This window comes from Cebus imitator, unplaced genomic scaffold, assembly GCF_001604975.1.
Source record: "Cebus imitator isolate Cc_AM_T3 unplaced genomic scaffold, Cebus_imitator-1.0 Scaffold185, whole genome shotgun sequence".
Lineage (NCBI taxonomy): Eukaryota > Metazoa > Chordata > Mammalia > Primates > Cebidae > Cebus > Cebus imitator.
In genome coordinates, this window is record NW_016107500.1 from 869655 (window position 1) to 941497 (window position 71843).

Genomic DNA, 71843 nt, shown 5'->3' on the forward strand with positions numbered 1-71843 from the left:
TAACTAGGCATGGTTGCAAATGCCAGTAGTCCCACCTACTCTGGAGGCTGAGGTGGGAAGGTTGCTTGAGCCTGGGAGTATGAGGCTGCTATGAACTGTGATCACACCACTGCACCCCAGACAGAGCAATAAGACCCTTGTCTTTAAAAAAAAAAAAATCAAAAATCAAAAATCAAAAAATTATCCAGGATGGCAACACTTGAGTAATTCAATGTTACTTGAGTATTGTTACAACTAAATGAAGGACCTTAGCATTGTATTAAAGTCTATTACAGGCAGAATGATTGACTTAATGACTTTTTAACTTTATGGTGGTGTGGAAGCCATGCATGTTTAGCGGAAACCATACTTGGAGAACTTTGAGTACCCATACAACCATTCTGTTTTCATTTCAGTAAAGCATACAATAAATTCTGTGAGACTGCGCATCCACTAATCAACCTTTCTTCATCTCCCCGTCCTTCCCAGCCCCTCGTAACCACCGGTCTACTCTATCTTCAGAAGATCCACTTTAGCTCTCACATATGAGAACATGCAGTAGTTACCTTTCTGTGCTTGGCTGGTTTAGCTTAACATAACGGCCTCCAGTTCCGTCTATGCTGTAAAAGGCTGAATAGTGTCACGCCACGTTTTCCTCACCCATTCATCATTGATGGGCACTTAGGTTGACTCCACATCTTGGCTGTCATCAACAGTGCTGAATAAACATGCTGTGCACATGTCTCTTCAATAGTTTTTCTTTTGGATATATGCCCAGGAGTGAGATATCTGGATGACATGGTAGTTCTTGATCAGTAGGGAGACTAAAGTTTACAACAATCTATTGAATATTTCAAAATACCCAGAAGAGAATAATTCCAATGTTTTTAGCATAAAGAAAATAAATATTTAAGGTGATGGATCTCCCAATTACTCTTAATTTGATCTGTACAAATTATATGAACATATTGAACTGTCGCATGTACTAAAATATGTACATATATTACAAATTACTCTAATTTGATCTGTACAAATTATATGAACATATTGAACTATCGCATGTACTAAAATATGTACATATATTACATACCAATTTTAATAATAAAATAGGCTTGTGTTAGATGATTTTGCCCAACTGTATGCTAATGTAAGTGCTCTGGGCACACATAAGGTAGACATTTGTTAGGTTAGGTGTATTAAAGGTACTTTCGGCTAACGTGGGGTTATTGAGACCTAACCATATCATTTAAGTCAAGGAGCAGCTGCAGGTCCCTAGATTTCAATTTTCCTTAGTAAAAGAATCTTGAGTCTGAACCCTTTTTCTTGCTGCTTTTTTCAAGGTAAAATGTTGTCTTACTCACTAAAGCCCTGCTATTTGCTTGCTACTGGCTTTCTTTGGCCTGGCATCAACAGAAGCACAGAGAAACATGGCCACCTGTCCATAAGCCAGTGAAATGGCATCAAGCAATTTCTATGTGCCTGGCAGTGTTGAGCCCATGAGGAACCAACACCCATGCTCACAATTTATTGAGTAAAGAAGACACGTTTGAAAAGTTAAATAACGACACAAGAGAAATACGTTCTTATAATGAATAGGTAATTAACTGACAAATAGGGGACCCAACACTAGAGAAAGGGGAGTCATCGGGCCTGTTGGGGATGCGGAGCTGCACTGCATGTGGAAGGGGTGGCTACCAGAGCAGGGGGACAGAGGTGGAGGCGGAGGGAGTTCCCCAAAGGACAGCCGGTCCCCATTCACATGACACTGTGAAGGGGAGACAACAGGCAGGGGCTGCCCTGTCCCTGGGGACATACAAGGGGACACAGAAGTGCCAGCACCTCCCTACACATAGGCACAACCCCTTCTGTGCCAGACCAGCCTTGGGTCTTTGGCCACTTTGAAACAAGCTAGAAATTCAGGACACGTAGAGAGGGGCAGACCAGATGAGAAAAGTTCCAACCGCCCTTTGTTCTGCACCCAAAACAGTGTTAAGCAGCATCGAGACCCTGCCCATGTCGTGTCACCTCTGGCCAGAGGGATGCCTTCTTACCAAAGGGTCAAGCACTGTGGATCCCGTCCTGCCATCACCTTTGAAAAGGAGCTCCGAGCCCCCAGCAGAAGGAGCCATGCTCTGCCCAGTTCTTAAGTCCTGTTCAGCGCAGCTTCAGGGCTGGTCCTCTCCATGCTTTGGTGCATGTCTCACATGACAGGTCTTGCTCATGAGCAGTTGTTAAAAAATTTAGTGACTGAGGCCACCAGCATTTAAAAAAATTAAATAGAACAGGAAAAAGAAGAGAAGAGCAACTATAGCAAGGGAGGTCACGACTTGATAAACACAGACAGTTACATTCACGTGGTGGCAACGTTAAGCTCCTCTGGCCGGGCAGCCCTGGCCACGTGAACAGTGAAGACCCCCATCCTGCCACCCGGGAGGCGTGCCTGGTGCTCAGAGCTCTCGGTGTGCAGGTTCCCTCCTGACCGTTTAACTCGGCGTCTCTGGAGGTGAGCTCCGCCACATCCATGGCTCCTGGAAGAGGCGGCACCCAGGTCTCAGCGCTTCCTTCTGAAAAGCAGGGCTCTGATGGGTGCCTCCGAGCATTGCCCACAAGAAAGAGCCATTGTGTACTAGGGGCTGTCCCGGGCCATGGGGCCGGCCGGCTGAAGAAGACTAAAGGGTCGATGGTCCCCTGGGTGGCCATGGAAGAAACGGTGTGGCTGGTGAGGAGAGTGGGGAGCAGGCCTGGGTGCAGCTCAGGGAGGGAGGCTTTGGGCGCCGGAAGCACAGCCCCGGGTGTAGTTGGCGAGCATGGCCTTCGGGTGGGCACCGAGGGGCTCCTGCAAGATAGTTTCAGTTCTGTTGAATCCAATAACAAAACAATGTGGGCTTCTACTTTGTATATTTTCAGATTTTTTCTTTTTCCATTTCATTTTTCTTCATTCATTTTTTCCACAGTTTACATAACTACTGATATCTGACTGATTGAATGTTAAAAAATAACAAGACACTCAGGACAGATCAGTGGCAAGGCAAGCATTCAGAGGGCACAATGTCTCAGAAAGCCTCGAATGCTGGGTCCAGGGGCAGGGGAGCCACAGCACGCAGCAGGCATCTGTGCACAGAGCAGTGCAGCCATGCTCTCCCAGGGCTATGTCCTCAGGCTGAGCTGTAAACTCACCCGATGCCTGTCTGTGACAAAGAGTTTGGTATCGAAGTGGTGAAACCAGCACCCAGGTGGGGCCAGTGTTCCCAAGGGGCCAGGGAAGAGATTCCCCTGAGGTCACCAGCCTGTGCCTTATCTGGATTGGGAGGCAGACAAATGACCGGAGCGGAGCGGGCGCCCTTGCTGTTTCCTGATGGGCAGGTTCCGCAGTGCGCAGCACCCAGGGCCGGAGTTGCAAGGCCCGGGGAAGCTCCCGACTCCAGATGTGGCATCCAGGGCTCCGATCAGTCCAGCGGTCATTTGTGCAACCCACAGGGTGCCTTCCTCAACCCATGTCCAAAAGGGTCGAGAAAATGAGAATGAAGGTAAGAGTGGGAAAGAGTTGGTGGTTTGCTGGCCTGAAGCTGTGTTCCATGGGAAGTAAGGGGTTCCACAGGGCGTCCCCCAAAACCCGGGAGAAGGGTGAGGGAGTGGAGCAGAAATTCAAGCAATGAAGCTATGTCCCCTTTTTCCTCCCTACCAGATTGCTTTAACCAGAGCAACCCATATGGAGTTTCACATGAGATTTTGTTTAATATATGTGTTTCCTGAATGTATCAGTTAAAATTGTATTCAGCTGAGAGCCCTGAATATCAGTGGCATAAACAGATATGGGTGTCTCCGTCATGTAAATGTTATATATGAACATATAAAGAAGGACCAAAGCCTCAGGACTCCGGGACCTTTCCAGCTTCCTGCTCTGTCAGCCTTACTACACAGCTAGCCACCTCATGGTTACAACATAGCTGCTGTCTCCAAGCATTGCATTTGAATTCCACCCAGGATCCAAGGAGGGAAGCAAAGTACTTTCTCCTAGAAAAGTTTCATTCCAAAGGAAAGCACTCTGTTGTGACCACCCCTAGCTGCAAGGATTTTATTAAAGTTATCTTTTCAGCTGTGCACCCTGCCATCTAAACAAAATTGAGCCAGATAAAATACAGGACACCCAGTTAAATTGCCAATGCAATATTTGGAACATATACCAAAAAAGTATTGTCTACTTAAATTCAAATGTAATGTGGAGTCTTGCGTTTTTGTTTTCTAAATCTGGCAATCCTGGAAGTAATCAAGGAAAATAGATATTGGGTCAGTAACTAGCAATATCTACCTACCGTGCTGCCCTAAAATAGTATGGAAACCACTGTAGCCAGAACGTCAAATGACAGCATTTATTAGACACTAAAGATTTACTTCAAAATGGTCAAATCTCCAGAGCAAGAACCTTAAATACCAAAAAAGCAACATTATAAATTCAAAGGCAAGAAAAAGGGGAAAGGAAAATAGGAAGCCATGTATTAACAATATTTTCCCGCTTGCTTGTCATTGAAACGAGTTCCTCCCACCACTCCCCTTTAAACTGGCAGGCTTGGTTCCCTGCCTGGGGCCTACCAGGAGGTCTAAGAACATGAGTCAGAGCTGCCCAGGTACTCACACAGGGCCCACTGTGGGGATGAGGAAACTGGGGCACGGGAGTCGCGTGATGTGCCCAAGGACACAGGTAGGAAGCAGCACGATGGAGACTAGAAGCGGGTGTGATCAGCATACTCACTGGTTCCCTTCCGGCGAAGGCTCCCTCTCTTAGACCCAAGACTATCGATTATGATGACTTTTCTTTCACATCTGCGGACACAAAGAGGAAAATAGCTATTTCCTAACAGAAATAACTGCCAAGCAGCAAGGTTAGAAAGGGAGGCAAAGGTGAGATCCTGGAAAGCTTTTTAAATCAAATTAAAGATTTGGGGTTGACTTTCCCAAAACAGAGGCGCTATGCTGATTATGTTAGCTGATTTTAGTGGACACTCGACCCAGCAAGCAGCAGCCTGAAGCGCAGTGAGACTGACTCCCTTCCCCCCTGCCTTGCCAACCCCTTGCAGGGCGCTGTGCACCCCAGCTCCTAACTCCAGCCTTTGGGCCCGAGGCCCCAGCTCTCTGCTGACAGCATCCTATACACACTGGCCACAAAAAGTCCACCAGGCAGCCTCCCACGTTTCGTAAGCCCATGTCGTTCTACCATCACCATTTCCACACACAGACCCAGCTGGTGATGCCATCATGTCCCTGAAAGTCTCCCCCTGCCGTGAGCCACGGGCACAAGCCTCATCTTCAGAACCTGGAGGGGCTCAACCATAATGTAAGCACCAGTTTTCCACCTAAAGGCACAGAAATTTCTCTAGATGTTGTCAGAGAACAAAAAGGGACTGCAAGCCTTTGCAAAGAGCAGCGGTGTGGGAGCCAGGCCCAGCGCTCTCAGGGACCCCGCGGACATGCCACATGAGCTTGAGAAGCCCTTCACGTCCCCGGACTCGTTTCTCATTTTCGGGGCTCAGTCGCTCTCACTGGTCTTTGAGATTCCTCCCAACTTGGAAATTCCAGCAGTGCATGGCAGGATGTATGGGGGTTTCCCGTCTCTTGAGACCTGGATTCGCCACAGCCGCCTGCATCCATGACCACAAACCTCACTCAGGACTTGATGAAATGTGAGCAGGAGTGACAGGAATCTGCTTCGAGTCACACCCAAGTGTGAGTGACCCCACAGGCCATCTGAGGACCATGAGCATTGCCCGAGCTCCAAGCATTCCGTCTCACAGGCCTAGGTAGAGGGCGCCACATCCACACTGGTGAGAAAAGAGCCCGGGGCAAGCTCACCCCACAGCTACGTGGCTTCCCAGGGGACAGGACCTGACCTCCCAGCACACCTGGTCCACACCACCCTCCTTTACCTAAGAACCCCATGAAAAGTCTTGGTTTCTTGCCCTTGCCTGGAACTCACTTCAAGACCTCTGAAGTCCTTAGCTGGCCCTTCTCTAGGACCAAGTCATGGGGTAAGACTCACCATGAATGACACCAGGCGGTTTACCCTTGTGATCCAGGGCTAGCAGGACCCCTCCCCAACAGGCCATGGAGACACAATGCAGGCAATGTATTTTTGGGCCATTCTTAAACCACAGGCTTAGCCCCCAGGGTGGGGTGTCTGGGATGTGTGTCTGTGTCTAACAGGAGGCACTGTCCATTCTAAGCAGCTAACTTTGACCTAAGGTAGTCAAACTCACCTAAGGACTGCTAAGAACTTCACAAGTTAGCAGGAGGATGGCACACACCTGACAAGCTCTCAGGGCTTAGGGCATCACAGGTGACCCAGTCACAACGAAACCACGTCTGGATTACAAACGTCACCACCTCCCCTGCGTACAGCTCGTACTCATGCTGAGGCATGCTGAGCACAGCATTTACAGGGCCCTCTGGGTGTCTCACAGAGAGGTGGCACTCAAGACCCTGGGCAAATCAAAAGGAATGTACAGAAGCTGGTCACGAGGGGGTTACCTGTTAACATGAGATCCAGCGCGTGGGGTAGCAACACAATGTGGTGGTCTTGCTGATGGCCACACAGTGGCCTGGACAGGTCCACTCTGCTGTCAGAAGTTACTTACCTTCCAGTACTCCCAGCTTCCAAGAAGAGTGGGACCCATTTGACACCTCAGGTGCCTCTGGCTCCCTGGCAACGTAGCTGCTCCAGTGACTGTTCCTGGAAGCCTCCTCCAGGCAGCCCTCCTGCAGGTGCCAGTGGCTCACAGGCAGCATCACCACTCACGGGGAAACCCAGGGCAGGCTGAGAGCACCTCCCCTCACCAACAGTCCCGCCTCCAACATAAAGGCTAACTTAGCCATTCCTGCCCCTCCAGTGCCCCACACCTCAGCACTGTCCTGGGCTCCTCCTCTAAACACACCCTGGCTATAAGCCCTCCGGTTCCCTCAGCTCCTGCCTGCCCCACTTCTTCGCCCCACCCTGGCCACCGCAGCTCCCACAGGAGCTGCACAGGGCCCTGCCCCCTGGAAAGGCCTTTTGAGTCCCACCCCACTTCCTGCTATCTTCCCCGCAGCACCGCCATGCGGTGCTGTCAGCGGCTTCTGCACGCTCTTAGGAACCAGATGCCATGAGGACAGGACTGCTCTTCTCCAGGTGGGAGGAATGCGTGTTTTACCCACAAAGCCCACCTTGACAACTGGCAGGACTCCAGAGCTGCTGATGGCTCTAGAACCTGCACTCAAGTGGCTGCACATCCTGGGACATGCAGTTCTGTTGCTTACTGGCCTAGAATTCTTGTACATTTCCTTATAAAACCCAAACGCCAGCTGGGCACGGTAGCACACGGTAGCTCACGCCTGTAATCCCAGCACTTTGGGAGGCCAAGGTGGGCGGATTACCTGAGATCAGGAATTTGAGACCAGCCTGGCCGACATAGTGAAACCCAGTCTCTACTAAAAATACAATAATCAGCCTGGTGTGGTAGTAGGTGCCTCTAATCCCAGCTACTCGGGAGGCTGAGGCAGGAGAATCGCTTGAACCTGGGAGGCGGGGTCTGCAGTGAGCCAAGATCACGCCACTGCACTCCAGCCTGGGCAACAGAGACTGTCTCAAAATAAATTCCAAGTCAGTCACATTTTAACCTACCTTATGATTGCTTGGTGGTTTGTAATGTCTTGTTTACAAGTGATACAATGTTGACCTAAAAGAAACTAAAACTTACCCCCCCACCCCGTCCCCCCGCCCCCGCGTATGTGATACTATGTCCAAAAACCGCATATAAGAATCATTTAAACGGTTTTACTGAATTCCTGTTAGCATCAGAATGTGAAGACAGAGACAGCAAGTTTCTGTTACTGTTATATAGGTCTTATGCAAAGCCTAGAACCTTCACCCACTTTTTTTGAGAAAGGGTCTCACTCTGTTGCCCAGGCTGGAGTGCAGTGGTGTGGTCTCAGTTCACTGCAACCTCCACCCCCCCCAGATTCAAGCAAATTCTCATGCTTCAGCCTCCCGGGTAGCTAGGATTACAGGTGTCAGCCACCACGCCTGGCTAATTTCTGTATTTTTACCTCCTCCTACTTTATCAGTGATAACACAATCTCGCTGCCACAACTTGCTTTATAGGACTGGGATCATCTGCCTTCTTCTGAATCTTAAAATGGCTAAAGCATTGCCCTCATTTAGAAATTGAAACCTGAAAATGTAGAAGCCACTCTTACCCTTGAAAGCATATACTTGAACACAAACACAAAATTGGTTTCCAAAGTTTATTAAAAATCAAAGAATAGAAAAACTTTACATAAAAATATGTCAATTTTAGCTTCCATATTGTTGTCCACACACAAAAAAATCGAAACATGATATCTTTTTGTCAAACCTGTAGCACGCGACCACAGTGGTAGCCAGGCCAATTCATCTGCTTCACCATGACGGAAATGGAACGTGGTACCTGGGTCTATGAATCGAGCTTTAAAATGCACACCCCACGGGACACTCCCCGCCGGCCCCGTAGTGGTTTCCGTAATGTGGGTTTACAGTCAATATTGCTAATGTGTAGAGATTAGTACAGGCCTACAGATCAGTTTTATAAATATTCTTTATCAATAGGTTCACAATTTAAATATTTTAAATATTTTTGATAACTTTCGGTCATTGAGAACTGCAGATGCAGTGTGCTACTCTATTCTGGAATGCCGCCTAGCGAACCTGCAGTCGCAGCTGACAGCTCCAATGACAGAGTGAGCCAGTCCTGCTTCAAAAGGGCAGACCGCAGACATCTGAAAGCTTGTCCTTGCTGGGCGTCCATCACATTCAGAGATCAATCTATAACTCCCACTGCTGCACATCCATCAGGTGTCATGGTAAGAAGTATCTTGTCTCGACATTCTCCACTAGTGGACTTCAAAGACCAACCTACCTGTAGTGTTTAGCAAGACCAGACCCCCGTTTTACAAACAGGAAGTTAGATGGCCTACAAGACGCAACCAACTCCCAGGACAACTGTGGTACTCCACAAACTCAGGGTTAGGCAGGATGGATATATTCTTGTTCAAAAAAAGGTAACAAAGACAGTGGTTGTTGTGGCAGAATACACTTGCATAGTATACCTGTATGCTTCCGACGTCGGGCGCCAGCAGTCCGGCCCCAACCCTGGGCTGTGCTCTCCTGCGACACGATCCATGAAAACACTCCCCACGGCGCACTGGGCAGCTGAAGCACTTCTCCTAGATTTGCTCTTAACAGAACGAATGCATACGCTACAGATTCCTCAACGGAATCAACAGAATTCCTTTCTCCACATTCCTAAAACTGGGTACCATGGTCCGCAATAATAGTCACCAGACCCATCATCACAGGCTACGTCACTAAAACTGACCGAAGCATTTTCCAGTTCACGTTTTCCTAAAGATTTTATATTGTGACAACCCTTCACTCCTTAGAAAGTTATAATTCTGGCACTTGAAATGCTGGATTTGTTGTCCAGTTTAAAAGAACTGAAAACCAAAACATTAAAACTCTGTGGTCAGAGCAAGACAGCGGCCTGAGGCCCAACAGCAGGGCCACGGACAGTCATCAGGTGGCTGCGGAGCGAGTCCTCCGGAAAACCATCCGGGCGCCCCGGCTCCTTCACTCACTTCCGACCAAAAGAAAAGACATCAAAATAAAACCCCAAACTCCTCATCAAGGTGTTTGTAACGATGCTCGTCAGACAACCAGCCGACACGATGACCCAACTTAGAAAATGCAGCTCGGGAAAGGACCTAAGCTTGTTTAAAAAAAATTCCCTCCTCCCTTAAATATAACTTATGTGAAAATATGAAATTAAATAAAAAATATCTGAGTTATTGCACAAATCATAAGTTTTCAATATTTACATAGAAAAACAGTTCTGAAATTTCAAACAAAATGTGAGGGCAGTAAAACAATGACCTCCCAAGCCTCTCCATGGAGGGAAGACACACGAACGGGGTTTGATCTCCTCTGCTGCTTTGACAAACAGGAAATGAAAATACCAAACTGTGAAGGAACAGACACGGCTACTGCAAAACCGCAAGTGCATGTTCACGTCCCTGCAGTTCCTGAGCCCGACCTGCCTCGGCACTGAATGAAGAATCCTGGGAAGGCAGAAAACAACGTCCACGTTTAATAAGGCTTCACAGATGAGCACAACGAGCTGTTCTTGAAGATGGACGCGACCACCACACAAAGAAACATGCAGAGTGATCAGCGGCGGGCGTGCCGCAAGCCCGGCTGACGTGCGGGGTGCTGGTCTCGGTTCCCCTGCTGGTGGCCGAGGCCGTGGGGCAGTCTGCGGAGGGGTGGGGGAGGCTGACATAGCCAGGAGCCATTATCTGCTGAGGCTCACGGGCAGACTGTCCCGCGTGTGTGTGTGTTTTTTCCTCCTCCAGCCAGTGCGGTTATACTGGTGGTGTCCCCTGTTGCCCACAGGGGGCCGCACACCTCCACTACCCACAGAGCTGTAGCCGCCGCCTTGGGTGTGGCCGTGAGAGCCCTTCATGGACAGTTTCATGCCGTTGTGCTGCTGGAGAAAGAGAGAGACAGCGGTGTTGGAGCCAGACACAGACACCAGGCACAATGGCCATGTCCTCGGGCAGTGAGCACATTAGGCACCGAGATGATGTTACGCAGGGAGGAGGGAGGGACGCCTGCCTCTGGGACTTCCCACCTCTTCCATCAGAGAAAAGCATTCTTCCCATTCTGCGACTGACTGAAGGCAAGAACGATGTGCCAGGATCGAACCACCCAAATTCAGTAGAACCTCACTTCTAACTTGTTCTACTTATCCACAGAAGAAAGAAGGTCCCTGGTTGGGTGCCGGTGGCTCACACCTGTAATTCCAGCACTTTGGGAGGCCGAGGCAAGCAGATCACTTGAGGTCAGGAGCACGAGACCAGCCTGGCCAACATGGCGAAACCCAGTCTCTACTAAAAATACAAAATTAGCTGAGTGTGAAGGCAGGTACCTGTAATTCCAGCTACTTGGGAGGCCAAGGCATAAGAATTGCTTGAACCCGGGAGGCAGAGGTTGCAGTGAGCCGAGAGCACACCACTGCACTCCAGCCGGGGGGATAGAGTGAGATTCTGTCTCCAAAAAAAAAGAAAGAAGGTCCCTGTCATGTTCTTCCCCCAACTGTGACCTTCTAGAAAAAACAGAGCAAGTCGCACGTGCCAGGGCCTGGTGCGCTCACTCTCAGCAGCCTGTGCTTCGGCTGCACCCAAAGTACATCCCCTGCACTGCAAAGTCCCCGGCCAAGCAGACTGAAGCTTCACGGAAGCCTCAGTGCACGACAAACAGCAGGAAGAGGTAAGGAAAGGAGAGCCAAAATGCCATGGCGGGCCCTTGTGCTCAGTTGTTCTTTCACCCTGAATGTGTCTATCAAGGATGGATAAATCCAAGAAATGTTCTATTACTTAACTCCTAAAAACAATCATCATATGATACAGAGCCAAGGCGGCAAGCCTCAAAAATAGAAAACTTACTGGTAAAATAGAAGTAACAAGCAAAGGAGGAGCTGAGCAGAGTAAGAAGTGTGGACATCGATGAAAACACCAAGCACCCACAGAGTCCGAGGGAATATGAGGCACGATGGGGGCCGACCTGGAAGACCCTCATCATGGCTCTCCCAGTCGTTCAGGTACTTCAGGACTACAGGGACTTAATACGACCTGTTTTCTCCATGCACACAGCTGGACTTGAGAAGAGCCACAGGGCAGGCATGCCAGGGCACCACTGAGGCTCAGCACACAGCTTTGCCCACCCTGACACTTGCTCCCACCCCGGGTGAGGATCAGGCAATGTGGGAATGACAGCAGCATACATGGGACATCATGGCAAGATCTGCTCTTGGTTTTATCATTTGTTTCTTGAAAACCAAGGTATTTAGCATATAAATGAAGTATATAAATGGGAAAAGAAACATCTTCGTTTTGAACCTTAAAGTTCAGTTTTATGCTAATCAGTTCAACAGAGGAATTAAGAGATGTTTGTGGCAACCAACTATACATTACATCTTAAAATAATTTAACTTTTTAAAGTTCTGTTTGGAAAGGAAAGCAAACATGAGGCTGAATGACAAGAAAGCCAATTCCATTTTCAAATCATCTCTCTGGAATTCTCTTTGGAGGAGAAAACATTCCGCGCTCCCTCTCACGTGGTAGCTTGGGCAGGTGACCGCGCTGGGATAGGGCTGTACCTTATGATACAGATGAGGGCTGGAAAGCGGGTTGGGGGATGCCGAGGGAAGGGCCGGGGAAGACATGTGGTGGACGGCTTTCAGAGACGCAGTTCCTTCGACACCAGCTTGTCTGCAGGGAGCAGGAGCAACCCCTAGGGTCGGTGGAGGTATAGTAAACCTGGTCTAGGAACAAAACGACAGAGACAGCCATGGGTACCAAACCAATCAGAAGAAAACCGTCCATGTTCTAAAAGCTCAGCACCACCAAGGGCAGCTCGTAAATACCACAGCTGTATGTGGGCTCCATAAAGCAGGCTGTTTGACTATAACTTAACAATATTGTGCTTTGAATTGGAAATATCTTATGTTCTGAAACAGCAATTGCAATATAAAGTATGGCCAGTAATCCAAGTCATAAAGTTTAAAACTCACTGAAGATCAAACGATTCAAAACATTAGAGTCACCAGAATAACAACTGTCACTCAGATCTCTGGAAAGAGCCCCGTGGTGAATCTCCTACTCACAGGCTGAACCCAGGGATGAGAGCCTGATGGGCCATGGGGCGGTCGGCAATTCCTTCCCTGTCTGCTGTCTAGGTCCTGGGGGACTTCTGTGTCTGCATCCCCTGTTACTGTCAGCAGCAGACACGCTAAGGAGAATCCCTTTTTCTCAGACTTGCAGCACTGACCTGGCTGCATCTTGGCATCCTATGCATTTACTCCAGCAACGTCTGGAGAGCAACTATGGCCAAGTGTCTTCTGAAATACCTATAAACCCTCAGCGTCCCTAGACTCCACACTTGAACCACCCACGCAGCAGCGGAGTGTGGTTCTGTAGCTCAGCTGCCACGCTGGGCTCTCGAGGCCCCACGGCTTGTGGGTGGTTAAAACAAACACCTTTGTGACATTCAGCCGAGGACGTCAGAGCCAACATGGTGACCATAAAAAGGCAAGCAAGTTTATCTGTGGTAGAATTCATTTTCAGATTGTAAATAATTGCCTCATAATTGTACACTTATGCAGCAATGAGAGGCTTGCAGGACACATTACGGTGTCTGGCTGGGCCGTGGCTGGTTCTGTTCATCAACTCTGTGGGCCATTACAGAGCCAGCATTCCAGAAGCTCCGCTAGTCTCAGGGTGGATCCTGAGAATGTCTTCAGAGCAAGTGCAAAGCTCCAAGAAATGAGTCAAAATACTTTCGTGTGTACCTACATTGTTTTATGCTCAGATTATACCCCACATTTCAGAAAATGGTTTTACTCTGTCAATTAACATGTTAGGTTTTATACCCACACATGTTCAACTGATACATAAGTTGAAGTAGAGACAAAATTTAGTATTTGCGAAATTCTCCTTTAGATTTCTAACTTTATCTAAATTTTAAAAACAGACAACATATTCTAACAGAAAAAGCCTTAGAAATTTTGCCTAATTAAAAACATTTAAAAAGTCTAATAATTTTACATTAAAACTTTTAAAAAGTCTCAACATTGAGATTCTAAGAGGGGAGCAGAACAAGTGTGTGGTGCTGCCTGGCACCCGGCTAAGTGGGCCACAGCTGAGTCGCTCTCTCAAGATGACCCAAGACAGTGGTCTCATGCTGGGCAGTGAGGAAACGCGCAGGAAGGCAGCTGACCTGGCCCCTGTGAAAAGCCACGGCAGCACTCAAGAACCAAAGTCTCGCTGCTGAAACTGTACATGGCGGATCTCAATACCACAAAAAAGAGAGGATTTCCGAGAGCAAGATAGCAATGGCCAACCTACAGAAGACTCAAAAAGTTATTCTTCTAAGTCAAAGTCCACCAATCTCCTCTAGTGCATATCACAGCTCAGTTGCTGTTCCCAGAGGCTGCACCAGGGAGGCACTAAAAGGGCCACGTACCTGATTGTTGGTTGTCATGATCAATGTTCTGGAAGTGGTGGGCTGAGGTTTGCCACTGGGCATTGGCAAGGCGGTGGGTAAGCCGGCCATGAGAGGAGCTGGCGCTTGCAGACTGAACTGGTAAACACTGGGCGTTGTGCAGGGCGGTGTGTCTGAATCCTTGAACCCAGTACAAAAAACAGTAAGAGCTGTCCCACAAAGGTACACTACTACTTCCTTAAAGCTATGAAAAGAAATGCCTGCTCCAGGCTGGTTATGAAAGGTTATTCAAGTAAGTCTAGATTCTGAACAGGCAGTCCAAATCTAACCAGACTTCCTTCAAGTAATTTCAAAACTGAAAAAGAATGTTAAAGGAAATACAGAAGAGATACTTGGATTTAGATTAAAAAAAAAAATCTCCAAATAAATTTTTTAAAACTATTCGAGAGAGCCCACTGTAGTTCAACTGTGAAAAGGATGGCTGCCCTTGACAGCCACATGAGCCACAAAGACAGGTTCTCAAGGTTCGTGGTGGGGGAAAGGAAGCCTGGTGCAGACATCACAGGGTGCCCCCCGACACACACATACACAGAAACAAAACCTGAGCAAAACTATGGGGGAAATTTCAAGCTTGCTGCTATGGACATTTACCAGAGACACAAACTGTCCAACAGACACACGGAGGAGGGGAGGGCACTCACAACATCACTCCCAGAAAGTGAAGACACAGAGGAGGCCGAGGAGCCCGAAGACAGGAGCTGGGGGCTGGAGAGCGACAAAGTCAAGCGCTGGCCATAGGGGGACTCGGGCTCCCGGCTCTGCGTCTGCTCCCCATTGCAAGTGGCTATTCGCTCTTTGATCTTGATCCTGTTGTCTGTGAGGGAAAACAAAGCCTTGGTTAGTAACTCCTGAGAACTGTGGTGTGGCACCACCTGGGCAGCATCAGTCATGGGGACTGCTGAGCCGGGAAGGCTGCTAACGTGACCGACAAACCCAGCATCAGGTTTTGCTTAATTTTAAAAATTACATTCAATTAGTTACTGGAAAACATTAAACATCTTTGTAACAACTTGAGAATATATAAATCATCTTCAATTATGAACTTTCTAAAATCTAAATCTAGACCAAGTATTTTTAATGAAAATTTAGCAACCTAATTAGGATGTACTCTAAGTACAAATAAATACACACTGGATTTCAAAGACTTAGTACAAAAAACAGCTATAAAATATCTCAATAATTTTTATGCTGATTACATGTTGAAATGTAGTATTTTTAATTTAGTTGAATAAAATACATTAAAATTATTTCACCTGTTTCTTTCTCATTTTTGACACAGCCTTAGAAGCTTTGAAATTCTATGTGTGGCATGCATTACACCGTTTCTACTGGACAGTGCTGCTCTAGATCTTATAATGTTTTTAATTAATGCTCATCAGAAAAACTAGCTATTTTCTTAATTTGACCAATTTACCACAAAGGAATAAAGAGACACTTCTGCATGAACATGCCAGTGAGTGGTTAGGAAGAATACAAATGAATTAATCTCTCACCCAGCCCTGGCGATGGGTGGGCTTTGCTGCCCCACTTCTCTTTGATCCACCTCCGGTAGTCAATCACCTCCTGAGTTACTTTGATGATTCTTCCTAAAGTACTGCAAAGGGACATTGTTGGAGATCAACAGAGTATAACAGGTGTCAGGGAGCTGAGGGCCGCTCCTGAGCACTACCTTACACCCCTAAAAGATCACCTCGCTAGGTGAAGGACAGTAGGAAAGCAGTTAAAATACGTTTACAAATACATATGACTTCTAATGATTCAACTCAAGCATACCCTGGGATCGCACTACATCTACCTAAGAAGACCACTGTGAAATGCAGCTCTAAGCAGGGGAGCGTGGCCCTCCCGCCCACGATGATCACACTGTGCTGACATTTCACTTCCCACTTCCCACTGCACAGGCGAGAATGGAGACACGGTACCGAGACAAGCGCCGTACATGAGGCCCAGAGCTCCGCCTGAAAACAGCGAACAGACAGCGGCTCAGGAACACACAGAGCTCCAGCACCACCAGCGCCTGCAGCAGCTGCTGAGCCAAGCCTCAAAATCTGTTTATTCCATCATCCACCATGGAACAACTATCAAACCGTTTCCACTTCCACTGTCGACATTGTTACTCTTCCTTCCCATTCCTACCTCATCACCTACCCGCTGCAATCCCACCACCTCCACCACCACAGCATGATCTAGGTCAGAAGTAAATACTTCTGGCTACATTTTGGGACTTTAAAAATGCCCCAAAATGTGGAACAAGGGATGAGTGTACATAAGAGAAGATGGCAGGGACTGGGTGCTCAGATACATTCATGTTTATGATTTGAAGGCTCCCTAGAGAAAAAGCATCATATTCCAAAGTTTTAAAAGCCAGAAATCACCTCCTCAAAACAAAAGACCCTGAAGAAAATGTCAAATCTCCAAAAAACAAATTTTCAGCTGGGCACAATGGCTCACGCCTGTAATCCCAACAGGGAGGTGGAGGTGGGCAGATCACCTGAGGTTGCAAGTTCAAGACCTGCCTTGCCAACATGGTGAAACCCTGTTTCTACTACAAATTCAAAAACAATAGCCAGGCGTAGTGGTGGCGCCTGTAATTCCAGCTATTCAGGAGACTGAGGCATGAGAATCGCCTGAACCAGGGAGGCGGAGGTTATAGTTAGCCAAGATGGCACTACTACACTCCAACTCCAGCCTGGGCAACAGAGCAAGACTCTGTCTTAAAGAAAAAGGAACTTTCAACTCTCAACCATGGATGAATCCCACACACCATCCCACATTCCTAGAAGGCCTCCCTTCACCAACATTTCCAAATTTTACTGAAATATGACAGAACATCCCTTCATAAATTTCATGGAGGTAAATGACAAGAAAATGGGTAACTACCGGCCCACAGGTGCACTGAGCCGACAGACAGGCAACCCATTACCTTTCAGCGTCTCTGTTTGGATAGGACCTGGCCAGCGGCGACACGGCGTGGCTGAGCACTATGTAGGCGTAGTCGAAGACCTGCTTCACCTGCATGGCGCCATAGGAGCTCCGGCCAACGTCATTCCCTGCAGCGGAAAGGATGTGTCAGACTCTCCCCACGTGCACACCATCATCCACACGTTTTGGATCTTCTCATACAAGTTACTCTAAAGCAGGTCCTCATAACTGAAACTCTTCCAGATCCTACCAGCAAAGCCCAGATAAGCAAATACCATGGGCACACATGGCAATCGGCACTGGCCAAGTGCCCGGTTAATCACCATGGCACAGGGCAGTCTGTGAGTGCCAAGGGATCTGGTCTGCATCACCATCGCCTATGTGGTCATGGTCCACCCCAAGGAGGCAGCTACCATTCACAGGTGGAGCAAGCTCACAAAAAGCCAACTCTCCAGGTGGCAGAAACACAAGGAAGCCAAAGGCTACCACTGTGCAGATTAGCAGCACCGACCCAATGTGATCGTGAATCTGAGAATCAGGGGGCCTCACAGTGCCCCAACAGGACAGGGAGAAAGGTCAGCTCACACTTGAGTTGAGGGCATCACAACTCAATCAACACTACTGGAACCTGCAGGAAGGAAATCCTTTAGAATGGAACGTGAATGCTCATGTGTGGAAAACTGGGACAGCACATCAAAGGAAGCTGTCACAGAAGTCATCAAGGAAGCCACTCAAGAGCTTAATTTTCATAAGAAAAGCACTGTTTGGAATTTTAATTTACATAGAACTCATTCTTCACAATCAGGTTAAGTATGAACTTTTTTAAAGGACATATATTCTAAGTACTGGAATTTTATCTTTTCTAGATTTATCATATCTCACTGATTATGTGGGTCTGTTTTTTGAGTACTTTTCAGCAGACACTTGAAAACAATGGAAATGTCTCCAACAAAAAGATGGACAAGACACTGCCATACTGTGCTACCAAGAAAACCACTCGCGAGCCTGCATAAATCACACCACCTACAAACACAAAACACAACAGTTTTCTTGAGATGAGTTTTAGGAAATAAATAAATCTCACATCCCAGAAGCCATAAAACAAAAGTAACCATTAAATCTGAGGGTTTTTAAAAATATGTACAGGAGCTGAATAAAAAAAATTCAAATGCAAACAACAAACTGGAAAAAATACGGCATGTAAGACAAGAAAGGCTTCCCTGACACACACACAGGTCTTGCACACAGCAGGAGAGGGCAGCCAGCAACCGGGCGGACAGCACACGGAGCCACACGGAGGAGAAGGCCCAGGGCCATGCACTTGCAGCTGGGCTCTCCACCACCTATTCTGTCACCTGTCACTGATTTTATCACCAACATAAGAATGGTATCTCACCTAACAGACGCTCAATCAACATTCATGGAATTCATAAATAACAATATGTTTAACCCACTAACCATTAAAGAAATGTGTATGAAAAAGCATAACACATGGTTTTATCAGATAGGCCAAGATTTTAAAAGCCTGTCAACAAAGCAATGGGAACATACACATTCTTAAATACACCAATGGGAATAAAACCAGGAAGTCTGGCGCCCAGCCTCAGACTCTTCCATGTGGCAATCCTCACAACAAAATGCAACCTACACACACAGGAAAGGGTCGAGGGTAAGCATTAAGTCAAAAGCCAAGTGACAAACGTGTCTATGTTGTGGGATACATTCAACAAGATGGCAATAATACAAATGAATATCCATCTAGGGAAAAAGTGGAGAAATACATGTCCAAATGAGAGGAGACGGTGGCATCCAACGTTTTTCCGTATTACATATTTCTGTGAAACAAATGGTTGAGGTGAATATGTAATACTTCTATAACCAGAATGAAAAAGTTTCCTTAATTCTGCTTAAATATAGACTGTAAACAGTGGAAAAGACAAAAGTTAATTAGAAGCATTAAATAAGGATTTCTGAAAGTATCATTACTAATTTTTTAGTATAAGCGAAACCTGCATCAACAGCAAATGAACTGCCCGGGGCTCTTAGGGCCCCAACACCGCCCCCTGTCACCAGCACACCCCCAAGGCTGGCCTGGCTCCCAGCAGTGCAGATGGAGGTGCCCTTACCCGGCAGCAGGGGGTCCTCAATGCACAGCATCGACGGTCTGTACCCACTGGTCATGGCTTTCATGATCTCTTCTTTGGCAATATAGGCACCTCCTTCTTTGATTCTAATACCGGTTTTCAAGTAATTAAAATTTCTTCCATAGAGTTCAAAAAATTCTACAAGAAGCATTCCAAGGTTTTCATCAGCTCTCCGGGCATCAATTCTTGGATGCAACTGTAAAAGCAATGCACCCACAAGTTGTACGGATTCATGGCATGTTCTAAAGAAAATAGCATGCAACAAAGTCCTTTGTCTAGCAGCCTCTTCCAGGAAACACCAGTGAGTGGCACCCACTCATTCACCAGCACCACGAGGAAGCCTGAACAGCAGCCTCTTCAATGAGGAGTGTTCAAAAGGAATACAACAGCCTAATCTGAATTTTACTGTAGTTTAATTTTTGAAATTGGTAATCCATACAGCAAACTTCCTGCAAACACAGATAACTGATTAACCACAGTTGCCAAATCATGGCAAATAAGTTGATCACATTCTGCAAATCCTAGTCACCCGGATGGCAGATGTAATTTCAGATTCTCATCATCCTAATTTTGTTATGCTGAAGTACAACCAACAGGGGTCAGTGTTAGACCAAACAGTATTGCAGTATCACATAAAACCGGAAAGTGAAAGGACTGATTTCAGCCGTGTACAGGTAATTAGTATTGTGTCATAATATTCAGAACAAGCTTCCATCCTGCTTGTCACACACATCAGCACCACTCTCAGTTCAGTGCCACACCATCTTCAAAAGCAGGCACTGGGCTTGTTCCCAGCTAAACCACTGTCCACCACACCTCTCAGCTGTCCAGACCTGCATGGCCCACACATCTATTTAAATGAATTTAAACAAATTATTTAAAAATCCAGCCTGTTGCTCTCACTGGCCACACTGCAATACTCAGTAGCCATGTGTGGTGCCTGGCCCCTTGCTGGATCATGCAGAGATGGCCATCACCATCACAGAGAATTGTTATCGTACAGTGCCAACTAGAAAGGGATGGTCAAGGCCACATGAGAGAAAGCCCTCAGAGAAGCACAGTGCTCGAAAATATTTGTAACACAGAGTGCCAGGAGAAGCTACAGCTCAAAAGCCTACAAATGTTTTTAGGGTTCAGAAGAATCCTGGAGTTATCTGCATGCTTCCACCACACAAGAGGATTCCGATTCTGGCCTCACCTTTATTCCCTTCCTTATTCCTTGTCTTTTAGCCATAATCACATATCCAAAAGCCTGTCTGGTGCCAGGATGGGCCTCTTCCCCTCACTTAGTCAAGAAGCTCAGATGTTGCCACAGTCGCAGTGCTGAGGCAAGATGGGCTTTGGACACTGGACAAGGCACAGGGATGTGGCAGTGAACACAACAATCCCACCCATGCTATGGTGGCCTCCTGTGGGGTCACAGATCACTGAAAGGACCCCCTGAGCGGGTGGCAGAAGGTCCTGGGCCCAGGCCTGGCACACGGCACATGCATGATCAAAGTATTAAGTGGCAGCCGTTACTACAAGGCCACAGAAATAGTTCATGTCAGTAGTGTATCAGTAAAGAACAGAGCCGTGTTTAGCTCAAAATCATGTCCAAAAACTATGGAATAAAGGGCCACATGCCAGAGAGGAGAGTGAAGACAGGACAGTGTGACTACAACTATAAAAAAAACAGACAGAATTCTGTTTTCACTACTCTTAAAGCATCTCTGCAAAGACTGACCAAGGAAGCTGCAATCATCACAGGCGGTTACCCAGTGGTTCTACTATTACAGCATTCATAACAATGAGAACATTACCAAATCATGGACATAAACAGCTCACTAAGTGCAATCACAAATGTGATATTAATGGTAAACATGGAGAAATACAGTTATGTAGCTAAATGATATGGGAAAGATTTTGCAAAGAACAGAATTCTTCACTCAAGAAAATGTAAATGGAATAATTACTGTTTCAATTGGAGACAATTTTATGTGTTTAAAAAGTTAAGTACAGTCTATCAATACAACACAGCATTCAATAATACTTTTAAACACTTACCGTGGGTTTTCAATTGATAGATTTTCCATGTAACTCAACAAAACAAGGACCATATATAATTTAAGACACAACAATGATGTTTCATCAGTCTGAAAAGGCTCTCTTGTAAATCCTTTTCTCATATGTGGTACTCAACTGTATTCTGAGACAAATTTTTCTCTACATAAATCACAAACAAGCACCAAGAAATGTTCATTGTTTACCATGAAATAGGCATTTCTAAATATAGAGGATTCCTTGGGCTTGGACTGACGTGCACTCTGGACTCAGGGCCAGATGGGCACCCCTGCCCTAACAGTCACACCCAGTACAAAGTGAGCTACAAAGGGGCATCCAGAAAGATGCACTGATCAAGAAGGTTTTAGTACAAGAACCAAAAAATCAACCTCTACCAAATTAAAACACAATAGTGCAAGGAGAGCAAAGGTTGCTAGAACCCACGAGGTAACTGGTTGGAAGAGTCTATTCTTACACATCTCAACAGAAACAGTCTCAAGAAAGCATACGTACCTGTAGAAAGCTAATGGCCATTAAAATTAGGCTGTATGAGCTAATTCCACCTGTAAAAACTTCATTCAGGTCCCTCTGCAGAAGGAACTGTTTCAATACTAAAATCAAGTAAGGCAGCAATGAATATTTCTGCAAATTTCAAAAGAAAAAGATTTACTGAGTAATTAGCGTACTTTCAAAGAAATTTCACATAGCAAATTACACATGATAGAAAGGAACGTTTCATCAATCCTCTTGCCCATCTGAAGGCTTTCAGCCACTCAGTCTCAAACTTTGGTTGGGGGATGCTGAGAATTAATTTCCTGAAGGATTTATGAAAATCGAGACTGTGGCACACTCCCCAGGATACCACTCAACAGGGTGCAGCGCCGCCATGAAGAAAGGAGCACAGGCACAAAGGAGCTCAGGGAGTGACCTGTGTGTTCACTCAAGTATTTATATGCTTGCTACGCAAGCTGTGAGGACAGTGGGGGCCCTCCCGAGCAGGCGAGTGGAGTGAGGGTGCCAATCAGAGTGGCAGGAGATGGCGGGAGGGAGGGAAAGCCTGGCTACTGCTGTTCATGTTGTGCTGGGGGCAGACATCCTCCCTCAGCCCAGGTCACAAGAGGGAAAGAGGAAACCTGTAGGGCAAGGCCCTTGAAAATGGAACAAGACAGGACCAGATTGCGGGGGGTGTGGGTCTACCCTGCTAAGGACTGTGCGGCCTTTACTGTAACAGGTTTGCCCTGCCGAGGGCTGCACAGTCTCTACAGTAACAGAGGTCACGACCACCCAGGTGTACGTCTGCCCGTGCTAAGGACTGCACAGCTTCTACTGTAACAGGAGTCACAACCACCGTTTAAAACCATGCACCTGGTCACAGTCCCAAATATATCAGTTCAACCAAGTCTCTCTGCCCATCTTCAGACACTGAGACCACCCAAAGTGAGTGTACCTAAGCCACATCATAATTTATCAACTTCCAATGGACCTCTGGGCAAAACCTGCAAATGAAGCACACTGAGCTAGAAGCAAAGTGTCTTTGTAATAACTGGAAAGAACATTTTAACAAAGCTGTCTAAAATAATTGTCAACTTTATAAAATGGTTACTCAAAACAAGCAAATTTTAAAAACAGCTATTTCAACATATCTCTAGAAACAATATTGTAGGAGAAATAATTTCAGTGGCAGCTGTATTATGAAAGACTCCTTTGTGCGGCTGAAAGCTGTAAGCATCTGTAGGAGCAAGGCCGCCGCAGGTAAGCACTCCAGTCCTGCACTCTCGCCACGCTGGGCCACCAATCACAGTACCTTCATGTAATTCTTGATGAACTCCGCTGCCCGGACGCCCGTCTCCATGTTAAAGCTGATGTCAACTTTCACTTCAGTCTCCTGATCTGTGAGCTTTATTATTGGTACCTGTAAAGATTTCATTTTAAAACATGCTTTAAAATGCAGGACTCTCCACAGTCGGGCATGAAAATAATGCCAAAGCTGTACAGAGATGTGGGGCTTTTTCTTAGTAATGAAAGGGGGTCACAGAACACGTGTCAGTATCAGCTGTCCCTGAACCCAGGACAACCCCCAGGCCCCAGCCCCTCACAGCCAGGGCCCACGTTCTGCCCAACCCCTGCATCCCTGGATCGGCACCAGAGATGACCAAGCATCAGAGAGCTCTGGGAGGGGAGGGGGCCAACAGGGAACAGGAGTCTGAGTCCCTGCCACACGCACCCTGTGTGCTACGGTGGGGAGAGGTGCTTGGCCCCCCACTTCTATTTGGTAGAAATTTTGAAATCATTCCATATAACTTCAAAGCCATTTTTTAAATTGTGTGTTATACTGTTATTGTTTCTCCAAACAGTTCTACTTTGGGTTTTCACTCTTTAAGACAATTTTACTGAAAAAATTTTTCCCCTAAAAAATTCAGCAAATAAAACGCTATTTTTTCTAAATACTCTCTCTCACCAACAAGCTATGACCAAAAGGTGCTCAAAAGCTGCTCCAGCAACTGTCCAAACACACTCACGCCCCGCCCTCCACCCCCCAGTAAACTGTGTTCTTCCAGAAGATAAAGGCAATGTTTCCTTCAGCCTTAAAAAATTAAAAAAGGAGTTCCTTTAACCAAAACAATCAGGGTCTAATGAAAGGTTTAAATGCTAGTGAAAGGCAACGCAGGGACAGTGCATTCAGTACACACCTATTTTGGGCTTTAAAGTCTACACTTGAGGGCAAACAAGGACTCAGCGTGTGAGGGCAGGCCAGTGGGGCCAGAGTCACCTGGACACCACCGAGACCACCAGGCAGAGTAAGCCCTGAGGCCAGTATGTTCTAAAAAGGCAGAGAAACAAAATACATTCTCAAAGGACTCATCAGAAACTGCTTCGGAAAAAGCCAACACTCCATGACTATGCCTTCCCCGACACCCAGAGTTCGAGCAGCAGCTTCCTTTCCGTCTCATGGACTCCTCCCCACAATGGCTCCTGGCACTCTCCCACCCTACACTTGCACACACTCACTGATAGGAACCCCAAATCCTGGAGATGGGAGTACTCTGTAACATTCAGTTTGGGGTTATTGTGCCAAACAGACAAGCCTTCTCCTTAAACACAGCCCTGCCCCCCGGGCTCTCGTGCCCACCACAGGCCTGGGAAAGGAGCAGTGGCAGGCTCCAGGCTCCCCAACAGTCTACACTGGACCTCACGCAATGGAGGAAAAGGTACTTAGTAGCCAACACACCACAGTAATGAGGTCACTGGGACTCAATCTACTGTGTCAGGACAGCCAGACCTTAGCTCCCCTACTCCAAAGGAGGTCGCCTGTTAGTATTCCCACCCACTTCCCAGCTGCCCCCTGGCACACACAGAGGAGCAGCAAACAGCAGTGGCCTGGGCTAAACACAGGTGCTGCCTCACACTGCCGCCGACCCACCTTGGGCTACCTCACCTCTTTGCACCTCAGTTTCCTCACCTGTAAAATGTGAACAGCATCAGTGTCTGCTGATGGGAGTGGCTGGGAGAGCTAAGTGCAATATGGCCTGTAAGTATTTGAGAAAGTGGCCAGCCAGAGCTTGTCTCGGGCTAATGAGAAGAGCCAACAGCCTCCTCTGGAACCTGGGCCTGGAGGGGGCCTCTGGTGTTGCCCGCTCACTCCGGCCCACATGACAGTGACGTGGGCACATGTACTTCGTTAACTTTCACCAAAAGGTGCACCTGGTATGTGTGCACTTTTCAGTGTATATATCACGTTTTAAAATTCTCCCCCAGCCCCAATCAAAAGCACCTGACAATGTGAAAACCTGAATGTCCCCTCCCCTAACACCACACAGGCAGGAAGCTCCTGCCTTAACACTCTGCTAAACACTATGAGGATGTAAATCATGCACCACTTAAGCTGAAACACAAATTTTAAAATGAAATGCTAGCCGGTAGCACAGGTGAGCCAAGAACTGTCATACAACAGGCAAGCACCTCACAGTCCCTGAGGAGCTTACCATCTTGGACTGACATAAACCCTAACAAGTACACACCAGAAACAGTCTCATCTTCAAACTTCCCCCAAAGATAAGAGGCTTATCACAAATGTACATTTCTTGGAACAACAAAAGGAACCGCTAAGTTGTTCCTCTTGAATATAATTTAGCAAATGGGAATCATAAAAACTATGGTTTAGTCATTGAGCCACACGCTCCGAACTGGGCAGCACCTGAATGTCAGTGTCCCGTTTCAGATATGAACCTCCTTTCCTATTCACCCTAACACAAGTAGACACAATCATATATTCTCATTCCAAGCACAGTTGGGCTCACAATCTTAAAGTTCAGACTGTCACTAAACAAGTTATCAGCTGGTGATCACGACTATAAAACAAAAACATGATACACCTGTCTATGCCAGAAGTAGATTAATCTTCAAAACTGCAGCACGTGACACAGGCAAATCCTGCAGTCACCTGGGCTGTGACAAGGCTCCTGCCAGGTGGAGGGGCTGAAGCCAGGTACTCACCGTAGCCTTGTCAAGGACTTTGATGGAACACGGCTCAGCCACGTTGTGCTTCCGCAGGGCTTGCTCCAGCAGCTGTAAAGGAGGACGCTCCCATTTCCCGAAGACCACCAGGTCTATGTCACTGACAGAAGAAAATGCACGTCAGCCACTGCTCCCCTCGAAACAGACTACACTCTCATGTGGGGCGGATAAGCACCAAGGCACGTCTGCCTGCATCTCCTCCAAATGCCAAGACACAATTTCACTAGGCTACGGCCCTAAGGAGGTGAAATGCAGTTCATGACCTACAGGAGGACTTCCATATGTATAGAATAAGAAGCAACGCAAGAAGATTAAATTATTCGACCAACGGCGCTAGGTGGGTGAGGGAATTCAGAGGAAATGCCTGTGCCCACACCAGGCTGAAGCCCCGCTCTCCCGGTACCTACGCTGGCACTACCTACACTGGGTCATTCCTGTGGACCCTGAACCTGTTCAATCACCCACCGTCCTGCCAACGTCAACCCCCAAATCCTGAGATTATAGCCTCTTTGCCTCCAAATGCTAACTAGCAGTGGGTTAACAGAAGTTAAACTTTTAATGAGATAGTGCACAGGAAATGTATTTGGATACCAAGAATCCTTAATGAGAAAATACTATCATTTTCCTATCAGGTAAAAATCCTTAGAAAATACTATTTAAACATAATTTTGCTTGAATCTTCATTAAAACATAACATCAATTATTCAAACACATGTCCTAAAATATCAGCAGAATGTTTTCTATTGCGTTGGCTTCCCACAGTCCTCCCACTTGTCTTCTTCACGTTTCCAGCATCCAGCATTTTTGCACCCCAACAAATTGTGAGAGAAAAAATGCAAGGCAATGAATTCATCATAACACTAAATTAAATCTTACTTTCTGCCAATTTTCCCTCTGTAACCACAGTCTTTTCTTTTAGCTGGCATTTCTAACCTTAGACTCAATCACAAAGAATCTATTTGTAGCCCTTAATATTGCACAGACACATCCCAGCCCCCAAATAAGCACGGACACTAGCCCATCCCCTGCAGTTGGGTACTCACCTAGTTGGAAGATAGAGACCTGTACTAAAGCTGCCAAATATCTGTACCTGAAAGAAAGAGTGACTGCCTTAAAACGTATACCACAATCCAAGCAGTCACACTACCATTATTTCTTATGAAAAGAAAGCTCTCACTATACCCTTGGGTAAAAAACAAAACCACCTTGCAAACTGATAGAGGGGACCGCGTAACAATCAATCAGAAAATTCAGTTCTTAAAGTTAAAGACATGTCCCAAAATGGAATGTTTTAAAACTCAAAATTAAATTAAGAGGTGAAACAAGTTTTGTCCTCAGTCTATAACCCCCTAAAGCTGAGGACTTTGCAGAGCTAGCTTCAAACCCTGCAACCTCTTCTTAAACCCACAGCTAAGGGGCAGAGCAGGGCTTTCTCCTAGGGCTCTGAAGTTTAAAGCCAAAAATATGTATCATTTTTAAAAAAGAGAAGAAACTGGGTTGTCCTTGCCCACTACCCACCAAGAGCACACATGCCCCTCACAGCTGGGGCAGAGCCAGCCCTGCTGGCCCACTGAGCCCAGCCCCGGGGGCAAGCTTCACGCCACCTGCACCAAGCATTCCAGAAGGTCCCACTCCACATGTCAAAAAGCACTTGTTCCTGCACTGCAAGAGTGGCGTGTGACAGTTTTACAAAAATGAACACATTATATGCTACCATGTGTGGTGGAAGGGGGGAAGAAGGAGTAGGGGACAGGGTGAAATTTCTAAATTTAAGGTGAATTTAAGAGAAACAATCACATTATCCCGCCCACCCCACCCCCAAAACAAATCCCTTAGCCGATGGTCCTCGCACTTGAGTATACACCAGTGCATCACACAGACGGCCGGGCCACCTGAGGTGTCTGAGGCAGCAGGTGCAGGTGGCCCGGGAGCCATGCATTCCTAGCATTCCAGGCCACGCTGGCCTTCTCAAACCACACCTGAGGAACTGCTGCGTTGGGCTAACGAGAAACAGGTCTGTGTGGACCCAGCCTACACATCGTAACCACAAGGCATTTACATTTACTTGCAGGTGATACGCAGCTTAGAACCCCAAAAAACATACTCACATCAGCCGTCGGCCAAAGGTCTTTAACCACTGTTTCAATCCGTTTCACCACCTCTCTTCTCATAGCTGCTTCTTCAGGACAAGGGGACATGAAGTTATAAAAGTCAATTATTTCCTCATGTAGTCTAATGGATAAAAGAGAAAACATACTAGAGTTACAATGAAACTTCACCATGTTTCCTGTTTTTACATCAGGATAACACTCAAACATATTCCTGACCACTTAAATTCAGTTTCATTTCTCCTCTGAAAGTATAAAATGAAATGAAAACTGTGTCCAACAAAATTACACAGTATGACTTAGCACCACTAAACAACTGAATTTTGTCAATACCAAACATTAATAAATTTACAACTGGCCTTTGAAGACTTATCCGAAAAAAAATCACCTCAGAGACTACATGGAAACAATAAGAGAATCCCATCCAGGAAGTGTGAAAGCAGCTTTCCCATGAATGTGGCACAGTCAGGCACAGCTCTGAGGGCGGGACCCAGCTTCAGTGTGTGCCCCAAGGCCCCACTGGCACCTCCCTGAGTGCCTCACACTAAGGAGCATGGAAGGGCCTGAGATGGGCCAAGATGTGGGGAAGGAACACGTGAACAGGAAAAAAGGCACATGAGTCCTCAGGGTCCCAGGAGCCCAGGTCTGCCCAAGCTACCTGGTGACCATCCACTAAATTCAAGTTTCACCCACCACAGTCTCAGCAGAGAGAAACAAGGTCCCTGGAGGTAGAAAGCTGATCTAATTTAGTACTCAAGTATTTTCTCCTTAAGAGGCCAACAAGGAGGTTAACACCCAAATGCCTGTGGGACCCGAGTAAGTAGGGCCTCTCTCTCTTAACCAAGCTCCAAAGCAGTGTTTTCAAGCACGAGGAGCACAGCCTGGAAGATGCCTCATGCCACCACCTCAAAGGTGCTGATCTCCTTTCACCCCGGGGGCTCCAAGAGCTGAGGTCAGCTCTGTGGCCAGTGGCACCAGGCTGTCAGGAGTTAAGGCCAAGGCCTACACAAAAGACTGTGGGAAAGGTTCTCTTGTTCTCTTTTAAGGGATTAAAGACAGAGAGAGGGGAAGGCAAATTATCCAATCCTAGGAATTATAACAAATCAAACTGGCCTGCTTCCATTCTAAGAATCCTAGGAATTACAACGAATCAAATTCACCTACGTCCATTCTAAGTTTGATTAATAAAGCAACAGCAGAAGACAAAACAGGGCCAGCCAACAGCTGGCAAAGTGGAAGCATGTAGCGCCTCTTACATGACCTCCTAGTGGTGAGTCCAAAGGTGAGTGGCCCCGCATCCGCCTACGGTTCAGCTCTCATGTAAGGTTAATTTCAACTGTCTCTCACCTGGAGTATCGCCGCTTCCCACCCCACCAAAAAAGTCATTTGGAGTGAGCATCCATAGAGGATTTAAGGCTAGGCTACAAGCACACACGAGACTTCACTAGCAGCAAATACATGCTGGGCACCCTTGCTCGTGAAGCACCTGCAAATCAGGCCATCCCTGGAGCCTAATTTTATCTACAACATTTAATTTTTAAAAATAAGAAAAAAACCTCACCCCAAGCATGGTCCCAATTCAGACAGCCACCAGTCCAGCTGTTAATGAATCCTAAAAGGATCATGCAACATTAAAATAATTTTTCCAAATTAATCAAACTACAACAACTTGGAAGTAAAGCTTCTATCTTTTCAACAATTACTGACCACCAACTACATACTAGGCATTTAACTACCTTTTCTATCAGCTCAGTAGGCCTCTTTAAAGTCTGAGGTGTTACCTAAAATTTCCTACCACTTAGTAAAGCAGGACTAGATATGCAAAGTTAGCACGTTAACATCCACCCCAGGGAAGAGCCACAGGCCAGCCTGTCTCCATCAGCAAGAGTGTCTGGGTGGACCCCTTTACCTCCTCCAGTCACTATCACTGTCACTGCAGAGCTGGTAGCAGCTGTTGGGGCTGGTGGGTAGGGGTACAAGGAGGGTGGAGACAGCACTGGGAAGTCGGTCCACCTAAACCACTACGCCACGTGGCCTCCTGCTCCTTGCAGTCCTGTTCTGAGGATAACAACAAGAATAGGGAAATTCAGAGATTCTAATCAAGATGCGGGCTTGAAATTATTAAGTAATTGGCCCAAAGTCACGGAAGAAAGTCAAAGCTAGCATGCTAAAACTCTACCCACATCCCCCAAATTTAACTCATTAAAGCATACTGTAAACAGGGCATTCCAATTTGCCAAAATGTCACTCCAGGTTTCCACCTGCAGAGTATAATGTACTGTCAACTTTAAGCTGTACCTGAAGTAACAGTAACATTAAATAGGTTTCAGGACCTGTACAGCCACATTCTCCACCTTCAGGGGCATACCCTACTATCAAGACATGTTCTATCCTCTAGGAAAGGAAGAGCACGGAGGTAACACCTGCTGCAGTCTGCCTCAGACACACAAAATCTGCATAACACGGTATCTGTTTTTGTCAAATGTCTGTTCACTCGCAGATGTAAGGGGGGTGGCTAGGTATTCCTCCCCTAAATCAGGAGAGATTAATGACAAAGCATGGCCTGCCCATGCTCTTAGCAGAAGTGGTGCTCAGGGGAACACAGGTCTCTGGACCTTGGCATTGTGTCCAAACAATAAGACACATTAATAGCCACATCTGTCTGAAATGTGTAACAAAATGGACCTAAAAGTGAGCAACTGCAGTAACAAATAATAGATAATAAGAGCCAAGAATATTTTTGTTTTGCCTTCTCAGAACAGAAGGGACACTGTTGAGGGACCAGCCCAGCCATGCCTCTTAGATGAGGGAGTCGTACAAGAAGGCAGGGCGAAGCACCCCACGGCCCTTCTTCCAAGAGATCGGGGACCAGCCAGGTGCCACATGACTCTAGAACTGCCCATGAGGAGGAGTGGGAGCCTGATGATGGCTCTGGGGCAGTACCAACTGTCATCATAACGACCTCTGGGCTGACCAGAAAAGCCCCCAGGCTGCCTTCTGGTTGGCTGTTTGTGAGGCCCTCAGAGGGCAACAGGTGGGGCCAGGTGGAACACTGACCAAGCTGAGAAAAAGTGCACAGTAAGAGCAGCCCAGCCAAACCTACCCAAGTGAGGACACTGACCTGCCGTGCCCACCCGGTGGCCTCCCCAGCCCCTCAGCCTCACTGCAGCCAGACGATTTTGGAGGCCATCTGTGGATGGACCCAACTGTTCATTGCTCCATCTCCAGTGCCCAGAACAGCGCTTGCTGTGCATGGAATAAATTATTCAAGTTTTGCTAAGGTATTTTGCTGACCTTGTTGTCACTGCTCATTTACATTCTCTTAACACCTAAAATTAACATTCTGAAAATATTTTACCTCTGCACTGAATAACTTGTTAGCAGAAACCTCTTAAATGGCCAACTATCCATCTCTTAAAAAGTATCAACAGTTACTAAGTATTTTGGATGATCTTATTCAATACTAACACTGCCAGGACTTTTCACTGTCTGAGGAAGCTGCAGACAGATAAACCCTGCTGACCACAGGACACGCCACCAGCGTCAGCTACAATACACCTCCTTTACTCGTCTATGACTTCAAATACTCAATACACCCACTGGTTCAATTCTCCACAAGTCTGCTGCAGAAGTATATCAATGAAAACTTTTAATCATTTCTACTCAACAAAATAAATTTATTCTTATGTTCTGACATACCAAACTTCCAGGGAATTGACAGCTGCCAAGACATCTACATAAAGCCACACTGAAGTCTCCCATCCACAGACCAGTTGTCAATACCTTTCAGAGCTCAATTTCAGTTCTGCTCACTAGTGTTCAGTCTCCAAATCGAAGAAAGTTCTATACATTGACCATCAAACAATAAACCCCTCTACAGTGGATCAGAGGTGGCATCTCAAAGCCAGCAGGACACAGTCACAACCCTAGGCAGCTCCAGGACCCTGCTGCCCCAAAGGCATGCCATCAGTCCCCTCCCTAAGGGAAAAGGCTGGCAACACCTCGGGAAGCAGTGCCAACCAAAGGGCGGCCTGACTATCCTCCCTGCAGCCTCAGGCGCCGGTTGAGACCTGGGAAGTGCCTGGGAGGGTTTTCTCAGGAGGCTTTTTGGGGAAGGAGATCGCACACAGCCTTCTGGCCTTGCCCCCTACTCCTGACACATTAGGCTGCTGCTCTCCAGCTGGGGGCTGTTAGTGGCCCCAGAAACTCCCGTATGATACAAATCTCATTCTCAGCTGAGGAGCTAAACAGACAAACTAAGGTGGGGCCAAAGGACACAATGCCCGGAACACTGCACCCAGAACTGGGAGCAAAGCTTTCAACTGCTCCGTGGTGGTGACTTTCAGCCTCATCTGAGATTTTGTCACCATTTGGAGTTGGCTGTGGTATAGAAAAGGGGTGGGATCTATGAATGAAGCAAGCCTCTGATGCTTGTCTCCATGAAGTGAAATCCTGGGACACTGGCAAGGCTCCTCCCCCACACAGAGCAGGGCAGCTTCCTGACGATTGCCATGGAGCAAGCCCTGAATGATTCAGTTTCTGATTATCTTAAGAAAAAAGGAAATGGTGACAGCAGAGTTTTTCAGTGAATTTTCATTGTAATCAGGAAACTACTAGAAAACAGAATTCTGAAATATTATTTCCTAGTGTACATTTTCACTAAAAATTAGAGAATAAAGTTCATTGAAAAACAAAAGATCACTCTCATTTATAATCACTACCTTCTAAGAGTTCAAACCCATGGAAAGGTAATGACGAACTTCTCAATTTAGTAAATTCCCAATTTTCTGCTTTTAGTACTAAAAAGCAAGATCAGCAATATTTTTGTATTTTAGTATCTGGTATATGCTTGCTATACGTATTTATGAGACCCAACTTACTGAGCTATTTCAAGAGCAAAAGAAGGATCCTACAGTTAGAGAACAAAACTCTATTATCCCATAGCTAATAAAGCTATTGATGCAAACAGGTGACCCATTTCAGGGGATGATTTTCAGCTTTAGAAGATGACCTAATGGGATTAACTGGTTTTCAAGTTTGTCTAAATTTGAATTAAAGCCAAAGCCAGGGTGGACTGACTGCTTTTGAAGCTGAGGCCAAAGAGGTGAAGCAACTGCACAGTCCTCTGCCTCACTCAGGCTGTGGCGCTTCCTATCCCTCCCAGGGCAGAGCTGGCTCCTCCCCCATCTCAGCCCCGAGGCTCTGCCCTGCCTTCCCCACAAAACACAATTTCTAAGTTGTTCAAAAGTGTCTTCTTCGTAGTCAACCCAAGGAGGACAGGCAGCTGCGCTGCAGTAGGTATAAAGGACAAAGGAACTAAGGGGAACAAAGGCAAACGCCACAGCCCTGAAGCCAGGACGGTGTATGTAAAACAAAACACTTTAGAAAGAACAGGGGAGCCAAAGAATACACCAAATACTTCATAAAGCCAGACTCTGCACGGGGAACACACAGGAGCACGCTACGGGTTTGCCTGTCTACGACGTTTCCCTAGATTTTAAATCCAATAGCTTCTTTTTAAGCGAAGTGATGGTCAAAGGTCAGGTTTCATTTGATGTTTAAGGGAAAGGAAATGTCACAAAAATGAACATGCCCTCCTCTGATTTGGTTACAAGAAATTTCAAGCCAGAAGGGTTGGCCTAAGCCTGCGGTCCCAGCTAGTCAGGAGGCTGATGTGGGAGGATAGGCTGAGCTCCAGGATTTGAAGCTACAGTGAGTGGTGATTGAACCACTGCACTCCAGCCTGGGCAATGGTGCAAGGCCCCATCTCGGGGGAAAAAAAAAAGTTGTTTCAGCACCTTAAACCCACTGAATATGAGCCGCACTCTGAAGAACTGGCGCTTCCTGTCTTCCCAACTCACTGAAATTTCGGAACTCTCAACACTCAGGTCTACAGCTCTGCCCATGTTAACTATGTGCCTCAGTTTGCCTTTAATGCCCCACTAATCTCATCAATTCTGAATGCTAGGGAAAAAGTGATTTTAACAAACTGCATGTTAGTTCAGTTCCCAGTCTTTTCCACTACAACCTAAAATGCAACAGAAAACACCGGGAACTGTCATTAACTGTTAATTTATTCTCTCCCTCTCCTCCTCCAACTCTTCCTTCAAAAGCCTTAAAGTTAGTGGTTTCTCAGAAATCAAAGTTCCCTCTACTCAGCTCCACAATGTTCACTATGCATTTTTGCTTTAAAAAAAAAAAGTCTTAGTGAAAATATGTGGAGTTAGCTACTGCACTTTTGTAGCTTTTACAACATGCATTGATGCGATTACACTAAAACAACTGATTCAGACACCACTGCGTTGCAATGATGTGGTCCAGATTAGTATTTAACTTTAACCAGGAAGAGCAGGTTGCTAAGCAAATCACAAGTAGAGCATAATGAGGAAATGACTGCACTGCTTCTACTATTTTGGGGGATCGATGATCCTCTTTAAAGCATCCAGTTACCGATATAGTAAATGAGCTAATTATAAATCATTTTTATTTATTTTTAATTATGTTACAAGGAAACTAATACCTGCACAAATTAGAACACCCAGAAGCAGGTCCTCAGTGCTGCTTTTTTTAAATCAAGGCTCGAAAGAAGAAAAAGCACTGAAATTATAAACAAAACCCTTCGGTTTTTAGGGCTGCCAGTAAGCTGCTTTTGGAGCCTGCCTCAGTTCCTCCCACTCTGGGCAGGGACCTATCAACGTGCCTATCTTTCTACACAGGGGCTGTGAATGACGCTGCAGGCTCAGTTAAAGGGAAGGCCAGGCAAGGCCCCAGGAGAATATGCTTCAGAGGGAAGTGGGCGCCTGACAGCTATAGACAGAGGAGGGGGCACACTCTCCTGGAAAAGGAGAAGGAGCTGTGAGCCTCCTGAGACAGCCAATGCCAACTCAACCAAAAATGTTAAGGTTAAGACTGACTAACATTCACAAAACAGCCAGGGCAGTAGGGCTCTATAGCTTAGGAATCAATGCAGAACTCAGATCTACATGAATTCCACTCACAGCAAACATACGCCTTCTTCCCCCTTCCTCCCACATCCCTCCTGGAATGAGCCACATAAAATCCTGGTGCAGGTGATGTCCCAGGGCCAGTCAGCCTCACCGAAGGGTGACCAGAGGGTGCCTTTGTGAGTGCTGGGGGGCACAACACTCTTTTACCCAGGTAGAGCAAACCCAAGCACACTCCAAATGCCATGCAAAGGTCCTGGGGCCACTGATAGGAGAAACGCCACAATCTTTTCTCCCCCTCAGAACAGAAAGAAAGAAAGGGCTTAGGTACCAGAAGCTTGTAGTTATCAAGCTACAGAAAAAATACTTAACTTGGGACTCTGCATTGGTTCTAAGCCCACTGCTGAGAAGAAAATGAGGCACCAGACCAGGATGAAGCCCTGCATCTCACAAACTGAGTGGGCAGATACACCAGCAGTGAGGCCAGAACTACTCAGAAGCACCCCATGCCACAGGTACCACCCAGAGCAAAATCAGGGGAGCTACCTACCTGCTTAACATGTCCTCAACCCGGCTCAGGGCAGAAAAACACCAAGGGGTTCAGTCTCCCAACACTGGAGTCTGAGGCACCCCACAGTGCAATCGAGGACCCACAGACTCTGCAAGAGATTAAGGAGAGACCAAGAAGGCACTTCCTGAGCCCCAGCTGCTGGCTCCGAGCCACCTGCCACCCAGCCTGGCAGTGCAGCCACAGCACAACTGCTGACTACCGAAGGCCACCTCTGGGTGCTCCGAGGGAACTACGCCTGCTGTGAAACTGTGTAACTGCAGCTGGAAGCTAGCGCAGGCCTTCTTCGCTAGCTCAAGCATCTGATTGCTTTTGAAATGGAAACAGCTATACTTTGTTGTCTTTCCAGATATGCTTACACTGCATGAAAGATAAGTGAGCAGCATCTTTTGTGGCAACAATACAAAATAAGAGCCAAGAGGCTAAAAACATGAATATCCTGGGATGCTACACAATATCCACATTACCGACATGCACACTGGATCCTCCCAAATAGTCTCTGAGGCAAATACTACTATTTTCATTTTTTAGATGACAAAACTAAGTATTCATTAGATATATGGTAACTGGCCCAAGACCACACACAACCAGGACTCAAGTCTTCAACCTGAACTCTGAGCCACTGAGCTAGAAGCCACACTCAGGAAGGAACCCAACACCGAAATAGGCCAGTCCTTTCATAAAGAGTGAAAAGTTGTAAATATAACTCCAATTATTCAGAAAATTATGTACCTCTATACAGTATTTTCAAGATGCTGAAAAGAGCTTTTTAAGGACAGGATAAAATGCTTACCTAGGATTCTTTTAAATTAAATGGTACATTTGCTACATATTTAAAACAGCATTTAAAATGACATGTTCAAATGTTAATGGAAAATCATAAGTAGTTTCTGTAGTTTCCAATTTTTCTTCAATAAGTACATTATGGCTTTTAAAGGAAGCATAATCACTTCAGTTTGACTAATTCATACTGCAATGGTCAAAGAGCAGATATCACCGGGCCTGCCTTAAGTCTTCTGTAAGAGTCTGGTGTCCCCTAGCTTTTACACTGAAGTCACACCAGCAGGGGCTCCCTCCTGGCTCTGCCGCCCAGCACCAGAGACCCTCATGCTGCTGACGCTGTGCTCAGCTCCTAGTCCCGCATGGTGAAAAGGCCCCTTCAGCCCTAAAGTTCTAGGTCTGGACTGCAGCCATACACGTCCCCACCCTACCAAAGGCAAGGGCCCTGAAAAAGCTATCCCACAATCCTGAACAACCTCCAGATGCAAAGAGCTACGTGAGGAAAGTGTTCTCTTGAGTACCCCAACCACACTAGTAAAGCCAATCAGGCTCTCTGGACCATGCCAGCTCTCAAAGGCCCTGCTGCCAGGGGGCTGTGCTGAGTAGGATTCCAAGGCTACTATACAGCCTTAGTAGAAAAAAACTATTAAGATTCATTAGTGATGATACTGTACCGATACTCATTAGCTCACATTTACCATCTGCCTCCCGTGACCAGGCACTCACTGTCTGACACACTTCCCGGAGTCTGCTGAAACCGCCACTGCCACCCCACTCTACAGACGGCTCAGCGGCAAAGTACCTGCCTAAACCTCACAGGTGCCATTGGAGCCCAGGCAGCAGCTGCAGCTCTGCAGCCCCTGCCCTCCGCAGTCAACCTCCTGAGGCCCCACCAAGATGGCAGAAAACAACTATTCAAGAAAGGACTACACAAAAGGCTGGAAATCACCAATTACACAAAGTAAGTATGAGTGAGTAAATGAGAGACAGAGAGAAAGAGAATAACTCACTGGATCCAAAGATGTACGTCAATATTAACGCTCAGCAAGCAGATGGGATTCGTGGTCTGCAGTTACTTACCACGAGCCTCTGCGCAGCGCACCCTGGCTGACTCTGGCAGTAGGGCCATGGGTAGGACAATGAGATGCCGTCCTCACTCTCACTGAGTTTATATGGGAGGGACAGGGGGCCTAATGGGGTAGATAAGCACCCCAAATAAACCAAAAAGGTACTATGCAGAAATTTAAACTGGGAGCCACAACTGTAAACTTTAGGTTGGTCAGGAAGAGCTTCCCTGATATCAAGGAGCTGATACTGAAGCTGAGATGGGAAAGGCAATGAGCAGCCAGCTGTGGAAAGACAAGGGGACAGCACTCTGACACATGGGACAGCAGGACAGGGCTGAGTCCGCAGGTGGGATGGACTGAGAGGGCACCAAGGGCACCGGCACAACCCAAGGAGCAGAGTCTAAGACCAGGCCTAAGTGTTCCTGTCCCCATGGGCCAGCTACAGAGCAGAGTCTGAAGCCCGGAGGAGATGCAAGATGGACCAAAAGGACTAAGCCCTCAGAAAGCCAGGGTGCAGAGCCCAGGTGCCAGCAAAGACCCCACTGCTTCCCGCCGAGCCTCAGCACTCCCGAGACGCCAGGCCCTCAGCCTACCTGCAGCCTGGAAGGGGAGAAGGTCCCAGGCGCAAGGTGGGAGGGGGAAAAGCAGCCCTAGCAAGGGGTTGGTGAGCGACACCCATTAACGCGCCAGCTGTGTGAGGGCAACACAGCGGAAAAGGGAAAGGAAGAGGGAAGCCCAGCATGGACGAGCACCAGAGCCAGGGATCAGAGAGGAAGCCCGGGACGCCCTGCTCCACAGAAACACCTAGTAAGGGCACATCAAGAAAACACAGGGTAGACGGCGACAAGGAGTGGAACAAGAGGCCCTGAAGAAGCGACTGCACTAGGGTGGCGGGCTGGGGACTAGGTAGAGCCCATATACTAAGCGAGCTAAGGTCACCCCAGGGAGGCTGGGCCAGGCGGGACAGACACTACTGCCCATGGGAATATGGCACCAGTAACAAAGTATCCAAGACTCAACAGAAACACCTCCCACGCTAAGGCCAACCTCAGTCTGCAACCCGATCTCAAGGAACTGAGGCAGCAGTTGGGCACTGAAGGGAGGGTGCTCAGGACAGCTGGGCAACCAAAGGCAACTGCCCATCCCTGGGGACTGGGTCTCACCTCTGATTCCACACAACCCTCCAAGCCAGAGAGGACAGGCAACGTGCATGGGTTCTGAAGCAAAGAGTGGTCTAGTCACCTGCGACCCAGGCACATGGCAGCTTCAAGGTGTGCACCCCCAATCAGTTCTTATTCAGGAACTTTGACCACTCAATACACATGACAAAAAGGCACCGACAGTGGCTCCTATTTGCAAACACAGCGGAGGACAGTGCATGCCAGGTCGAGGTGGCACAGCACAGGTCACAGCCAGAGGACACTGCAGGATGCCCTGCAGGGGCACAGGTCTAATCACACAGAGCTGACCAGAGGTAATGCTGGGCGTGTTACCTCAAAGAAACTCACCAGAAGCGTGAACCACGTTAGGAACTTAGAAATCTCGGGAAGCAGTCCTGGGAAGCCTGCTGGTAGTGAGCGTGAGGTCTGTGGAATGCGCTGCAAATCCTGGTTTCCCAGGCAGGGAGGGAGACTGCAGACCCTTCAGGAGCCCAAAGTGCCTAGGGTCAGATGATGTCCCAAGTGCAACACAGGGACGTGGCTCCCCCACATGGTGCTGTGATGAGGACTTAATGAATCCTCACTGGTAAGTGCTCAGCACAGGGCCGGGCCCTCAGTCAGGGCTCCCTGCAGTAGTGGTCACACATACGAACCAACTGTGAATGCTGAAGATTCACGGACATAGAAACACCACCACGCACCACAGGAAGGGAGAAATATAATGGCTGAGCTCCAACCTACAAGCCCAAGTAACCAAGACTTCATCAAAGCTTTTACTCTGATGCTTCTGCGCTTAGCCACTTATGCTTTTTACCATGTTTTATGTTTTTAGTCTCTGCAGTATCTCTTAGAAACTAGTATTTCCATCTGAAGTTGGGACATTTTTTGCTTTCAGGCAAAATAATTCAGCTAATTTTATGTAAGGGTAAGACTTTTAATGTAAGTATTTCTGCTGACCAATCCATGTGTCCATGTACACGAGCCTAGAGAGAGGTTCTACAGTGGCAGTCACCTAATTGTGCTTCTGGGTGGTGGGACTGAGTGACTTTAGAGCTTTAAAAAACAAACCATGAATCCGTTTTGAAAAACAATATCATTATTTTTAAGTTAGCACAAAGCACTCTTAGAAACAACCTCTAGCTTTAAAGCAATCAGCAAATGGCAGTGTAAGAAGGCACAGACAGCAGGTGGTCCCCAGCCTCACAAAGGAGCCTCTCTCCAACTGGTGGTGACAGCACCAGGTCTTCCTGTTTGGTTGAGAGAAGTCACCCTCAGAATCCGCTTGGGAAAATCAGGGTACCAGCTGTCCATCTCTGGAGTCTCTGAATCATTCGGAGACTGGGCAGGCCCTCAGATAGCATCGGCATCTTTCCTGAGAAGCCAGACATCACTTCTGTGGACCCAGAGACTGGAACTCAGCATAACTGTTTTCCTCTTCATTAGCTTACCCCTTTGGACAATTCTTGCTTTGCTCAACATTTTCAGTGGCTAAGTGAGACTACCTGGATTCCAACGCTGGCTCTGCACCTACCAGCTCTGTGACCCCCGCCTCCTCTGGCGAGAACAGCCTCTCCCGGGAGGGTGGCAGAGACACTGCATAAAGGGTGAGGTCTCAAGTCAGGCCAGGAGTGATTACTATGTGGCGAGGACTGTACACCACGCGCTTGACGGCAGCAAAGGAAAAGCTGAGGTCCCCACCGGTTAAAGGAGGCTCTGTGAACAGCAAGTCATCTTTCCCATCACAGGCCTTACGGCTCTATTCTAAAACCAACCTTAAAACACACTTTTCACTCAACAAGTCTTCAAGCTTCAGTTCATTCCGCGCCTTCATCTCCCTGGATAGTTCCCACAGGTCCCCATCCTTCTGAGTGTGGTCTCGGTGCGCTATCCTTCCACCCATCAGGCTTGTACTTCAGCATGAACATGTCTCTTGTGAGTCAAAACCACAAACTCTAGACAGATTCCCCTTTAGCTTTCTTCCATGAGCTAACTCATAATGACACTTTAGAATTTCTTTGCATTTCACAGGGCATGCAAGGTATCCTCTTCTAATTTTTGGCCATCATTTTATAGCTGTTCATTTTTTTGTAATGTTTTACGTAAGTTTAGAGAAGATGCATATAACCAAAATATACTCTACCATGCTGCACCACAGGCCCATCTCCGCCAATTCATAGAGGTCTTGCATCGCTCTTCACTCCATCACACCAGCATCCTCTCTTCGGGGAAATGGGAAGGAGCCTGGATGTGAGCACCACACAGGTCGGCATCTGGGTACCACTGCCTTTATTTTCTAGCAGCGCCTTGGGCAAGATGCTTGATCTCTTAACGCTTAATTTTTCTCTCTTGAAAATGAGCTCTTGTCCAGGATTGCGAGACTGCATGTCAAGCCCCCACACAGCAGTGCCGACTCCGAGGCGGCTGTGCTGCCAGTCCTGCTTTGTCTTTCAACTGCCAACAGCGAGTAAACAGCTCATCAGGTGCTCCACTTCTCAGAGCGTGCAACTTCTAAGAATACTGCAGGTGACGGACATCCCGCTCCGCACTGCAGCCTCCCTCCAGGCCAGCTCTGCAACACCTCGAGAAAGCGCAAACCCCAAGCGCACTACCACGCAAGACTGGCTTCCCGCCAAAATCCTCCCAACACTCCCAAACCCAGAGCTGTCGACTTTGTCCTGTGGTGGCTGTCAAAGCACCCCACACCACATCTGAATCTGAATCTGATCTCTTTAGGGAAACCAAGTGAAAGGCCCTCTGTATCCGAACCATGTTCCTAGAATAAGTTGCTAGGTTCCAACCCTGCATGTTGGCAATGTCTTGTTCAACTGAACGCTTTCAGAAGTAAAGTGCCCAGATGTCAGCCCTGAACTGACATTTCCAAGTGCAGCACCTTTTGCCAGATCACATCAGCCTGTCAAGGCTTCAGTCTTCTGTGTATAAAACCAGGGTAATATCACCCATTTCATGGGTCAGCTCAAGGAGAGAGCTAAGCCAAAAGAGCCCCACGCACATGAGCCACAGTGATGCTGGGGACCAGAAAGACTGTTCAGAGAAGGAAGTGACCGTCTGCACCATCATTAACCCACATGCAAAAATGCAAAAAAGCTGAAAGACCCATCACCTGCATGCTGGAGAAGAGACACTCCAGGTCACAATAGCTGCTCCGTGTTGTGCTCTGCTATGAACCTATTTCATGCTTCATGTGCTATTAAAAACAGCAGCTTTTTGAAAAGGATTTGCACTGGAAACTCAAACAATTTCCAGAGCTTTCACAGTGGTAACTTGCTGAGTAACACACTTTGACTGTTGTATGAGTTTCGATTTATTTCAGCATCAGTTACTGTATCAAACAGTTTCAAATAAAGAGTCTGAAGGTGCTGCAGTTCTGAGCTATCCAAATACTTGGCCATTTAAATTTTAATTAAAAGTAAATAAAATTCAGCTCCTCAGTTGCATTTGTCACATTTCAAGTGCTCAAAAGTCACATATGGCCAGTGGTTACTGTATTAGTGTAAAAATAGAATTATTCCATCTCTACATGAAGTTCCACTGAACAGCACTGTTCTAGTTGCCTACTTACCGTGCCCTGGCCCTTCATGTTGTTTTCCTTCACTATACATAGAACGCTATGTTAGAAGCTGCAAAGAGTTCAGAAAACACTTTATCCACTCATTCTACTACGTGCACGGAATAAAAAAACCTTAACCAACTTTAAACGAGTTACACAGAGCAGCACACACACCCCTGACAAAGTACATCAAGAGTACCCTTGACTCCGGAGAGATGAGATTCTTATTTAAAGCTGTAGATCAGTGCTGATGTACCTTCAGAACAGTTAAAAAAAAAACTAGAACAGACATTACTGAAGCATTGTTAAAAATTTTTTTAAATAGAAAGGTATCTTTCACACCCCTCCAGCCCCCAACTCCAAAGACTCAGAACATTCCATCTTTGGCAGTTTTCATTTTGGTCTAAAAGTAAAAGTTGTTTTTTTGAAAACCAAGAAAAATGCTTTTCCCGTCCAGCTGGCAACAAGAAAGACTTAATTTTCGGTTTCAATTTCCTCAGAGAGGAGAAAAGGGCAGCAGTGGCCTTTTTAATTTCTCACATGACAGTTCACAGAGTGCTTCCAAATTGCGAATATGCCCTCTGAGATAGGTGCCACAGGCTCTGCTTCACAGGTGGGGAAACGGAGGCTCAAGTTAGAACGTGCGGCAAAACCAGCCAAAGCCAGGCCTGTGAGTACGACATGGGCTGACGGAGCTAGGCTCTCGAGAGCCAAGCACGTGGCTCCCAATGCTGCAAAATAGGCTCTAGCCAGCAGGTTTGAAGCAGAAACATCAAAATAATTTGACTTTTCATTTCCCTTAAGCTACTCCACCCTAGCCATTGCTTCAGATCGACAGGATTCCAGAAATGTTACAATGATCCGAAATCTCTTTCAAACATGGACGGTTAGAAACCACCTAACTCCCACATCCTAGCACTTGGGAAACTAATTCCAATCTTAAACCACAGGAGAGCCCAACTGGTTATGCAGAGCAGCTGATCTAGGAAAGAAAAAGATCACAAGCCCACAACAAAAGGCATGTTGTTGACAATCAAAGACATTCTCTGCCAACAGGGACCCTCAGAGCTGCTTCCATCTAGCCCACCCTGTCAGCTGAGAGATGGACAAACTTCTGCAGAGATCCACCCGAACCAGGCCCAGATGGGGCCCACCCCCTGGCTCACTGCCAGCAATGCAGTGCACATCACCAGAGTCCAGGACAAGAGGGACAGGCTCGCAGGGCACCTGCTAGGTGGCCCCAATGGTGGACAATTCATCTCCATACTTCTCCAGGCTAACTTTTCACAGTTAGGTATTAATTGTTATAGTAAGAAACAAAGAGCAGTTAAAACTAAATGATGTTTTTCAAATACAGAATTTTCTTGAATGTTTTCTACTTTTGCATTCTACGTTGTAAAACATAAAACTAGTTTAGCCACTCTCCAGGAAGGAAAGCAGATAAACTGCAACAGACTTTATTTTTTTACATTCTAAGGAAAACAACAAAAGTTTTTCTTAGCAGTTGGTTTATGAATACTCCATCGACATGCCATCCCCCACCTGCTCGCCTGAGCTGGCAGATCCTCTTTCTGCTCTTCTTTCTTTGGAAAGTGGTACTCAGTGGCTACCGTGTGCTTGGCACTAAGAATGTGGGCTACAATACAGCTCCTCATACAGCTTCTCCTTCCCTGAGGAGACTCAGGAGGGCAGTGGGGTCAGCTTTATAGGAGCAGCAACAACCCCACAAGAGTCAAAGGCAAAAAAACCAGAGCGGTCTCAGGAAGGGACAGAGGGAGAACTGGGTGGGAGTTTTCTTGTCCCTCCTAAAGGAGGCCCTATGCTCTGAAGCCAAGGTTCTGGGGAAGCCAACATTCCTACAATCCTGGGCTGGCAGGACAAGTGTTGCCCACATCTTCTGCAAAGCAAAGAGGACTGCTATGACCTCAGAACTGGGTTCCAAAGGTGACTCTTGGTTGAGTCATCAACCACAACCTGCATAGGAATGACACCTTTCCTAAGCTAGCGGACGCAGGACACCTCATGAACAGAACATCTCATGAACAGAACTTTTCAATCACTGTATTTTCCTGTATTCACATGACTTTACTGCAAACTTTTCTTAAATGACATATTTTTAAAAACGTCCATCCAAGAGCAGTGCAGAAAGGTTCCCACAGCTCTCCTGGTTATGGTGGCTGCTTGAGTTCAGTAGTGACCACCAAGCCAGAGGAAAGAACCAGCAATCTCCAAGACTCATTGTGATGAGCTGCAGTCCAGTCAGGGGAAAGTGTTGGACAAGAAAAACCACAACCTCCTCATCAACCGATTCCACGGCAGGGGAAGTCTACCCACAAAAGAGCCTCCTCCCCTCAAAGTCCTACACCCTACTTCTTGAAACCTGTGGCTCTGGTGAGGTTATCACACCATGATCATGCTGTATGACTACATGGCCTTAAGGCTGGCAGGTTATCCACAGAAGCCTGACCCAATCACACAAGCCCATAGAAGCAGGGGACTTCCTTCAGCTGGTGGGAAACGTCAGGGAGACTGAAAGTACCTTCCTGGTTTGCAGATGGAATGCAGGTGGCCTTAAGAAGCTGAGAGGGCCCTACCCACCTCCCCTGCTGCCAGCTAGTAAGCAATTAAGGACTTCGGTCCTGCAATGAACTGAATTCCGACAATAACAGGAACGCGCTGGTAAGAGGAGGTAAGAAGACCCGAGCAGCAGCTGAGAACACAGCTGGCCAACACCTTGACTTTAGTCTTGCAAAAGCCTGAGCAGAGAACCCAGACCCGCCATCCCTGATCTGACACACAACCCGCAAGACCATAAATGAGTGTTCTTCTAAGCCTCTGAGTTTATGCTAATTTGCCACACAGCAACAGAGAACTACTACAACACAGAAATCTCAAAAATGGGACGTTGTATTAGCATATATCCCCAGTGTTGAGAGAAAAGGCATTCTGACCACCTCACTCGGGCATATATTTACACCAGGTCAGGGGTCTTGGACCCCGGTCAGCACTGACCAAGACCACCTGCCTGCCCTCCCTGAGCTGCCTGGCTCCCAAGGCAGGTTCACAGTGGCAGCTTTCAGAGAGGGCGAGGCTTGCCATCCAATTCACTGCAGAGAAGAGACACAGTTGAGAAGCCAGCCACACCTAGAAAGGGCCTCTCCACAGCAACACTGTGGCTTCTTCAATCTTCTTCGAGTCTGGGTGGTCTGACTCTGCTACCCCCCCTGCCTTTAGTCCAAATTCTGGTTGAATCCTCAAAAATCAAGTTTCTAAATTTGAATATCAAGGCTTTTTTCTTAAACAACAACCTTTTTTACTCCACAACTACAAAATCAGATTCTAAACCCTATGAACTAATCGAGGCATAAAAATCCCTATTTTCCAAGGATAACTACTAACTCTTCTCCCACAGGATGCTTACATGAATCCCTTTAAAATGAAGATTAAAACTGCATGTTAAATAGTGACCAAGGAAAGTTTGAGACTTTACCTTTAGACACAAATCTTAGAACTTTTTACTTTAAAATATTTACTTAAAATTACTTCAAAAATTACATCACAAACATGCGTTATTAATTACTCCTGAGAAAAAGCAAACTATGTTGTTCCATCAAACGCTCACAGCAGCAAGACAGAACCCACTTCACTCTGACTTCCACAGCACGAGCATTAAGCTTTTTTTTTTTTTGTGAAAGGATTGCAGACCTCTGATTCCCAGCCAGTTTAATCCTCCGACCCTCCTTTTCCAAAGAGTCTGTTGTGCCTTCCTGGGCGGCCCTTCTCCAAGTGTCAGCTGTCCTGACCTGGCCAGTCCTCGTCCATCAGTGGCCAAACATGCAGTGCAAGCAGTTCTCCAGCACAACTTTCCTCAACCCCAGCAAGCCAGCGTCTTGCACTCAATTTTCAATTTCACCTTGTGGAGCTTGGCCATGGAACAACAGGCAGGAACAGGCGATGTTATTACTAAATGAGAGGAGTGTTGGAAGAGTTCATTTATGAAATTAACTCTTCCCCCAACAGTACAGGATCAAGTATCAGCTGCTTAGTGTGATTGTCCATGCTTCTCTCCACAAGCTTATACCTCTGGGACTCTGAGAGTGAAACCCAGAAAGCAAGGCCCACACATGTCACCGCTGCCCTTGGAGGCAGGTTTTGCGAGAATCTCTCCCATGCGTCCTGGACACGCACAGGAAGCTATGGGAGGGAAAGGCCCCTAGAGTGATGCCCACCCCCATGCTCCGTAGCAGGTCCCACCCAGCGTCACAAGGATGTTTCGGGCAGGTCACACCTGCTCTGCTTTACGTCAGTGAAGTCAGGCTGGAAGAAGAGTGGGATCTTGGTTGTGCCTCCAAGCTCTGATGCCTTCAGGAAAGTATTGAAAACAAACATGCCCCAAGTTGGAAATGACTCTCACCAGGGGCCCCTGGGGCACGGCTGACCACATCCCTATGGCGACAGTTGTTGGTCTCTCTCAGATTTCAAATTAAGAAGAGAATTTCCTTTGAGTTAATGGAAGATATTAAAAAGTGAGATTAGATAACATCAAGAAACCTGCACAGACGAAGCTGTATACACCTGCTGCACAATGCAGGCACACCTGAGATGGCACAGCCTTCGAAAGGCCAAACTCTGAATAGAAGCTGTTCAGGGCCCGGGACACCTGCACGTGTCTTCATTCAATTTCACTATTTCTGGGTCTCTGTAACACACTAGTAAGGTCGTGGCCAATATCTGAGGGCCATGCTCCCACTGTCACTTCATCAGGACTTTTAACCTGAAGGTTTCCAAAGCTGCTAGAAGAACCATGGCAAAATAACAATAGCCCAAAGCACTGCTGGGTCAGGAGATGAGAGCACATGCCAGTGACAGCACTCAGAGGCTGGGATGCAAAGGGCCCAGGGCCTGTCCACACACCTGCCCACATCTGTAGGTCAAAAGCCCAGGTCAACAGTATGGCTCACACTAAACACACCATTCCCAAAACAAAGGTTTGGGATTTCAATCAAACAATGTAGTAAGACCAGAGCCAAAACTGGCGTTTCACCTCCTCTCCTCTGAAGGTTCTTGCACCAATCCCTGTCCTCTTTCACCTGCTTTTTCTTCATCCTACTTGAGGCAGAAAGCAGACTGGCAGTCTCACAAGACCAAGCTGCCAGGCAGTTTCCAAGGGCAGAAAACTCCTCCCCAGAAAAGGACAAATAGTGCGGGTTGCCACATGGGCTACCAGGCAAAGACCCAACTGGGTTCAGCCGATGTGCCACAGCAGGCTCACCCTCCCCTGAGGACTGCACACTGCATTTCCAGAAGTGCACGTACTGGGATTGTGCCACAACCCCAAGCAGCTTCTCAGCAACAAGGTCCTTTACTATTGGCCAGGCCAGGTGTGTCTTTAACGCAGTTATATCCTTCTCTAAGCCCCAACTGAAAGACTTTTTGGTGGCCTTTCCCAACACTCTGGGTAAGCTGGTGGCCAGAAGCAAGTTCCAGACAGAACTACTTCTTGATACCAAAAGATTAGTTCATATAGGACCAACGGGCCATGTGGAAATGATCACCGGGGGACCTTGCTTCCTCTAATCACAAGTCCCATTCCACCACTGCTCAGGTTTACTACTTCCTGTTCCTTCTGAAAGAGCAGCTGAGTAGCTGACCAAGCAGAGGTCACCCTGCCCTTCTAAGCAAATAGCAGGTGATCCTCACAGGCCCCTATGGGCAGAGGTGGCAGGGAGTGGATGCACCCAGGGCCATACTGGAAGCATGGTACACACCACCCAGACAGGCAAGGAGAGATCTCCGGCAAAGGGGAAAAGGAAGGTTCAAAGAGCATGACTGCAGTATGAAACCAGAGCTCATGGCAGACTTCAGAGCGCTCTCTTATGCCCTACACCATACTGCCTTACAGCTAGGTTCTACTAGGCGGACAAGGGCTGGGGCCAAGGGCCAGGGGCCAGGACCCAGGGCCATCAGAGTAGCAGAGCCCTGGAGGTGTCGCTGAGTTTTAGGCTTTAGTCTTTAATGTGGGGGATTGGAGATGGGGGAGGTGCCATTACAGGGTGAAGGGGAACCGGACCAGACCTGCTGGTAGAGAAGATCGCCCCACTGGCAGTGATGAGAAAGGACCCAGGCAGGGCCAAAGTGCATCAAAGGTACCTCTGGCTGCTTTAGCAATCTCCACAGAGGTGGCAAGAGCCTGCCTGAGGGTGGCGAATAAGGTGTGAAGAGATTCAAAGGGCCAAACACAGCATCGGATGAGTGACTGGACGTGGGGGATGAAGAAGGTGAGAGGAGGCTGCACAACCGAGCAGTGTCTTGTGCACTAGGCAGGGGGCCTTGTGGGCAAGTTTCAGGGTGGGTCAAGATTACGAGATGGTGTCTCCCATGCTGTCCCTACCCCAGAAAATCCCCAGATCCTAGCACAGCACCTGGCCCAGTGGGCTCATTCACTAACAAAAGCAACACTACCTACTGAGGCTAACTAGAGTTACCAGGAGGATCTTGGGGACCCCAAGTGAGGTGCATGGGGCCTGATGCGCTACTGCTCTCCAAGCGCAGAGGTACAACCGAAGACTGACAGAGACCACGAGTCTTCCTATTCTTTCTAGCGCCGAGACCCACAGTCTATTCCAGTTACATAACAGGCTGTAAATGTAAACGTCCACCCAAGCGAGTCCTTAGGTATGCACTGCTATACATCAAGAAAAAACTGCTCCCAACCACCTGCTCTCAGAAAGTTCCACAAGAAAGAACCGGAGGGAGAGAGGAGAGGAGGCTGCACCCCCACCAGGGTCTGCAGTGCATGTTTAGGCTTCGGGGAATTTAGAAAGTAACACTTGGAGCCCAGGCCAGGTGAAGTAAGTTACAGAACATGCACCTATTACAGTGTATCACACGCTTTAAACAAGTATCAACTTAAGCCAACATACGGAAACAGGATTATAAGAAAAAGTGTACTATAAGAAGGAACTCCAACGCCTAGCAATTGTGGGTATTTGTAGGACTCTAATGCACGTAACCCTCATACTCGGGCAAATCTTTGTTTTTTAAATCGGCAAAAAAAAAAAAATAAAAAAAAAAAAAAATGTGTAAGGAAAACGATATATCATTTAAGTCTTAAAATACTGACACACAACCTACATGTAAATTATTTTCAGACGCTCAGAAAAGCCCAAAATTGCAAGGGGGCTGCGTAAATGGCATCACACCGGAGCAGCCTCACCTGGGACAATTCCAACCCCACACACCACCTTTCGTTTCATTCCTTGCCGTCTGTAGGTGCACTAAATTTAAGTAGAACCTCTAATTCCCTCCAGGCGATGTGGAAATATTTAAAATAAAAATAGCATCTTCCAAAGAATCAGCATGTATGACAAATCTGTTTTTTTCTTTGAATAAAGCCAATTTTTATAAACTATAAATGATACTTTTTATGTTCATTGCAGCATTAAATTAAACCATACAAACCGCCCCCCCCCAAAAAAAAAAAACTCTTCTAAGTTTACTGATGGTTAAATCGTACCACTACCAAAAACTCAGTTATCTTTTAAAGGAAATTTCTAAAAAAAAATTTTTAAAAAAGTTAATATTTACTTTCAATGTGATCTGAGTTCCTGGCAACGCTAAATTATTCTGCAACTTACATGAAAGTCCACGCTTATCTGTGCCCCACTTTGACAAGGAGTTCCCCACTTGCCCGGAGGTGGGGTGGAGGGGGAGAGTCGATTTCCCTTTCCAGCGTCAAGAATAGAAAAGGCAAATAACTGCAGGTCCTCTATTCAGCACCCCTTTCTTGCACTGTTACTTGTAGAATCTGAGCATGTCACTCCATTATTAAGGAGTTTGATATTTAAAAATTAAAAAAAAAACTTTCGGTGCAGAGTAGGGCCTTGGCCTTCAACATCTATCCTCCAAACGGAGCCCGGGAGCCCGGGGCGGGTGTTTGCACCGGGGGCTCCGGACAGGACCACGGCCCCCGCCCCCGGCCCCCTTGGCCGCCCCGCGCACTCACCCCTGGATGCCCGGGCTGTACGCGCGGCTCTTCCACGGGGTCCCGGGCCGCGGCGCCTGGGCCCCGGGGCCGCCCCCTCCGCTGAGCGCGGCCGCGCGGCTGCCCGACAGCAGGTAGTTGAGGCCGTAGGTACTGGCCTTGTTCTCGCGTTTCCGGCGGCCCGGGTGGAACTGGTGCTGCGGCGGGGAGCCGGCGGGCGTGGGGCCGCGAGGCCCGGGGTGCCCGTTCGCCGTGCCGGGGGCACTGGGCGCGCCGTCGGCGAAGTTGAAGAAGGCGCCGCCGCGGCCGCCGCCCGGCCGGCCCAGCGAGGCGCTACTGGAGGACGACGAGGAGCAGCCGGGGCTCTCGGTGCCCGACTCCGCGTTGGACGAGGACGACGACGAGGACGACAGCGACGGAGACTTGTGCAGGCGCCGCGCGCCCTCGGCCGCGGGCCCCAGGGCCGTCAGCAGCGCGGGGGGCAGCGCGGCGGGCGCGGCGGGGCCGGGGGTGGGTGGCGGGGGCGACGCGGCGGGCAGCGCGGGGCCCAGGCCGCCGCCGCCCCGCCCGGCCGCCCCCGCCGCGGCCGCCGTGTCCAGCGCCGGCGAGTTGAGGCAGAAGTAGGACGCGAAGCCCGAGCCGCCGCGCCCCACGCCCTGCGAGGTCTCCCAGATCTGCATCCACAGGGCATTGGCCGGCCCCTTCTGCTCGGGCTGGATCCAGGCCACGCGCGGATCCATCCACGCGCCGCCCCCGCGGGGCCCGCGCGCCCGCCCGCCCCGCCGCGGCCCCGCCCCCGCCGCGCCCTGAGGCCCGGCCGCGCGCGCACGGACGGACGGACGGACGGACGGGTCTGGGCCGGCGGCGGCGGGCGGGCCGAGCCCGGGCCTCCTGCTCGCGCCGCGCTCCCGTCGGGCTCCGGCGTGGGACGGCGGCGGCGGTGATGGGCCCGGGCAGGCCGCGGCGGACGGCTCCGGCGCTTGGCGCGTCCCGGCAGGCGGCTGCGGTCTCCGGGCTCCCGCTTCACGCGGCGCGGGGCGGGCGCGGGGGCCGCGGCGGCGGCGGCGTTCCACTCGGGCCGTGGGGAGAGGCCATCGGAGAGGGGCGGGCGGCGGGGCCGAGGGGGCGGGCCCAGGCGCCGCGCTGCTGAGGGATCCGCGGGAGGTGCCACCGCCCGTGCGCGCAGCCCTCAGTCACGCTCGCGCCGCTGGCTCCGCGCTGCGGCGGCGGCGGCGGCGGTGGCGGCGGCGGTGGCGGTGAAAAGACACTCTCCGCGGAGACAGCCCGGAGGAAGGAGGGGGCCGCCGTCGCCTCCGCTCCAATGAGGGGCGGGGGCGGGGGCGGGGGCGGGGACGGGGGCGCCGGAGGAAGCGGGGCCTCCCTTGCCGGGCTGCGTCGCCAGTACGCACGCGCGGCCGATTTCAAATCCTCCTAGACATCGCCGCCGAAGTTACGGCGCCTGCGCGCTGGGGCCCCGTCGGGCGCCGGCTGGGTGGGGACGGCGTCAGAGGCTACGCGATTGGGAGGGGCTGGAGGGAGCGGCGGCGGCGTGAGCTCTTCCAGACTAGGCCGGGGTTGGGTGGAAGAGGCAGCCGCTGGAAGGTCCGCCGCGGCGCGCAGACCAGGGCGTGCAGACATGCGTGCTAGGGCCGGGGTCTCCTGCTGCCGCCTGGCCGCGCTGCGCGTGCGCAGGGGCGCGGCCGTCGCCGACGCCGGTGGAAGTTTCGGTGCAGCCGAGCGGGGGCCGCGGACGCCACCGCTGGCATTTCCCCAGCTGGCGGGCCCTTCCCCCTGACGTAAGAGCGGGCCTGGGTCGCAGATCCCGCCCCAGGTCTCTTAGCCGAAGGGCTGTGCAGCGGGTCACGCTGCGATCTCTGGGGTCCGCGCGCCGGCCCACGTGCTCCCTGCACCTCGCGGGTGATAGGCCCGCGGGCAGCGCCCGGCGGCTGGTTCCGCCCCTCTGGAGCCGGGAAGGACGCGCGGCGGAGACCTGCTCCCTAGCGAGCCTGCTTACAGGCGTTTGGTTTGTTTTTTGAAATGATTTTCTTGGCAAAAAGTAAAGTGAAATTTTCCAAGTTAATTCCCTGGGAAAAATGGGCAGTACTAGCCATGAGAGGAACGGCCCGTGGGCGGCGCGGCGCGGCCCGGGCTTGGATTTTTCCAGCTGCACGGAGCGGGCCGGAGTCTGGGAAACCGCTCGCCGCCCGCAGCCTGCCGTTTGCCATCCGGATGTCCCGCGCGCCATGGAAGCCGGGTCGCCAGTGGCACTGTTTGGAATGCAGCGCCAGCCACACATCCTGTGAGGTCCAAAGCAAACGCCAGCGTCGTTGTGGATGATCGCGGTGCCCTGCGAGCCTGGGCGACCCCGCGGCTGCCGCCCTGTCCTCAGGGGGAGTCCCTGAAACTGCTTCAGCCCAGTGGCGCCCGGGTTCCAAGCCTTTTAAGTAGAACGGGACCGGGCCTGCTTACCGGCGAGTTGGAAATGCCCCCTCCTCGCCGGCACAGATGAGTAGACATTACTCAGCGTTTGACCCTCCAAATATCAAGGTCCGTGTATTGCATACAAAGGCTTTGGGGCAAGTGGCGGTGTTTAATAATAAAAATGAATGTTTCCGACGTTTTCAAATACCTGCATATTGTACAGGTGGAAATCATGACAAGGATTAGAACGTGCATTCAGTAAACTACGGAAAACCACGCACAAGTCAAACAGCGGTTATTCTGGAGCTCTTTGCTTCCAGTGGCTCAGTCCAAAATCTTTGGTCATACCTGGCCCCTCTCTCTGTCCATAATGAACATATCCTCTTGGCTACACTGCCAGAAACATCCAGAACCCAACTGCTGCCCCTCCTCCTCCCTCCACCCCTCTTTACTTCCCTTCCCTCCACCTTCCCCTTTTAAAGCAGTGCCTCCTAAATGGCTTCCCACATTCCGCGCAGCTGCTTCTGTGATCCTTTTTAAAAAAGAAAAAAGATGTTACTGTTAAAAATCGGTTCATGCCACTCTTAGAATACTATGCAGCGGTAAAAAGGAATGAGATCATGTCCTTTGCAGGGATATGGATGGAGCTGGAAGCCACTGTCCTAAGCAAACTACCACTGGAACGTAAAACCAAACACTGCATGTTCTCAGTAATAAATGGGAGCCTAACAACGAGAACACACAAGCACAGGGAGGGGAACAACACACACTGGGATCTGTGGGGGGGGCTGGGGGGAGGGGGAGCATCAGGATACATAGCTAATGCATGTAGGGCTTAATGCGTTGGTGATGGGTTGACAGGTGCAGCAAACCACCATGGCACACGTTTACCTATGTAACAAACTTGCATGTCCTACACATGTATCCTAAAACTTTAAAAAAGAAAAACTCATGCCACTCTTCTGCTCAAAACCCTCCAGTGGCTTCCTTTCTCATTCAGCAAAATGGAACAACCTTACTATGACCTGCAAGTCCCTTATCTCCTGGTCCTTCCCCTTTTTCCCCCGACCTCACCTCCCAGCGCTTTCCCTAACCCAAACTGTACCAGCCAAACGCACAGCTGACACACTCTTGCCTCAGGGCCTTTGCACGTGCTGTTCCATCTGCCTGGCATGTGCTCCCCCCTCCCCATCTTAGTGAGGATGTCCAAGGGGCTCTTTAAAAGGCACACATAACCCTCAGCACCCCCTGTTCCCCTTCCCTGTTTGCTTTTTCTCTTAGCACTCATCTCCATTAGTTTCCTGGAGCTGCATAACAAAATATCACAAACTGGGTGGCTTAAAACAACAAACGCACACTCTCACAGTCCTAGAGGCTGGAAGTCCAAAATCAAATTGTCAGGAAGGCCATGTGTTCTCTGAAGGCTGTAAGGGAGAGTCTGTCCCATGCTTTCCTCTCAGCTTTCGGTGTTGCTGGCAAACCGTGGTATTCCTTGGCTTGTTGGTGCATCACCCCACTCTCTGGCACATCATCACATGATATTTTCCTTGTGTCTGTCCTTGGCTTGTAGATGCAGCTGTGTGGAATGTGGGAAACCAGCTAGGAGGCACTGCTTTAAAATGGATGGCTCCATTCCCTGGCATCTTCATCCCATTGCGTTTTCCCAGTGTCTCTATCTCTTCTCAGAAAGACACCAGTGGCACTGGATTAGGGCCACCCTCGTGTCTTCCTCCTAACCTGATTACATCTGCAAAGAGTTTGTTTCCAAATAAGGTCACATTCGCAGGCACCCAGGGTTAGGACTTGAACATATCTTTTTGGGGGACACTATGCCACCTCATATACATTTTATCTCATTTATCATCTGTGTCCTCCCCCATGCCATTAGAATGCAAGCCCCGTAAAGAGAGGATAGGAATGGCCTATCCCTGCTGAGCACCAGCTCAAGGATTGTCTGACACGTTAGTCCTGGGTGAACATTGGCAGAATGACTGGCAGCTGATTGATTGGCCCAGTGGGAATGGGCACGGGCAGTTGCCCTTGTCCAGCTTCCAGGATCTGTTACACAGGTTGTCATTGTTTACGTATTTTAAGTTTTTCTTGATTGCCTCATGCTCTGTCTTTGCAGTTTGCTTCTAGCTAATCCTCCTTAATTTGATTCACCAGCCACCACACAACATTTTGTAATCAAAGCCAAGGTTTTGTTATTTATATATGTGATCATAAATATTTTTATGTAAATTAAAAGCTGTATATATGTATATACATATGTGTGTGTGTGTATGTATGTATGTGTGTGTGTGTGTGTGTGTGTGTGTGTGTATATATATATATATATATATAAATTTTTCCAGGCTAGAATGTAGTGACGCAATCCTGGCTTGCTGCAACTTCTGCCTCCAGGCTGAGAATCAAGCTGTTCTCATGCCTCAGCCCCTTGAGTAGCCGGGGTTACAGGTGTGCAGCACCACACCCTACTAACGTTTGTATTTGTAGTAGAGACGAGGTTTCACCATGTTGGCCAGGCTGACCTCCAGTGAGCCACCTGCCTCAGCCTCCCAAAGTGCTGGGATTACAGGCCTGAGCCACTGCACCCAGCTGCAGTATATTTCTTAATGCAATCAAGAAACATACTGAGCATAAAATGCAGTTTTTGAGATGCTGGGCAAGGAGGATCTTTCTCTTTATCAAGTTCCCATTCCCCTTTTGGGCCAAAACCCACTCTTCTATGTCTCTGATGTTGGAGGAAGAGTAATATTAGAGATTACACAAGTTTTTAGTGATTTGTTCCTGTGGGAAAAAATGGCTTATAAAGTGTATTCCATGGGCTACCCATGCCAGAATTAGCAATGCTGGTTAAAATGCAGATACCTGGAGCTCACCCAATCTACTGAAACTCTCCAGGAGCAAGCCCAGGAATCTCTATTTTAAGTAAATTTTCTGAGAAATTCTAAAACACAGTGAAGTTTGAAAACCTCTACCTAAATCAGAGTTCCCAAATTCAATTGCTCACAGGTGCCAAATGAGTAACTAAAACAAAGTGTGTATGTATTAGTGAGCTACTGCTGGGCAAGAAACCACACCAAGCTCAAGACTTAAAATAAGTGTTTGGTATTGCTCACAAGTCTACAAATCAACTAAGTGGTTTTGCTGCTCTGGGCCAAACACAGCTGATCTTGCTGCACTCAGCTGGCCCATCAGGTGAAGGCTGGCTGGGCTAGAGTAGCCTAGCTGGCAGCTGGGGCACCAGAGTTGAAAGGGCCATGAGTCTCTTGTTATCCAACAGGCTGACCCAGGCTTGTTCTCAGGTAGCTGAGAACAAGAATGCAAGCAGACACGCACAAGGCTCAGAACTGACATGCTATCACTTCCTTACCATTCTATGAGCCAAAGCAAGTGGCAAGGCCTTGACAAGTCAGGGGGTGAGAAAGAAGCCTCCACCTCTTGACGGAAAGAGCCGCATCACATTGCAAGGTGAATGGGGCAGTAGAAGGGGGAGAATGGGGGGTGAATTATGCTAACCTCTACCTCTGTTATCACATGACATCCTCCCCTGTGTATCTCTCTATGCCTTCTCTTCTTATAAGGACACCAGTCTTTGGATTTGGGGCCTATTCTAAATCCAGGATGATTTCATCTGAAGATTCTTAGCTAATTACACCTGCAAAGACCCTATTTCCAAATAAGGTTTTGTTCTGAGGTTCTGGGTGGACACTAGCAGGTTGCATAATGTCCAATGTACTACAGAGGCTTCAATAAAACAGAAAAGTTATTTTGCTCCCATAATAAGAAATCCAGCAAGAGAGAGCCATTGGCATGGTGGCCTAGTGCCCCAGGATGTCCGAGCTGTCCTGTCTGACATTCCCCTGGCCTTTACCTAATGGCTGCTGTGGCTCCAACCCTCATGTCCACAGAAAGGAAGTGGGGGGAGAAGGACAGTGACCTTCTATCTGTGACCCTTTGTATCAGAAAAGCAAACTTTTTCCAAGAAACCTTGCATTAGATTTGTCCTCAAATCTTGTTGACTAGAGCTGGTTTTAAGGCCACTCCGAGTGCAAGAGAGTCTGAGAAATTGAGACACAGGATGAGACACAAAATGATCATGAATGACCTAAACCAATCATGAGCCACTGTTTGTGCTGGGCTTATGTTGAAAGGAACTGGGTCTGTTAGTAAAGAAGCAGGAAGTGGGTCTCATATAGAGCCAATGTCTGCCGCCCGCAGTCTTGTAAATTCAGTCTATACAAGTCTGGTTCTGAGAGCCTGCAAAGACCCTGTTTCCAATAAGGTCTTTTTCTGAGGTTCTGGGTGAATGTGAATTTTGGAAGGACACTTTCTGGCCTACTACAGAGGCTTCAATGTTCTGATGAAATTCAGTTTTCGACCTTGAATAGAGTATCCCCACCAAGAGAGTGCAACCCACAAGAAATAGCCTCTTCTTCCCAACCACTCTGGAGCAGGGTTGTCAACCAGAGCTGACTGTCTCCCCCAGGGGACATGTGGCAATATCTGGAGACACTTTGGACTGTCAAGACTGGGGGTAGTTGCTGGGTCCCAGGGTCAAGCACACACAGATGACAAATTCGGTCTCTGAGTGAGGGCCCAAAGAAGCTCTCAGCGCGTGTGTGATGTACACATGTGTGCAGGGTACTAGTGGGAGACAGAGGAAGGGGACCCAGAGGTGTTGCCAGACTGATCCTAGAAGATGCAGAGAATTAGCCTAACAGAGGAAGGATGTTCCAGGATGAGGATTGGCCAGAGAAGCAGCCCTGAGTACAGAAATGCCCTGAGCTCTCAGTGGCCAGGGCCCATGCATGGCAGCAGAAATCGAATGTGAGGCTGTGGACCAAGGCCAGGCACAGGTAGAGTGTGCCATGTGACAGCACTTTTGCGGGTACCAGTAAAAGCTGTACCCCGAAGAGGTATGGTCTGACATGCGTTTTAAGAAAAGTTCACTTTGTCTTAACAGATGGAATTATGAGAGGGCAAGATTGAAGATGGAGATAAAGGTTGGGGGAATGGCTGGTTGAGAGTAATGTAAAATCAGTAATGGTATGGACAGTGTTAGGTATGGAAAAAATTATTTAGTAGAAAATAAATTAGGATCAGTCATTATAGTTGCTATAAGAAACAATGTCAAATCAGAGTGGCATGATGTGTTAGGAGTTTATTTCTTATTCACTTCCCAGTCCACTGTGGGCCTGCCATGGGGCCTAGGGTATGGGGAAGGAAAACTCTGCTTCAGACAGTCATTCAGGGATCCCGGCTCTTTCATGCAAAAGTTCTGCCATTCCCTTAGGCCCTGGAGTTTTCAGCTAGTTTTCTGCAGAGGGTCAGCAAAGGGGTGAAGGGAAGAAATAGGATGGAGCATCCTGCTGGAGGATTAGGGTTCGGGCCTGGGGGGGTGGCCAGCACATCATTCACATGCCTATCTTGCTGACCAGAACTCAGACATGTGGCCCCATCTAACCTGGGGGAGGCTGGAATGCATAGCCCTGCTGAGAGCCCAGGACAAAAGGGAGCTGGATCTGGCAAGCGCACCGCACTGACTTTACCATAACATGTTTAGGAGGTAAATCATCAGGGCTCTATAACTGATTCACCATGGAGGACAGAGAAAGGAAAAACCAGAGAGCTTCCAGGTTTCCACCAAGGAGTTTGGAACAGGATGCCTTAGATGGTGAATACAGCAGCCACTGCCTGAGCAAGTAAGATGATGCCTTCATTTAAAAATCAGTGTGTAGCTTAACACTCACTGCCCGTTTTAACGTGTGACCTGCATTCCATGTGTTGGAGAAATGTTTCCTTTTTCTTTATTTTTTTAAAATGAATATAATTTACAATGTAAAAGGTTAAGTAATGTGAAAGTGAAACAGAAAAATCCTCCCTTTTCAATATTCCTTTGTCATCTAATAAAGACCTCTTCCTTTCTTTCTCCTGACTCCCTACCTTGGGCCTAAAGCAACAACCAGAAGCCTTCCTGTGTGTTTACATGACAACACACCAGACTGCAGGCACCGCCACCCCAGACACTTCCTGCAGCTCATGTCACCAAGTTTGCCATGCCCCTAACTGAGGTCACTGGCAGCCCAGCACCAAGCCTCACTGGCACCAAGGGCAAGGGGTTACTAAACATGGCTCCGCACAGATAAACAGTTCTAGGAAATGAAAATAAACCCAGACCATCCATCTCAGGGGAAGTTTGCTGGATTTTCTCTTATAAGAGTCTTTCAACAGGGTGTACAACCCATTCTCAAATTTAGATTTCTGTTTTTTTTTAAGAACAGGGGCTGTAGAACCAATTTGCCTGACTTTACCGTCATCTGCCATTTCCTGGCTGTGTGGCCTCAGGCACACTGATTAACCTTGCTGGTCTCAGAATGGAGACAAATTGTGATAACTCATACTTGGGACTGTGTGAAGATGAAAAGCAGCCATGTCCATGAGGTGCTTACGAGAGTGACCGGCGCAGCAGACCTATTCTGCTTATGCCACCTGCCCACTGTTATTTCTCCTTGATTCTTAAGGAAGCTGGAATTTTCTTTAAATCTTCTCCTTCTCTTGTTGCGTCCTCTAATTGAGGGGAGGAGGCAGTCAGTGACTTCTGCTCCATGCTTTCTGTTCTTGGTTCGGGCTCCAACTTCTCCATTAATAGAAGACAATGGCTGTCCTGCTCCCAGCTCTAATGAGCTAATTAATTTTTCTATTTCTCTAATCATTCTCTATTCCCTGCCAAACCCTCTGGGTGTCTGTTTTGTTCTATTGTTCGAGCCTGGACACTGAGGGTAGGCTGGGGGCATCACTAGTCCCAATAATTGCAAACCTATGCACTTGGTCATACCTTCTATACATGACACAAAAACCAGAGGCAAGCAGAGCCTCGCGGGCCTCAGAAAGGAAACCATAGACTTGTGCGCCTTCATCACAGGCCAGGCTTTCCTTCCCCCTTGGTAAGAAGGTGAAGACCTGGAGATTTTTGAGTCAGGTGATCAAGGTCAAATTGACATACTCTTGCATGCCCTGGGGAACAGTACTGGGCAGGGACACATCGGGACAGGAGCCCAGTTAGGAGGCTATAGCAGTCCCGCAGAAGGAGATTTGGGAGGCGGGGGTTAAATGGGGGTGCAGCGTGGATTTGGATGCAGCATGGATTTTGAAGTAGAGCCTGCCATGGGGACCGAGTAGGGAGGGGGGCGAAGAGTGAGCAAAGCATCGGTTTGGGTCAGTGGCCTCAGCCATGGATGAAAGTCTTATTTCCTGAGATGGGGGATACTGGGTGGGACAGGAAGCACTCCTCTTTAGGAAATGCTAAATTGAAGACATCCCTCATACATCCCCAGGAGAGAGCTGGACACAGAGGCTTGCATTTAGAAGAGAAGCCGGTCTGGAAAGGGCCGTCAGGGAGCAAGCCCTGCCTGGCTGGCATGTAGCAGAGCTGCATGGGGTGAGCTCACCCGGGCGGGCGGGGACGGGTGTGGAAATCTCAGAGAAGCAGGGTGGGAGCAGCCTGAGGGTTTGCGGGGTGGGGGCGGGGGGCGGATGGGGAAGTGGGATTGCCATTTGTCTATGAGAATTCGCTGATGGCATTTTAAACCCTTTCAAATTTCTGAATAGGTTTGAGGTGTGTGTTATAAGTTTTCAGGGCCCTGTTCAATGAAATATTTGGGTAATTACTACACTCGGGAAACTGGCGCAAGTCCACTGAGGCCTAAAAATAGCAAGTTTACAGACCTGTGGATTCTTTTCTCATGACAGGGAGGCCTCACAGGCCCTGCCAGGCAGCCCGGGAGGCGCAGGCCGCCCTTAGAGACAAGACAGAGGCTGGACACAGAGCCTGACTGGCCGAGACCTTTCCAGTGAATTCTGTGCCACCAGAAGGACAGGCGTAGGTGACGGCTGGTGCCCTCACTAGGTCACAGTGAGCTGTTTGTTGAGAAAAGTGCTGCTTGTAATTTTACTTTCCCTCTGAATGTTAGTCGCTTCTTTCTGAATGTTAGCCATTACACAGATGCTGGCTAAAATCACAAAGGCCACAGCAGCACAAAGGCCGGGGCAGGCAGGGGTAGGAGAAGCACCGGACACACGCATTCCAAACATGGCGGCAGCCCTGAACATGAGCGAGTGACCAGGGAGTCCACTTCCAAGGTTTTCCTCACTTGCGTAATCATCCGTTCTGAAAAGTGTTTCAGTACCAACAAAGACATGACCTCAAAACCGCTGTTTAGGGAAAAATACAGGAGAGGTCATTATTCACGGCTGTTGTTTACTTCTTTGAATTGGAAGAGTGGTTTTAGCTGTGAAATGCCTCCATGTAGCTGGGAGAACATGGGCTCTTCTATGGGAGTATTTGAGGACCTCAACCCTGGATCCGGACTCTGGTTTGCAATTGCAGTTCAAGATGTCGGTATTCAAAGGAGGGAGGCCAGGAGAACACAGGCACCTACACGAAGGGGTTTGCAGGAGGTGTGTGACTGCTGGAGGCTGTCCGCGGCGCACTACTTCTCCCTGCAGACGCCTGGGAAAGCACAGTGCATACTGTCACCACCTGTCTTGGCAACATACCTTAGGCCAGGCACAGAGGCTGTGGCGGAGGGTCACTTTTTTCTTTTTTTGTTTTGTTTTTGGTTTTTTGAAACAGAGTCTCACTCTGTCACCCAGGCTGGAGTGCAGTGACACAATCTCAGCTCACTGCAACCGCTGCCTCAGGAGGCTGAGGCAGGGTTCAAGTGATTCTCCTGCCTCAGCCTTCTGAGTAGCTGGGATTACGGGTGTGCATCACCATGCTGGCTAATTTTTTTTGTATTTTTAGTACAGGCAGAGTTTTACCATGTTGACCAGGCTGGTCGAAAACTCCTGACCTCAGGTGATCTCCCTACCTCAGCCTCCCAAAGTGTTGGGATTACAGGCGTGGGCCACCATATCCAGCCTCCTTTTTTTTTTTATAGAGATGGGGTCTTGCTATGTTGCCCAGAAGCTAGAGACCAGACTGGCAACATAGGAAGAACCCATCTCTATTTTTAAAAAAATTAGGTGTAGTGGTGCACGCTACGTTCCCAGGTACTTAGCCATCTGCACTGGGAGAAGCATTTGGGCACTGGAGGGCGAGGCTGTGGTGAGTTATGATGGCATCACCGCACTTCAGCCTGGGCAACAGAGCAAGGCCCTGCCTTGAAAAAGAGAGGCAAAGGAGGGCAGGGCAGGGAAAGGCAAGGTAAGGTGAGGGGAGGGGAAGGAAAGGAAAAAGGAAAGGAAAGGGGCAGCCTGCCTGGCATTGCAGAAGATCCCATGCACCTCTCTGGAACATGGGAAGTGGTCGTGATGCATGAAAGAGCATGCCGGCCCAGGGCGTGCTTTGTTCAGCCCACTCTATGTTTTCTAAGGTTTAAATGTTAATCTCTTTATTAGTTAGCTCTTGCTTATTTATGCTGCAGTAACACACAACCCCAGGACCTCAGCGGTTCATAGGAACAACATAGGAACGTTGGTGGCAGCTCTCCTCCCAGGCTACGCCACATCTTGGCTCCCATGTTTGGGCACTCAGGCTGGAGTAGCACCCATCTCAGTCATGTGGCAAAGGAAGGGGAGACATGGTGAAACCGAACGTGGCCCCCTAGATTCTGCTGGATATAGTAGTGTCAGACCAAATTCCATATCATTGCCCAATGGAATACCAGGGAGGCCCTGCAAGCCACATGGTGAGGTCGGCTGTGTGGGCCTCTGACCAAGATGACAGACAGACAGCACTGGAGAATAAATGGGAGGCTCGGTTTCGCTTCTTTTCTTGAAGTCTTGATGCAACAGGAATGGGAAGTTCTAATACCATCCTCAAGAGTCCTTTACACCAAGAACGTGTCTCCCATGCACCATGCCCCTCTGCCTCTCTCTCACCATGGCCCAGTCCACGCAGGGTGGTCCCAGCTTGTCCTCAGATTTGCAGCCCCTATGCTAATAAATGGAGTGCTGTTTACTACCTCGGTCTGGCCAGCTGTAAACACAGCCACTGACAAGGTGATTGCTTTTTATCATAAAAATCCTTGAGAGCATTGGATATTCTGACCTCAAGATGTCCAGAAACAAGAGGAAAAAAAAACCATTTCAACACTCTCAAAAATTTTGCCCTGTCTTTGTGTCCAGCTCCCTCTTGGTTCTTAGATGGTTAAATTCATCTCCTTGTGCGTTTCATATTCAGTTATTCAATGACTCTATCTGTGGTTCTCCCCATGTGGTGGGTGCAGGGCACGTAGCCAGCAATGGATGGCCGAAATCCAGCCCCAGGGTGCTTCCCATCATGGGCTCAGAATGAGGACTCAGGGTTGGTCATCTCCCATGGCTCCAGCACCATTCCTGTACCTGATGGCAGGCACAAAGGCAAGGTTTTCAGAGCAGATGTTCAATATTCTGTGTAAAAAACGTCAGCGTTACTAACAGAGTAAGCAGTGGGTAGAATGTGAGTCATCTAGGAGGGATGTTGGCTTTGTGTTCTTCTCAATTGTTCTGTAATAAAGGAGTTTCTAGAGAGTGGAAGCAGCAGAAAAGATGCACCATTGACACAAATGGTCATATGCATTGCACGGTTTTTCATTCAGGGGTGTTTTCCACAGCCTCTTCCTCGCTGTCAGTGGTCCAGCCCCTGCCTGGACACCTCTGTTGGGTCCATTTGTCATGATCCCACTCTCTCCCCCCGCTCTACGCTCTAGTGTTGTCACCACCTTGCTGGCACTCTCCCCCCAGCCACCCTGAGTCCTTCAGACCCTCAACTGCAGCCTGCTTCTATGCTGCAGGGCCTGAGTGCTGCCCTCTCTGTCTGGGAAAGCTGTCCATGAGCCGCTCAAGCCGCCCCGCTTCCTGTCGCCCCTGGAATCTGGCTCAGCTGTCCTTGGGGAGCCCCTCTTGTGTCCCTGGTCCTTTGACACATTGGTCATGTCACTGCAGGTTTACTCACTTATGTCCCTGCTCTAGCTGCCTGTACCTGGGAACAGGGATGATGCCAACTCTGTCCACTCTTGTATGGAAAAGCTCAGTAAAGGGCCTGGCAGACAGCTGTGTCCAAAGCATAGTTGTTGACTGAATAAAAATAAAGCCACTGACGCTCCCTAATCCTAGACTTCCATCTCCAGACCAGCTGATTTTTCAGCCACTCATCCACTTGCTGAAGCCCGGAACCTACCAGAGCTGGTTTGCCCAGTCCTGCGCAAGCTACGGGCTGCGTTATCTGTGACCCGTGGCTCAGGGTGCACTGTTTCCTGGACGCCCCTCAACATCACTTTTGCCTCTCCCAGCGCGGTCCCAGCCTTCCAGACCTGAGTCCAACCAAAACCTCTGAAAAGCTTTCCTGTCCACATCACCCTTAAAATAATGAAATGAAGAGAGAGAAATTTGTAAAAATTGTGAAAATTACTATGGCGATTGTGAAAATGGATAATAGGGCTTTTCTTATTGCCTTGAATTACATTAGCTCTTACACTTTTTAATTTTCACACTTTTGCTCAGCAGCCCCAGTGGACTCTAGGCTTTGTCCCTGCAGGAGCCTGGCCTCCCAGAATCTAAGCCCTTCACTGGACCCAGCTCCATGGCCTGCAGGCAGGAGGCCCTCAATGAACACGGGCTGGCATGGTGTGAATTCACCACCCTGCCTCTCCGCTCCTTCGTACTTCCCAGGAGGGGAAATACAACAGGCGTGTCCAGCATCACAGGGCAGAAACTCTCCACAAAAGCCTCAGACTAGACTAAGAGAGACATTATTCACTTCCAAATGCTCCAAACGGCAAAAGAGTGAGCCTGAGGACAAGAAAAGTATTCAGGACTGTAAATATTTAAGGAGCAACCACTCAATGCCAAGGATGCTGGGCTCTGAGCCAAACCACATTCAGGAAGAGACCAGTGTACAGCATGAAAGACTTAGGTTTTCACATTTGTTTGAAAACGTAAGCAATTACTAAGTAAAAATTAAAAGACTGGCTCCGTGTGGTGGCTCATCCCAGCACTTCGGGAGGCTAAAGCAGGAGGGCCACTTGAGGCCAGGAATTTGAGACCGGCTTGGCCAATATAGCAAAACCCTGTCTCTATAAAAATTTTTTAAAATAGGCCAGGCATGGTAGTGTGCACCTGTAATCCCAGCTTTGGGGGAGGATCGCCTGGGATGGTCAAGGCCGCAGTGAGTTGTGTTTGTACCACTGCACTCCAGCCCGGGTGACAGAGCGAGACCTTACCTCAAAAGGAAAAAAAAAATTGAAATAGGTTGCTTAATTAGGAAAGTCATATTCATAGCCCTAAAACTTTCAAAGAAACTGTCACATAGGGTACAAGAAGATAATTCAATTTACTTTGTCTTCCTCTTCAGCTCAATCACAGAATCTTTGTAAAATTCACTTTCATTCCTTTTGAATGGGACTTGTGCTTCTCAACTGGAATGATACTTTTCATCATAAAGTTAGAGAGGGATCTTGGCTAACTTTTTTTCCAGAGAAGCTGACTCTTTTCTGGACAGTGCACTCAGCATATTTTAGAGACACACATTATAGCGCATGTTTTCCAGAAGGCACACAGCTACTGGAGGGAAATGGGAGGAATTTTCACCTCTTTCTTTTACACTAATTCCTAAGAAGGAGTTTGTGAAGTTTGGAGTGTCATAAAAAATACATGCATAAATGGCCATAATTATATTATTAGTTAAAGGTTTGATTAGTGACAGACAGATGAATCCATTTCAAGTCTAAACAATAAAATGACAAACTATAAAGGTGGTTCTCAAATCATTCCATGGGGGAGGTAGAAAGCTGTGTTCTAAAAGTATTGTATTTGCAAAATGCCTGAAGCAAGCAAAACATGCTGCTGAGGGAAAGTCATCTGCAGAATTCAAAATTTTGAAGTGGCTATGAACCCAGCACATTATTTATATCCTGCTAGCTTAGAAGTTTTTAAAAACTAGGTAAGTTTAATTTCAAATTGTAACTTCTTAGGACCGAAAGTCTCCTGATACCTAAAATGTGACCTATATTTTCATGGGAGAAAAAGTGATATTTATGGTAAATTTGAGCCCATTATTGGAAAAATCTTCTAACTATATAAGTTTTTTACGAGAGAAAGGTTCGAAGGCAAAAAAATGTTTCCAACTAGTGGATCATGAAACATAAAGTAATGGTTCAGTGGGTTAGTATAATATTTTAAGAATAGTGACCAACCATTGTGAAGGGGAAAAATATTCATGGAGTACTTTTTCTGACCGTTGAGTCATGCTTAGAATTTTCTCACCCAACCAAATACATATATTCAACATCTACCTTTACAATTCACATTTAAAATGTTAATGCAGGCAAGGTGCGGTGGTGCATGCCTACAATCTCAGCACTTTGGGAGGCTGAGACAGGAGGATCACTTGAGTTCAGGAGTTCAAGACCAGCTTGGGCAACATAGCGAGAACTCGTCTCTACAAAATAAAAATCAAAAAATTAGCCAGATGTGGTGGCACATACTTGTAGTTCCAGCTACTGCAGAGGCTGAGGTGGGAGATTGCTTGAGGGGTTCGAGACTGCAGTGAACTACGACCATGCTGCTGTACTCCAGCCTGGGCAGCAGAGCGAGACTTTGTCTCCAGAGGGGGGAAAAAAACTTTAATACACTTTAAATTTATTTTGTGCAAGACATAAGATAAGAAATATATTTTTTCTAAATGATAATGCATTCCAATATACTATTTCTCCAGTTACTGAGATTATGATATCATAAATTCTTGCGGAAACTTGAATATGTTTCTAAAGTTTCTGTTGAGATCCAGTGATTGGTCTATTTACTCCTTGACCAGAAACATACTGTTTTGATTATTAGATTATAAATTTATATATTTAATATCTAGTAATACTATACTCCTCCTCCAAAATTCAATGTTATTTTACCAAAAAAAAAAATCTTGTGTATTCAAGCAAATGTATTGTTCTAGATAAATCAGGATAATTTTGGTAAGTTCAAAAACAAAACCCCAGTGGAGTTCTATAAATGTAAATGTATTACATTACATTTTTAGATTCTACAAATGGATTCTATCAACTTGTGTTCCATATATGTGAGAATTAATACAGGAAGTCCTAGCCAGAGCAATCAGGAAAAATAAAGAATAAAGGACATTCAAATTGGAAAGGAGGATGCTTAGAATTTTCTAAGGAGGAAGTCAAAACTATCTGTTTATTGATGATATAATTCTATACCTAGAAAACTCTAAAGACTCCTAGATCTCATAAATAAATTCAGTAAACTCTCAGGTTATAAAATCAGTGTATACAAATCCAGAGCAATGCTATACACCAACAATGACCAAGATGAGAATAAAATCAAGAACCCAATCCCTTTTACCATTACCACAAAATATCTAGGAATATACTTAATCAAAGAGGTGAAATATGTCTCCAAGGAGAACTACAAAATACTGCTGAAAGAAATAATAGATAATACAAATAGTGGTATGTCGCATGCTCATAGAGTGGGAGAATCAATATTGTGAAAATGGCCATACTGCCTAAAGCAATCTACAGATTCAGTGCAATTCCTGCCAACATCATTTTTTATGGAATTAGAAAAACAATCCTAAAATTCATATGAAACTAAAAAAAGAGTCTGAATATCTAAAACAATGCTAAATGAAAAGAACAAATTTGGAGACATCACATTACCTGACTTTAAATTATATGACAAGGGTTATAGTAACCAACACAGCATGCTATTGGTATAAAAGTAGATACATAGACCCATGGAACAGAATAAAGAACCAGAAATAAAGCCAAATACTTACAAGCAATTATCTTTGACAAAGCACACAAAACATAAACTGGGGAAAGGACACACTATTCAATAAACAATGCTGGGAAAATCAGCCACATTCACAAGAATGAAACTGGATCTCTATCTCTTACCATATACAAAAATTAACTCTAAGTGGATTGAAGACTTAAATCTCAGACCTGAAACCATAAAAATATTCCAGGAGAAAACCTAGAAAAAACTCTTCTGGACATTGGCCTAAGCAAAGAATTTAAGACTAAGATCTCAAAAGCAAATGTAACAGAAACCAAAATAAATAAATGGGATATAATTAGACTAAAAAGCATCTCCACAACAAAAGAAATAATCAGCAGAGTAAACAGACAACATACATAATGGGAGAAAATATTTGCAAAGTATGCATCTGACAAAGACCTAATTTTCACAATCTATAAGAAACTCAAACAAATCATCAAAAAAAATCCCATTAAAAAGTGAACAAATGCCATGAATGGACAGTTCTCAAAAGAAGACATACATGCAACCAATAAATATAGGAAAAAGTGCTCAACGTCACTAATCATCGGGGAAATGCAAATTAAAACTAGGATGAGATACTACCTTACTCCAACCAGAATGGCCATTATTAAAAAGTAAAAAACTGCACTTAACGTATGTTTTTGTTTAACTGTGGACAAAAGTCTTATGGATAGGTGTAAAAAATAAATCCTCTCTTGCAACCCAGAACTCATTGTTCAGTATGAGTTTTGATACATACAAGAAGGGATATTATGATAACTGAGACAGTTAACTGATGGGAATATTGATAGCTATCAAGGTTGCTTCCTGGCTAGGCGCAATGGCTCAAGCTTGCAATCCCCATAAGGGGGTGGGAATATTGCTTGAAGTCAGGAGTTCAAAACCAGCCTGGGCAAGAAAGTAACAAACACCTCATCTCAACAAAAATTTAAAAATTAGCTGGGTCTTGGGGCATGTGCCTGTACTTGCAGCTATTCTGGAAAGGGAGACTGAGGCAAAAGGATTGAGCCCAGGAGTTGGAGGCTGCACTGAGCTTTGATGGCACCACTGTACTCCAGCCTGGGAAACAAAGACAGACTGTTTCTTCATTTCAAAAGATTATAGCACTGTAGAATGGTTAAAACAGCATGGGATATGAGAGAAATCCTCAGCAGTATTAATTTTGCATTCCAATTTCATGTTGACTTGACATAAGATGGCTTTTTGTTTTAAAGGCTTTTATGTTGAGAACATGATGTCTGGAGTTAAAGGTATTGGCATATTTTCACACATCTGTACTATTCTTGAGGGTGATCGCTTAGGAATGAATATGATTTGAACTCATTCATGTTAAGAGAGGGTGTCAAATTGAGAACCAGGCAGATCCACCACCTGCAGTAAAAAGGACCCTAAAGTAAATTGGTTGAAGAAATCAGATCCCAAAGATTCTTAGTAAATTTTGAAGTCTTCATCGGGGTATCCATATTAAAAGGAGGTGACAGAAGCCAAAATAAAAGAGTTATGGGCTGACAGGACAACTGAATTAAAATAAGCATCAGTTTCATTAAAAAGGGCTAACTTGAAGATAAATCTTTTCACTCCAGCTCTTTAGAGGATCTAATGTGACCTTGATGGACAGTAGAAGAAATCACAACAAGGAATTCTTTGAATAAAACTTTATTGACTTTCAAAAATAAAATAAAAAGTCAAAAAACAATAGATGTTGGCATGGATGTGTTGAAAAGTGAACAATCATACATTGTTAGCGGGGATGTAAATTAACACAGCCTCTATGGAAAACAGTTTGGAGATTTCTCAAAGAACTGAAAGTAAATCTACCATTCAACCCAGCAGTCCCTCTACTGTGTATCACCCAAAGGAAAAGAAGTCATTAAATCAAGACAGTTTGGGACATGTATGCTTATCAAAGCACAATTCACAATTGGAAAGGTGTGGAATCAACCTAAGTGCCCATCAAACAATGAGTGGATAAAGAAAATATGATATGTGTGTGTGTGTGTGTGTGTGTGTGTGTGTATTATATATATATATATATATATATATGTACCATGTAATACTACTCAGCCATAAAAAAAATGAAATGTCTTTTTCAGCAACTTGTATTGAACTATAGGCCATTATACAAAGTGAAAGCTCACTTATCAGTGGAAGCTGAGCTATGGGTATGCAAAGGCATATAGAGTAGTGTAGTGGACACTGAAGACTCAGAAGGGGGAAGGATGGGTGAACGTGAGGGACAAATAACTACTTACAAGGTACAACATTCACTACTTGGGTGATGGGTACAATAAAATCTCAGACTTCACCACTATGCAGTTCATCCATGTAACCAAAAACTACTTGGACTCCTAAAGCTACTGAATTAAAAAATTAAAGTTAAAATTAAAAAATAAAATTCAAAAAATAAATAGATGCAGGTTTGATATTGATAATATGTAAATAGCTTTAATAAATTAAAATATTATAAATCTGTTAGAAAGGAAATATGTAAATAAATCATGGCATATTCATACTATGAAGTACTGTGTAGGAGTTAAAAATTAGATATAACTATACAACCATAGAAACAACTCCTAAATGTGCTCTTGAATGGAAAGCAACCTGGGGAATAGTATATTCGGTGTGAATCTATTTTTATGAAAGCTGTATGTTTGTATTTAGATGTAAGTATACAACTAAAAGTGTGTGAAGTTGCCAATGAGTGTGAGCATGAGAGACGCTTTAAAATCATATTTTGTTATGCAAATTAGTGGTTCTATAATTTAAAAAGAAAGAATTAATACAAGTCTCCAATCCAGAAGAGGGCTGTCTTACTCAAAAATGTTATGTCTTGGAGTAAAGTGTTAATTGCTTTGCAGTGACTCTGCACATTTTTTAAGTTTATTGCTAGGATTTATATGTTTTTAAATGAAAATATGTAGTTTTTTTTAGCTTTTCAAGTTATTGCTGCCATGTTGGAAAAATATTGATTTCTGTGTCTTGTATTGCCAACCAACCATCCAATTAGAGTTTGTTATCAATTAAAGTAGTGTTAATCAATTGATTTGGATTTTTGGATTTTTCAGATAGGCAAATCATCTGTAAAGACAGACGATGTCATCTCCTACTTTGCAGTATGCAGCTTTATATTTTTCTCATCTTATTGCATTGTCTAAATTTATTAGACAATGCAAATGCAAATCAATGATGAACCATGTGAGTAATAGGCATTTTCTCTTGTTCTTGATTTTAATAAAAATAACTGTATTCTTAAAATTGTTAAATATTCTTTACTTTCTGGTTCCAGTGGGTTATTAGGTTATTAAGAAAATGATATTCTAACCCTAGTTCTAGAAGCTTTTTAAAATTCAGAAAGAAGTATTCTCAAATACCTTTTTTATATTTATCAAAACATCCTATAGTCTTTCTTGACCTTTTTATTATTCAAGAATTATAGAGAAGTTTTATTTATGTTAAATCACATTCACATTCAAGCAATAGAATCTATTTAGGCATGCTACATTATTACTAGATTATGCTGCTAGACAATATACACTAATATTTTATTAAAGTTTTCACTTCTGTGATACTCGTGTAGTTTAAATCATGGCATTCATTTGTTAAATATATCATGATGATTATTTGTGAGAATTTATCTGGCCATCCCAACAGTGAAGACAGATTTTTTATAAATTTTAAATTTTCAAGAGCTCTTTCTGATGTTCTATTTTTTAACAAATCCATTTGAATTATTTGCATCTTTATAACAAAACATCTATTTTATCAGAGATTTCAAGTTTATATAGCAGCTAGTGTGTTACCTTAGGGAAAATAAAATAATACAAATATTTGATTAAGGTAAAAGAAGTCATGAAAAGAGGAAAAAGGAATACAAAGCAGGTGCATCAAACAGAAAGAAAATAGTAACGTGGTAGGTATAAACATAATTATATCAGTAACTGCATTAAACGTAAATGATCTAAACGCTCCAAGGAAAAGATTTAAGATTGTCGGTTGAGGCTGTTAAAACCCAGCTATATGCTGCTTCCAAGAGATAATAATTTAAGTATCAGGACACAAAAAGATTGAATGTAAAATAATGGGAAAAGATATGCCAGGAAAACCGAATTGAAGCTAATATATATGTATATACATATACACATACACATACATATGTGTATATATATGTTTCTTTTTTTCGAGACAAGGTCTTACTCTATCATCCAGGCTGGAGAACAGTGGCACAATATCAGGTCACTGTAGCCTCTGCCTCCCAGGTTCACGCAATCCTTCCACTTCAGCCTCCCAGGTAGCTGGGCCCACAGGCATGCACCACCACACTCAGCTACTTTTTTGTATCTTTGGTAGAAAAGGGGTTTTGCCATGTTGTCTGGCTGGTGTAGACCTCCTGGACTCAAGTGATCCACCCACCTTGGCCTACCAAAGTGCTGGGATTATAGGCATAGAAAGCTAGTATATTCATACTACTACCAGACAGAATTGACTTTAAGCCAAGAAGTGTTCCTAAAGATAAACATCTGAAAATGATAATGTGGTCAGTTCACTAAGAAGATATCATAAATTTTAATCTGCATAAATCTAATAACAGCTTCAAAATATATGTAGAACAAAACTAACAAAATATGAAGAACAAGTAAATGCATTCACAACCATAATTGTAGATTTTAACACATTTATTTCAAAGCAGATAAATTGAATAACACAATTAACAAGGTTGGCCTACTT

At 46.9% G+C, this 71843-nt stretch overlaps 1 protein-coding gene, 1 long non-coding RNA gene and 1 other non-coding gene across 4 annotated transcripts; 2 read left to right on the top strand and 1 right to left on the bottom strand.

Moving 5' to 3' along the window:
• Positions 1-8239: 8239 nt before the first annotated feature.
• TENT4A (terminal nucleotidyltransferase 4A) lies at positions 8240-51201 on the bottom strand. 2 transcript variants are annotated; one of them, XM_017545992.2, is made up of 13 exons: positions 49929-51199; positions 27837-27960; positions 26772-26818; positions 25708-25828; positions 23018-23125; positions 21727-21855; positions 19153-19366; positions 17028-17154; positions 15598-15698; positions 14746-14918; positions 14066-14224; positions 12201-12365; positions 8240-10529 (listed from the first exon to the last, which is right to left on the bottom strand). In XM_017545992.2, exons 1-13 carry the CDS (start codon positions 50645-50647, stop codon positions 10335-10337), a joined length of 2382 nt encoding a protein of 793 aa, XP_017401481.1. In that variant the 5' UTR covers positions 50648-51199; the 3' UTR covers positions 8240-10334. The 2 variants fall into 2 exon arrangements, with proteins under 2 accessions (XP_017401481.1, XP_017401482.2); XM_017545993.2 differs by having other exon boundaries at positions 9829-10526; positions 49929-51201.
• Positions 51202-57576: 6375 nt separating this feature from the next.
• On the top strand, positions 57577-64308 carry LOC108316244. Its single transcript, XR_001830254.2, has 4 exons — positions 57577-58036; positions 59669-59772; positions 60084-60213; positions 63819-64308. It is a non-coding gene; the product is annotated as an uncharacterized LOC108316244 (long non-coding RNA).
• Positions 64309-67741: 3433 nt separating this feature from the next.
• Positions 67742-67870, top strand: LOC119473797. Its single transcript, XR_005203018.1, has one exon. It is a non-coding gene; the product is annotated as a small nucleolar RNA SNORA40 (small nucleolar RNA).
• The last annotated feature ends 3973 nt before the right edge of the window (positions 67871-71843 follow it).

Excerpts from the sequence above, each read along its gene's own strand:
- TENT4A (XM_017545992.2), bottom strand. The coding sequence starts at position 50,647 with ATGGATCCGCGCGTGGCCTGGATCCAGCCCGAGCAGAAGGGGCCGGCC. Across the intron at positions 19,367-21,726 it reads TGGCCATTAGCTTTCTACAG|TTGCATCCAAGAATTGATGC; the intron begins GTACGTATGCTT and ends TTGCTTTTACAG. Across the intron at positions 17,155-19,152 it reads TGAGGACCCCCTGCTGCCGG|GGAATGACGTTGGCCGGAGC; the intron begins GTAAGGGCACCT and ends TTTCCGCTGCAG.